The following is a 72,089-nucleotide window of genomic DNA, read 5'->3' as shown; positions in this document are numbered from 1 at the left end:
AACTGCAGGACCAGTTTTTCAGTTTTTCAGTGTAACTGTCCCAGTAAAGAATGTCTAGGAGTCCTTGGTGTCTTGAACGTGTTTATGAATCAGACTGATTCAATACTCTGAGCCAAGGTTCCATCTCCTTGGGAATTTGATCCCTTCTGGAGGACATCTCACTTAGGCTGCCTCTGCCTTCTGACTCCTCTCTGGTGCTTCTAATTCCAGTAAAGTTTCTTCATGACTCTGGGCAAATTCAAGCTGGCAGCTGGTTCTGCCAAGGCAGATGATTGGGGGATTGAGGTTTGTCCAGAGGGTCAAGCTGATTCCACCACCCTCACCTCTAGCTACATCTTTTTCATCTTTAATTGTGGACTTGTTGCTGGATCTCTGGATCCTGCATGGCCAAAGGAGATGGTCCCTGCTCCCATTTGGAGCACCTTCTCCCCCACTCCTTTATTGTGGGAGACCGTGTGTTGATAGAGAAATGCACTACAAGCTTCATTTTAGGGGGAAAGTTATGGTGGTTGCCTCACAAATGTATAGCCATTCCCACTCTCTACCCTGATCTTTTATATGATGGTCATCCTGGGTTTTTCACTCTCTCCTTCAGAAGAAGTTTTCCTGAATTACCTGAGCCCATTAGGAGAGAGGTTAGCACATGGTCCAGCCCTGTTGGCATTCTTATATCATTCTCCGAGAGCCTTAAGGCTGATTATTGGCATTGCTACATTCCACCAATTTTGCTACATTCCACCAAGTTACTTTTCAACACAGTGCAAACAAAATGGTAGCAGGCTTCTTTCACTGAGTAGCAGCCTGTTGCCATTTTGGTGGCTGGGAGGTGCTTCCTCTAATCACAGCAGCCTTCGCTCTGAGGGACAGAGTTGCTCTCACCATGGAAGGACTGGCAGGGGCCTTTGAGACCCTTTCAGGTGGCTTGGATTTCCCTCTTAAATCACTGACTGTGGCCTCCCACTCCTCTAGGAAGCTGCAAGGCTGCCACTGCACTTCCTGAAGCCTGCCCCAAATCAGTTTACCGAGGATCGCCCGGGGGGCACAGTCAAGGCTGGCCAGGTCAGTGCTACATCCTGTTGCAGGGCCCTTTCTGAAACAGGGCTTCTGACCACAATGCATGGGGAGACTCACCTGCCTGCTGCTACATCTTAGGACAAGAACTGCAAGTCTGGCCACGCTTCTGACCACTTGGCTGACCTGTCCTTTCTGGTACTAGCCTGCCTGGCACACCTGCCTCCTTCTCGCCCCTTCCGAGGCCTGCCACGCTGCCCCTCTTCAAGGCCTGGCCCAGCTGGTGTCCCGAGTACTTTCCTCTTCCTCAGGTTGCTGAGAGTCTCCTCACTGCCTCACCTCACGGGTGGGTACGCTTGGATCGGGGAGGCTAGAGGGGAACCGCCTTACACAGGCCACTCATCTTTCTCCAGGAGAAGCTCACTCTAATCAATGTAGGGAGATGAGGATCACTTTCTAGGCACCCCTCCCCTTTCCTTGTATCTTCCTTAGGGATACAAGAAAAACTGATATTCTCAGCAAATTCTAGAAGAACACATTCATGTTTTCTACTCTCCTATACATTCTGACAAGCACTCTCCAAGCTATAGGAAGAATTTTAACAAACAAATCAATTCCCTGGGACATAAATCCACTGATCCAGCATTCAAACTCCCCTACCTCCACACCCGGAGGAACAACACAACAAGTAGCTGGAATACCCCATATCCCACCCCCACTCCCCGCTCCCCGCTCCCCACAGGCCCTGTGGTGGGTAGTTCCAGTGTGGAATCACTGATTTCTCTAGATTTATATAGCCCACATCTGTGTTACTCTAAAGCAGGGGTTCTTAATGTTTTATGTTCGTGGACCCCTTTGCCAGTCAGGTAAACACCACGGACCCCCTTACTAAGTCCACACTATATTGTGGATTAGTTAATAAATATATCACACCCGCACCAACACGTCCCCACTAGAAAGTTGTTTTGAATTTCAGTTCAAGCTCCCAGACCCCTTGTTATGAACCCCTGCTCTAAAGCCTTCACCCAACCCATCCCCTGAGTTCCCCCTCCTGCCAGGGTTTTTTGGGACTTCCCAGGGAGCATCTTGCATGCATCAAGACCCTGCATCACCCCCATCTCTCCACTCTGAGCCTTCGCCATCACTGCTGGGGCTATAGCTCCCCACTGTCACTCCCTCCCCATCAGGGGCCCACCCAGGGCGCCTGGTGAATTCAAGCCAGTGTTCTGCCCATGGGCCTGAACCCACGAGGATCGTGCTGAACACAGCCCCGCCCCAGGGGCACGACGGGGGCAGGAGGGGCTGGCTGCTATTTCCCTGGGTGTTATGCTCTAGCAGGGGTCCACAGCACCGGGGCTCAGCACTCTGAAATGTTAGGGAATGTGGGCTGCTTTTGGTTTACCTACAACCTGATCCTCTCCTGATTAATAATAATCACGTAACATGTATTGACAGCTCAGTGAGCATTCTTCTAACACTTTACAGGTATTAACGCATTTCGTCTTCACAAAGACCCCAGGAGATAGCTTCTATTACTACCATCCTCAATTTACACATGAGGAAACGGCGGCATAGAGCAGTTAAATATAGCCCAGGGTTCCTGAGGGAGTAAGGAGCGAAGCTAGGATTTGAACCCAGGCGGTGTGGCTGCAGCAGGTGTGACCTGAAACACCATGCTACACCACCTCACGAGAGCACGATGGGAACTGGCTGGATCCTGGAAAGTGTCAGTGAAAGCTCTAGTGGTCCCGCTGAAGAAGATGACCAGGGGCTGCACCCAGTCATCACGCCTGCCTCCCTTTTCCTTTGAGTTCTCCGTAGGCACAGCAGAATCCCCCATGAGATCTAGTTTCCACTTCCCTTCTTACCTCTACTCTACTCCATTTCATAAGACATACTTCTATTCTGGAACCTCAAATGTGGACATGGCTTGAGGGCTTTTCAGAGGAGGCTCTTTGTTTACCTGGTAAATTAGCTAATGTAAGTAGTGGGGGAAGGAAAATGTCGTCTGCCTCCCCCAGCCACAATCTCCACTCTAGCCAACCAGGACGCTCTCGTTAAAAATATATCATTTCATTACTCTTCCCCAAGAGAAGGCAAACCTTTCAAGCTGAAATTCTGATAAAGTTTTGTTAGAGTGATTTTCGTTTACCACTCCTATGATTCGCTTTTATTGAGGAAAGAAGTTTAAAAAAAATCCAGAATCACCCACTTTTGAACTACTCTCATCACAGAAGATAAAAGATCAAATAACTGTAAAGGACTTGGCACCACAATAGTCCAGTGCAGCTGGTTGCACAGAACTGCTCTAAAAATGAAATGGCTCTTCTATTGTTCACTTATTACTCACTTCAGATAGAGAATACAAGAGCAAATGGCATTCTTCTCAGCTAGTGATTTTATTTACATGCAGCTTCCCTGCCCGACCTCTTCCTGCCTCCACAGCCACCCCAACTGCTGTCTCTATTTGCTTTTACCCTTATACCATTTTGCAATTAGATGCAGGCCATGTTACACAAGCCATTACTTATTTTCACATTGAAGCACTGTAGGTCACCCACCACATGCTAGAATGAGAAAAACAGTCAACAAATAGGGCCTGTCCATTCAGCTCAACTGACGTTTCCATTGTCTTTGACAGGGGTCTTTGCATAACAGGACACGCAAGGGAGGGCACGATAAGTGTACCCATTGGCTGCCACCTGGCTGAGCTTCGGGAATTGCACACCATTTGACCAATGAGGAGAGATTTTCAGGGAGCATTTCCTTCCTTTGTCAATGTTAATGCGATGCCAAGTGATAAAGATGCCCTTTGGCATGCAACGCTCCTAGTCTTTAATAATGAACATTTTCTGCATCTCAAATTGCCACTATACATGAACAGGTTTTAGTCAACCCCTGAAGCGAACATGTACCTTCTCATTACAGGGCAGCGGTAGTGAGAAAGCAATTCACTAAGCCATAGGGTTGGCAATCACCCATATTTTCTGCTATGAGTAAATAACTTCAATTGATTTAATCATAAAAGAATAACAGGAAAACTACATTGATTTCCAAATCCCTAATGTGAACATCAGACTCTATTGACTAGGCTGCGTGCAAGTGGGTTGTAGCCATTTGTATGAACTCAAGAAACATCAATACTTGATCATTACTCCAACAAAAAAAATGACAATTTGGGCCTATTTAAAAATGGATTGAAGTAACATTATGCAGGGTGATTGGGCAATCTAGGGTGATATAAGTGATAATGCGCTACAGTGCTCATTAGGTTAAAAAGAACAAAATCCATAAATTCTGGTGACCAGTTCTCCTGTTAACTGCAATAGGTCATTCACGTAAAGCAGGGGTTCTTAACAAGGGATCTGTGGGCTTGAACTGAAATTCAAAAAAACATTATTCTTGTGGGGACATGTTGGTGCTGGTGTGATATATTTATTAAATAATACACAGTGTACTGTGGACTTAGTGAGGGGTCTGTGGTTTTCACCTCGCTGACAAAGGGGTCCGTGGAACGAAAAAGGTTAAGAACCTCTGATTTAAAGCAATGATAATCACACAGTGTTTGTTCTCCAGAAGTTGATTGGTCAATTGGGGTTTGGAAGCAGAGTCGAAAATCTTTACATGTGAAATAAGAAATACAAAGATAAATGTGCTATGTATCTGAATGCAAGAGAAAGGATGTTGGATTGAGGAACTGAGTGAACGTATTTATATAAGTAGGATCATCCAAACCAGGACCTTTGTGAAAGTAAAAAAGGCACTATTAGTAAGAGGCAGGGACAATGGGCATAAGCCAGGACTATTCCGGTCCAGGCAAATTGGGACACATGTTCACTGTGGAGGAAGGAAGACCAAGAAAAAGCTCTGTCACTAAATTGCTTTAAAACTCCAGGGGACTCACCTACTAGTTTTGGGTAGCCTCTTCACCTGCAAATGGAATAATATGTAAACTCAAAAATTACTTCTCAACTATAAAAAACGGACTCTAAACCAAATTATTTGAAAGCAATTTTAATGTAATCATTTCATGTTTTACTATATGTTCCTATGAACAATGGTTCACTGTTGATTAACCCAGTACAAACCGTTCCTTCTTTACTAAGCTTTACTAAGCTGTTATTATTTGAATGAAATTTCAGAAAATATAATATGTAGTCTCTCTTATTCAAAAGACCCAAAGCCTCTGGTAATAGTTAAATATGCAAAACGTCATTGAGCCCCATTGATCACTCACCATATGTTGAACATATCAAGGCAATAAATGACCTGGTATTTAATAAGTATTCTCCGTGTGCCTGGCACAAAGCTAGGTCTACTATAACATGGAAGTTATCTAAAGCAAAGATACATGTTGTTGGTAAAATGAAATTAACACAAAATAATTACTGAATCATATGCAACATTAGATAATTGATTCCAAATTTTAATTTAGAGACTATATTGTAGATTTAGAAAAGGTGGAAATCAGTTAGAACTGGGTTGTTCAGAAGTGATCATTGAGTTTGTAACTGGAATGTGAATTACATTTGAAAACTGGATAAAGTTTTGCCAGATGGGAAGGAATCGAGAGGATTTTCCAAGCAAGAGCATCAACATAAGAAGGAAAATGCGGAAATGAGTACTGTATCAATGCAATAGAGTTACATACAAGCAACCTGTGGGAATACACTTTGGCTAGGTGAGGTTGGAAATATGAATCCCTAAAAATCAAATAGTTCAGATGGTATGTGGTAGCAAACAGGATATGTAACAGATTGCTGTTTCTACAGGTGTGAGGATAACTGGTAGTATGGAAGATACTTCTAGGTTTCCACGGACAAGGACTTAATTAACATGAAATCATTTTATGAGGAAGCTATTCCCCATTCAATTCTTTTAATTATACTAGGAAGACTTGACCATCTCCCTATCACTTGCTAATTTCCTATATAGAAAAAGAGAAAACAGGCCTCATGTATAGAACTTTTGACTGGCAAAACTACCAACCAATAAATCTATAATATGGTTTTGTTTCCATTGTATTAATTTTAAGCTTATCTTCCAATTACACTAAGTGTAATGGTCTTCCTTTTACTTTAAAAATAAATTCATTGTTTTAGAGCACAACAGTTAACAATATGACATAATTAGTGATGAGAGTGGCATAGAGATATGGCAAAACCCTGAAGGTGGTATGTGAGTGGAAGTTTGGGAAATACTCTGAGAGTGAAAAGTATACTGGCCCTTAAGGTGAAAGCCTGGCTTTGAACCCCACTTCTGAGGCTTATTAACCGGTACCTTCTCGGCTGAGCCTCAGTTTCCTCACCTGTAAAATGAGGGATTGGGCGCAATGAACTCCAAGGTCCTGTTCAGCTCATGGTTGGATGATTAAAGCCCTATTGAAGGCTTCTGAGTAGACAGTGACAAGATGAAAGTGGTGTTTAAAAATGATTAGTCTGGCAGTGGCATGAAGGTGAGACTGGAGAGGAGAAAGCTTCAGGTCAGGGAGGCCAGTGAGGTGGCAGCTTCCATAGTTCAGGAATGAGAGGATAAAGGCCTTGGCTGGGACGATGGCAGTGAGAAGGCAAAGGATGAAGAGAGATGGAAGACATTGCAAAGGCGTGTCTGACAGGATGTGACAACTCAATAGTGAAGAGAATTATAATAATGACTTTGGGGTTTTAAATTTAGTAACTTAAAAGTGGAACCTTTGGACAAAAATACATATGTCTGAAAGAAGAGCTTGTTTGGTTTCAAAAATCTTGAGTTTGGGCAGATTGTAAGATGCTAATATTAAAATGCTCTTGGGAAAATTCAAAGTACAGGACTGGCACTTAGATAAAAAGAATACGATGAATTATAGGAGTATTCTGCACTGAAATGATGGATCAGTTGCTAGAGAGAATGCATAACAAGAAAAGCAGAAAACCCAAAACTAAATTTTGGAGTATGATGTCTATTATCACAGAGGCAGGAACAGTAGGAAAGACAAACAAACAAACAAAAATGAAACAACCAATAGCAAATATTCATTCAGAGAATGAGAAAAATCAGAATGGTTAGGGCTTGTGCAAGCCAGAAGGGGGCCAGTTTTCAAAAGGTGAGCAGCACTAAAGTGTAAAAAAAAATGCAAGGAGAAACCCTGAAGCAAAGGTAAAGGTGGTTGATTTCATCAATGCCCTTTGTCTGAGCAAAACGCATTAGAGAGGAAGCAGGTGATTTCCAAAGATTAAGAAGCCAGTTGGGAGTGAAAAGTAGAGGCAAACATATAGAAGCTTGGCAGGAAGAGGTAAGAGAAAAATGAGATACCGTCAAGAGAAAAGCTGCAGATTCAAGGAAAGATGATTGCTTTAAAATATGGGTAGAGAGCAAATTTGATAACAGAGGTGGATAAGAGGCTACTGAAAAGAGAAAAGCAGAAGGTTCTGGAAAGTGAAGGTGTGCATGTTGATAAGTTGTGGACCCCACATTGTAAGGTCTAAATCAGGGGTTCTTAACCTTTCCTGTTCCACAGACCCCTTACTAAGTCCACACTCTACTGTGTATTATTTAATAAAAATCACACCTGCACCAACTCATCCCCACAAGAATGTTTTTTTTTGAATTCTCAATTCAAGCTCGCAGACTCCCTGGTCTAAATTATGAACAGGCCCCAATCAAGGGGCCCCATAATTAACTTCAAAGGAAGGACTCAATGTTTATTTCCTCTTTGCCAGAACATTTCCATTAGGGTTGGGGCCAAATGAATATTTAGTGCCAAAGGGTCAGCATTTTCAGGGGCAGATTTTTAATGCAGATCACTTGCCAAGCCCTTCCAGTCTCAATTGCCTCCTGGTGGGATGCACAGGCCGTTTTCCACATCAAGGCTGGGAGGATCCTGGCTTTCTTGTCCTAGTGACTTGAGTGTGAAGTCGGGGTTCTCACATTGTCAAGCCATGAATGGTCTTACCACCCAGGGCAGAATTAGCAAATGCTGGTTGGGTATTTCACACATACTCGATGATTATAGCCGTTGCCTTTTATTCTGTGTGTGGTCCTTTCCAGAAGGCTACAAAACATTATGAGCCAGGATCTCAACTTATGTCAGCCAGAATAAATCATGCTGCTCTGGGGCAGGAGTTTTCACCAGCTGGAGAAGAAAACTCTAGAAATACAGAGACCAGATTGTCATCCTCTATCTCTAGGAGAATTCCCTTACCCAAGCTCTATAATTCATTTACCTGAACGAGAAATCCCAGTAGAAATGTGCCTACCTGTTCAGAAGCATGCAGGAAGGTTTTATATTTGATACATTATGCCTCAAAACAAAAAGAGAATAAGGAATTGATTTTCTTTGTATCAATTAAAGTTGTAATTCTGGACGTATGATCTAAATTCAGTGTTAGGCACTATATCACTTGAAGAACACAGACTCTTAGCACCACAAAATCCTGACTTCTCATTTAATAGTGCTTATGCTTGGGCAGGTCATTTAACTCTCTGTGCCTAGTTCTTTCATCTAGAAGATGGGAAACCTCATTGATTTGTGGGATTATTAAGTGAGTTTATATATGTAAGGGCTTCGAACAGTGTCTAACACTTGTAAGCACTATATCTGCATGTTAGCTACTTCTGGTCTAATGGACAGATGGATTTAAAATCACCGTGAAGCTGGAATTGGGCCAGAGACAAAAGTAAGTTTCCTTCAGTGTACGATCCCAACATTTCTCCAGAACCCACAACCCACTTTACCTTCTTCCACTCATGCAGCATTTCCTCTCCCTCATTCACCCATTGCTCCAGTCCTCTCTGTCAAGTATGGAAATAATTTTAAGCCAGGAGGAAACTTCTACCTTATAGTTATTGATGTACAACCAAAGGTAAGAATGAACTAGGGTTGGACTTCAGGAATTCTCAGAAAATCTTTAAATCATAAGTTAGTCTTAAAATACATCCAATGCTTGATGCATTATTATAGATATCTTTAAAAAGTTGTTTAATAAGAAATAAGTTGATAAATGGTATGAAGTTTGTAAATATCAAAGTAAAAATTGTTTTGCAAATAGTATTTACAAAGAACTGTAGCCTCCAGCGAATATTCAAGTGTCTACAAATGCCCAGTCACCTTTATCAGGCAGGATATTCTGGTGAGGCTAACCACTTTACACAGAATCACACATTGAGATTGCTTTTATTTTGCCTTCAAACTTGTTATTTTTCAGATTTATTTCAAAGGATTTGTATAAAGCATATTTTTTATATAAACTTATTAATATTTAGGAGCAGGCACAACCTCAAAAGCACAAGAAGCAAGGCTGACTGATTAGACAGTCATGCTTCTTTTCATTGTGCCTTTTCCAGAAATGTCCACCTTAACTTTTAACTCCCCAAGTCAGCAATTCCTGTTCCAGCTCTCAACTTGAAGCCAGTGGATTCCTTCCACCCAGAAATGTCTCCGTGTTGATTGTAAAGCTATAATTCTTTCAGGAGAATTATAACACTTTTACCTGTTTTCTTGATTCCTCAACTGTGTTTTCCTCTGTTCGGCATTTGAAAATAACTTAAATCTCCCGAGGAATTCCAGGAGAAGTTCCCACATGGAAATGCAGAAAGGATGAATTTGGAAGGACATAGCAACAAACAGCTCATGCAATATGTCCACTTACCAGGAAGATGATTGGCAACAAACAGCTCATGCAATATGTCCACTTACCAGGAAGATGATTGAAGCTAAAGCTACAGACCTTTGACTTGCGCCAGTCCTTTTCGAGGACTTACGAGGGGCCCTGCAATGCGCTCACATGGTCAAATGCTTTCATACTATTTCAAAAGTAAAATTTCTTTAGTATCCCCAAATAGTATAAGCTTCAGACCCCACAATATCTGGATCCATTCCTGGGCACCATGGGGAGGTATGTGGGGAAGCAACAATAACATCATAACAAGGATAATCCAGGTAACTGGTGGCTGGTGAAATAGAATGGTGTCATCAATGACCCCTCTGCCCCAGAGATCATAAACTCAGTTAACTCTAGGAGCCAAGCAGTTAAGCTGGCTGACTAAATCTGATCGAGTGTGAGCACTAGGGAGAGATGGGACCTACAGGGAGCTGCCCAGAGCACGCCCCCTTCCGAGGGGGCAGCCACCCACTCACCTAGAGTCAGCTGACACCATATGGCAATGAGGACCAGTGAAGACAAATCTTCCACTTATTTGAGAGAATACAGAAATCCCAATTTTTATGGGAGTCTCCCAATTTTTAAATCTTGGCAACTAATTAAACATATTTCAGATATTTTACTGGCCAAATAAAACATGTCAGTGAGATGCAATGCTTTACAAACCAGCTACCGGCCTGCAACCTTTAAATATCTGAGTGATCTGAGCTCTCATAACTCCAAGAATAAGTCCCTTTGCCCTAAATAGATGGCCTCAGTCCATCACTCCCTGCTCCAGGGGCTCTGTTGCTCATGAGTCTCAACCTGAGCCCATTCCCTGAATCCCAGAGATTCAAAATCACCTTTCATTTTCTGTCCAGGACTGATCCAAGTGCTCCCTGGTCTACCTAAAAGGATAGGAGGGAAACAATCTAACTAAAAAATGGGTTCAAAATGGGTCTTTTTACAGCACCTGCATCTTAAAAAAGAACACTTGTGAACCCTAATCCACTTTTAAACTGTCTAAAGGAGTAAAATACATTTTACTGCACAGTTTGCTGGGAGATATTTTAGGGAAGTCAGAGACCTTGGACCCCCTAAATTCCAAGGGAGTCTAATACATGCAAAGAAGTAGGGCTGCTCTACCTCATTCATTCAGTAAATGTCTGCTGAGCTTCTACCCTGCTAGGCACAGATTTGGGCCCTGGAGTAAAGGGCAAAAAGGCCAGACTCAGGCCTTGTTCCCAGGTAATGAATGGCTGATAAACAAGGTAGACAGGGAAGCGCACTTGGCCCAGTGGTTAGGGCGTCTGTCTCCACATGGGAGGTCCGCGGTTCAAACCCCGGGCCTCCTTGACCCGTGTGGAGCTGGCCCATGCGCAGTGCTGAAGCGTGCAAGGAGTGCCCTGCCACGCAAGGGTGTCCCCCACGTAGGGGAGCCCTGTGCACAAGGAGTGCGCCCTGTAAGGAGAGCTGCCCAGCGCGAAAGAAAGTGCAGCCTGCCCAGGAATGGTGCCACACACATGGAGAGCTGACACAACAAGATGATGCAACAAAAAAGTAACAGATTCCCATGCCGCTGACAACAACAGATGGGGACAAAGAAGAACACGCAGCAAACAGACACAGAGAATGGACACCTGGGGTGGAGGAGAGGGACAGGGAGAGAAATAAATAAATAAATCTTAAAAATAAATACAAACGAGGTAGACATGTAAATAGGTGTGCCCCATTATCCAGCATTGACCCTTCCGAGGGGCTGCCGAACAACATCCTGCCCTTTCAAGTTCCCTTTAATTCCTTCCCCCTGTCCTGTAGGTCCTCTCTCACTCCAGGTCCTGACTTAACCAGTTCTTAACTGGGGCACAACAGACTGGGGTGTCTGTGCATTCTGGTTCCTACCAAGCCAGTGGATTTCACCGCAGGGCACCACGGGTCAACTCCCCGTGCCAGCTGGCTTCAGCTTTCCCACCTTTTTTGCTCATGCTGCTCCTTCTTCCAGGGATGCCACTTGCCTGGCCCGTTACCACAGCCCTAAAGTTGTTCCGCCTTCCTCTTTAGTTGGTTGATTCCCTTTCTACCTCTATTATCAACCTGCAAGGCAGGCAGGGGTCATGTCTTAATCATCTGTGTATCCTCCATGGTATGTCTGTGATTTTGGTGCTCAATAAATGTTGATTTAAATGTGTGAAGGATTCTCCCCTTCATCTCAGTTAGTAGAAGTCCTCTGTATCCTTTTGTTGTAGAGAAGTTGGGTGTACGCGGTATCGAAGGCCAGGACACGAGAACTCTGAGAAGGAAGTTGATTTATTTCAACCGCTGGACTCGGCGGACTCCTGTCCTAATAAAAACCAAGCCCCAAATAGTATTTTTCGGTCCCTTTTATACAGAGGAAATAAGAGTAGGGAGACAAACGGTGCTTGTATGCAAAAAGACTTTTTGTTAGTTTCTTCAAGTGCTTTATTTGAGTATTAGATAAGTTATTTCCTCCAGGTAAGTTTGATTTAACACATATTCCCCACATTCCAAGCCAGCTTGAATTTAGCATATCCTCCACATTTCATCTGGATGCAACCTTGAATGCAGTCTTACATCCTTTTTGAACATTCAAAGACTGTAGGGCCTATATTACTTATTTGGATTTTTAGAGACTAGGTACACTTGGAAACAATTTTGAATTTATGCACAGGCTATATTACTTTGAGAACCAAGTTAGACACTGCCTATGCCAGGCAGCCTTCCCTCATTGCCTCAGCCACAGAAGGTAATCTCTTCTTGCTCTAATATCTATAACCTTGACTTTGAACTACTTTTTACTCTCCTCACACAGTGCCTTGTACTGTGAGCATTGTGTTACATGCCTCTCTTCTATTGGACTGTAATATTTCTGAGAGCACAGGGATGTTCTTCTGAATCTTTCCACTTTCCATCGTAACAGTACATGACATTGCCTATGGTTGGACTTCAATAACTATGTTCTAATCAGTGTGGATGAACAAACAAATGAACTAAATAAATGAAGAGTGAGATCTGCACAGGTGGTTAAAGCAAAACTGACCACACCCAACTACTCTCTTCATTTATGCTTAGATTTCAGAGTCTGATACATGTTTTACATGGGCATATGTATATCTCACAGCTACCTATTAAAATAATGACTGTTGTTAACTTAATTATTCAGGTAACTAAGGACCACAAAGCCTTTTGGGTCAAACTCTTATGGCAGAAGATCTTTTTGATGAAGATCTTTTGATAAAGATCAAGAAGTTGGAAGGAGTTTATAATGACATACAGATTATTATATATTCCATAAAACATTGACCCTTCAGAGGCTGTGAACTTGTTTGGGGCTATAAAATTTATTCCTTATATTGTCTTTTACGGTTTTCCTCTCCTCTCTTATTTATAGCTATTACTATTTCCAGCAGTCTTCTCCCTCCCTCTCTCCTCAATTTAGTTTATTAATCAACAGGTATTCATTGAACACCTATTATTTGGGTTTGAATCTGCTATTAAACCTGAAAAGCAGACATTCCAGCTCATTACTTTAAAAACAGAAAAAAAAATGTTTTGCATGAAAATTCACTTACTAGTAAAACAACCATACTTCAGTGCATGGATTTTGCAAACTTGTTCAGATTCAGAGTAAACCGTTTGACATCTCACTCTTGGCTGTGCTCCAGGGAACAGCACTGGCTGGATAATTGAGCAGGGGATGAGTGTGGTACAACTAGAAATACAGGCTCTAGGACAGTGGCCAGGGTGATTAAAAGATTTGCTCCATTCTGCAATGAAACCAAGTTCCAATTTGGCATCCTGACTTTTTATTTCTCCCCACTTAATTTTGCCATTAAAGCCTACTGTTGTCTCATAATGAATTGCTGATGAGGTCAGCAGAATAATGGAGCAAAACAAGGTAGAAAGTATTAAGGATAGAACAAGAAAACCATAAAATCATATTTTGTAAGCACAAATTACATAATATTACCAGTAAATATTAAGATTTTTTTCATCTATTTATGGTAAGAAAAAAAAGAATGGTTATACAACCTTTCTCATGAACATTTTCATAGCTACAGAATAGGCAATATAATAACTCCAACCATGATGGATTAGGAATCTCTCTTATCTAAAATATGACAATAGCACACATATCACTGTTTATGGCAATAAACAACTACATCATTAATTTCTACCTCAGAATAATGAGTGATTATACTTCCTATCTATAAAAAGCACATAGACTCTTTAGCTATTGGAAATGAAAATAATGTGCCATTGATTTGAGCAGGCTTTTTGAATATAGGAATAATGATCTGAGGGATTTTTAATGTCTAAACTCCAATAAGAGCTCTTGAGAGCTTTTGTAAGAAAGAATATGACCCAATATATAAAATGTGCCTGAGAAAATGAGATGTGCCTTTGGCATATTTAGATTCCCTAGCAAAAAGGCTATCATAGATGCTAAGAATTTAGTCCTTGGCATGCCTCTGAAGAGGCAGAGAAACTTTCAAAGAAGGCAGATGGACACTCCTTACAGGAATTTTTATACAAGGGTAAATAGTATGCAGCCATCTTCGTGGTTAGAATTTTATTATCTACATATGCTTCAGGTCCGTTGAAAGTCATAAACTTACGTACCAAATGACACTGGAGATAAGCATGCTATTGGCTGCCTTTTCACCTTGTATCCATTTGTGAGTGAAATAGCTGATATGATGGGCTCTTTTTTTCTCACACCTATAAGCCAAAAGCATTGTCTTGTTGGTGTATAATGATTTTAGTATTTTAGCTTTTTGGAGTGCCTGCTACAGGTTTGTTCCACTGCATAATGGAGCACTAGCCCTATCTGTAACCAGACGTAATGCATAGGGAAGGGAAAGAAGAAGGAAGTTGGTTTGAGAAGGACAAAGGAAAGATGAGAGAAAATTTTCCATTAGGGATGCTGGTCCTGAGACCCTCTTTGTAAAGAGCTTGGCCTGGACAAGCTATTTGATTTCTTCTGAGATGCTCTCAGTGCCCCCAAGGCTTACCAAAATGACAAATATTTTTAAGTGGGGCTCTTGCCCCTCAAATTTCTGAGAGCTAAGCTCTGCAAGAAACTGATATGATGTACACCTACCTTCAGACTCCACTTGCAGTGTTTTCCTAAGCCCACTTTTGTCTGGCTTCTAATCCATTGGGTATTAATGTTAATCTGATATTTCTGAAGTACTTAAAAGGTATTTGTCTATGAAAGGTGCTGTGGAAAAGCAGACTGATGGCTTGCCTGTGGATTTGACATGAATTCAAATTTTGAAAAACAAGCCTACTTATCCGAAAGTGCCAAATAACCATCACGTTTCCCTAAAATAAGAGCAATATATAAAGAATCTTAGAAGACCGTGACACTAATTTCTGTGTTTGAAGTTCCTTTTTAGTACTTCCATAAACCTGTAACAGCTTTAACAGAAATATGGCTGGATGAGGCATATTTTATTCTTTCATGCAAGCCTAACGAATACAATCTTTAACAGAGACTCAAGCAGTTCTTGTGCTAAAACTTGGTAAAATATTTTAACAGGCACACCGTTCACACTCTACACTTAATAGTTTGGGAGGATAATCTAGCATCTGGTCAGATTATATAGGATCAGGAGTAGAAGAAAAAGTGCAATGCCTAGAATAAAAGTTTCTGCCCAAAAGTCAGCCCAACCATTTGAATTTTATTAAAAGAGAATGGGAACAAGCCAATATAGCCACATATTTTACCAAATATGGTAATTTTACCAAAGCAGCTCCATATTTGTTTACACTGCAATGAACTTTCAGTTGCTCTGGGTCTTTGTAAAGCTTTGTAAAGCCTAGGAATCTGCAGTGGGGACCATGTTAAATGAGGGACTCTGAAATTAAGTACTGGTTCTTCTTAGAAATGAAACTGCTGGATTGGGTCCACAGAGGTCCCACTAAGCTAAATTCTGTGTAAGCAGGCTGAAGTATATGTTAAAGTACATTGGAGAAACATATATATTTAGTCTACTGAATTTAAAAAATAAATAGCTTTTAATATGAAAGTAATATATCACTGGGGGGTGGGGCGCAGGATATGTTATAGAGAGTTAAGCTCAAAATATACAGAATTTCTATTTGGGACAATGGAAGAGTTTTGCTAGAACATTGTAAATGTAACTAACAGCACTGAATTTAAAGGGGAAATTAAGGGCTGAATACATGGTACTAGAATAAACATTTTATAAAAAAATCCATGGAAGTGCACAACACAAATAATGAACCTTAAGTTAAACCATGGACTATGGTTAACAGTACGATTATAAAAATATGTTTTCATCAGTTGTAACAAGCATACCACACATGTACAAGGTATTAATAGGGTGGGATATGGGAATCCTATATTTTATGCATGATTGTTCTATAAACTCACAACGTCTCATATATATACACATCCTACAAAATAGTAGAACATTCAAATAAACAAAAGGAAGAACTTTGACGATAATCACATTCAACCTTTGATGTCTGTCTTTCCAAATGGTTTATACTTGTGTAAATAAGTTACATGTAAATATAAAAAATATAATTAAAAATATGTATTTTTAAATAAAATGAGACTCTAAGGAATATCGTACGTTGTTACCTATGCTGTAAACCTAATATATTACAAATATTTCTCTATGTCAATCAATACAGTTCAAGAGCATCATCTTTAATGGCCAAAAAAATATCCTATTGCGTGGATATGTGCGTAGAATATTTAAATCTATGTTTTTCACTCTGGCTGCACATTATATAATCATTCACCTCATGAGATTCTGCTTCAGCTTGGCTGGGGAGGGGCTTGGACATGAATAGTTTTAAAAAGCTTTGCAAGTGATCCTAATGCACCATCACGGACAACAAACACTAATTTAAATTATCTCATGTTAAAAAAAGTCATATCCTGTTTTTCACAATTATATATAACTCTGAAAAGATTAAGTTCAAGAGAGGTTTTATAGTACATATCTAAAATTATTTCCCTATTGCTAAGTGTAGTGACCATATAATTTATACCTGGTATAAACTGGGACAATGTCTGGTAAACTGGTCATATATAGTGACACTATTCAAATTTTTAGGATTTTGGGGTAGTTATTACCTAAAATCCCATCTAAAAACACCAAACCAATTACATCATTTCTTTCAATCAATAATTATTTATTAAACTCTACTGTGTATGCCCCCTGATAGACAAAGAGCTACAACAATACATAAAACACTGCCCTTGCTCTCATGCCAAACATTCTCAGAAGTGACTGCTGTGATGTTTGTTATGGGAACACAATGCAAGGACACTTACCCCAAGCTGAAGTTGAGGTGGAGAGAGTGAAGGAAAGCCACCCCTGGGAAAACGATGAGTGGAACTTAAATCCTGAAATGCCATAGATTTAGAAAAACCTTTACCTCATAATCCCCAAACAAGACTAAAGTTCAGATGAAATAAAGAGTCAAACATAAAAAGAAAAATTACTAAAAGTAATAGAAAATACAGGTCAATGTTTTTATGATCTGAGGTAGGGAGTTAAGTCCTAAAGCTAAGAGGAGGAGAAGATTGATAAAATTAACAACATAAAATTAGAAACTTATCAATAACAAAAGACACCAAAACAAGGTTAAGGAGCAAGAGAAAGATAAGGAAAAAATATCTATCATGGAGGAGAGCTAAGGATTAATATCCAGATATTGGTGGCTACCACTCAAAGACCACCAGGAATATAGCTGTGCGCAAATAAAGTCGGATCTATCACTTGTTGTAGCTAGACGAGATGCACCCCATGGGGAACCCCATGGGGAACCCCGTGGGCCATCTTAGGGAGGACTGCTCTGTGATTTGGCTTTGCATTAGGTGTTTGGGGGAGAGTATGGTTGGAAAGAGGGGCAATTCCATGTTTGGATATCTTTATTATCTAGGGGGTTGGAGGAACAGAACGGCAGCTACAGCGGTCCTTGGTAAACAGTAGCAGGCCCTTATGTTAACTGGGATGGAAGATGTTTGATCATTTTATGATTTGCACAATGTTCTTGATTTTAATCTGTGCTCACACATGAATACAGAGAAGTCATGTTTTTGCCTTGATCTGTCACAGTCACAAATAACCTTGTGTGATGCTGGTTTTCTCTGAAATTAGGTATTTGTTCTAGGCTAATTCCCAACTGACACTGTCAGGGGCTGCATTATTCTTTCTCATAGAATACATAAAGAGCTTCTAGGGAAGCGGACTTGGCCCAATGGATACGGCGTCCGTCTACCACATGGGAGGTCCGTGGTTCAAACCTCGGGCCTCCTCGACCTGTGATGAGCTGGCCCACACACAGTGCTGATGCACACAAGGAGTGCCGTGGCACGCAGGGGTGTCCCCCGCGTAGGGGAGCCCCATGCGCAAGAAGTGCGCCCCGAAAGGAGAGCCACCCAGTGTGAAAGAAAGTTCAGCCTACCCAAGAATGGTGCCGCACACACAGAGAGCTGACACAGCAAGATGACACAACAAAAAGAAACACAGATTCCCATGCTGCTGACAACAACAGAAGCAGACAAAGAAGAACATGCAGCAAATGGACACAGAGAACAGACAACTGGGGCAGGGGGGAGGGGTAGACAGGGAGAGAAATAAAAATAAAATGAAATTTTAAAAGGAGCTCTATAACTCAATAATGAAACAATAAACAACTTGATGAATAAGGGCATGAATGACAATTAACAAAGAAGAAATAAAAATAAATAAATAAATACAAGAAAAGATGCTCAACTGCACCAACAAAAAGAGAGAGGCAAATCAGAACAGTAAAATACTGTTGGTAGTCATTTAAATTGGTACAGCCTTTTTGGAGGGCAATTTGGCAATTTATACCAAAATGTAAATGCTCATACCCTTCAACCAGGAATTTTATTTCTAGAAATTTCTCCCAGGGCATTATATGCTCATGCACAAGAAGAGAATGTACAGGGATATCCATGTGGCATGTTTGAAATTAAACACTGGACCATTCAAACTACAGAATACTATGCAATAGTTTAAGTTTTGATCTTATTTACCCTTCCTCTGTTATTTAATTTTTTATTAGAGAAGTTAGAGAACAATCATGTATAAAACACAGAATTCTCTTATGCCATTCTATTAACACCTTGCACTGGTGCGGAACATTTGTTCCACATTTGTATATTTTCATACTTGTACTACTATGTCCATTGTTTAACTTAGGGTTCACTGTGTTGTACAGTTCTGTGGATTTTTTTAAAAATGTTTATTCTGGTATAGTTATATCAATAGATTTTGAAAGTGCCTGTATCTTGAAACCCTTGACAACACCCAAAAATCTTCACTCATTTAAAAAGTATTTATTAAACAACTACAATATGGCAGCTTATAATACACACTGGGGAAAACAGTGATGAGCAGGCAATATAGTCTCCACTTCGTAAATCTATCAGGAATGACAGACATTCTCCTAATGCAAGATACTACAAATACCATTTGATTTAATTTTCATAAAACTTTCAGGCAGAAATGGTATTTTCTTATTTTAATTTGCACTAATTTGCTCACTAATGAAGGTGAACATATCATTCATTGACTATTTGCATTAATATATCTTCCTTAAATAATTGTCAAGTGACCTCCTTTGCCCATTTTGTTATCATATACATTTTCAAGTATTTTTCCACTTTATTATTCGACTTTAAGATTTGTTTATGGTGGGTGTCTATGGAAAATTAAAAGTGTTGTATAGATATAGCTGTAAATCTTTAATGATTTCTGATTTGGGCATAAATCACCTTGGAATTTATTCTGGTGTAGAATGAGATAAGGACTTTATATTAAAGATCCTTGTAATTAAACACTTATCCCAGTAGCATTTATTGAAAAAAAATCCATTCTCTCCCCCATTCATTTTAAATGCTATCTTTTGAATAAGCTCCTCTATTTTTGCAGATTCTGTTTCAGAGATTTCTATTTCTTTATTCTATCTGTCTACTCTTATACTACTTCCTCAGCAGTTTAATAGTATAACTATTATGTTTTAATATCTGACTCTGCATGTCTTCCTACCATATTATTTTAAAATATTTTATCATTACTCTGGCCTGTTCAATTCTTCCAAGTAAATTTTAGAATCACATTGTCAAATTACCCCAAAATGTAATTGGGAATTTGTTGTTTTGTAAAATATATATGGATTAATTTAAGGAGGATTAACAATTTTTCAAGATTGATGTCCATACAAGAATTTGGTATATCTCTCTACTCATTCAGATACTCTCTTGTCCTTTATTTTACTGCTTAGGCAGTTTTGTTTTTTTTTTACATAAACTGCATATTTTTTGTAAGATCTATTTCTGAGTCTTTCTTTGTTGTGTGTATGTATATGAATGGGATTTTTTAGAATTCATTTATGTATTCTAAATTGTTATTTGAATTTTTCCCAATTCTATCTGATGGCATATGACCATGCTACATCAGACGACTGTATCAATAATTAGTGTAAGCATATCCCCTCAATATGAGTTATTTTCCCCTATTTTCATTAAAAATATTATATAGCAATGGTTTGGCTCTTGTCAGGCTCTGTCTGTGGTAATTTGCACTAAGTTAATTCCTTCATCTGCCAAATGTCACTGAGCTGCTTCTCTGACCATGCCCTCAGCTAGGCCTGAGGATACAAGGTAACAGGAGGGATGAGCTTGCAATAAGGAGCAGGGATGGAGGGGAGAAGAGAGTTTACTGGGTTCTCAGTCAGGCAAAGCCACCCAGAGAAAATGATATTTTATCTGAGGCCTGAAGGGTGAGCAGGATTTAACCAGGCAAAGAAAAGGAGGAAGAACATTTGGAGCAGAGGAACAACATGGAAGGTCTGTGAGTAAGGCCAGACCACCGAGTGGGCGGGAGAGTCGTGTCAGATGAGGCTTACACCTCGGCAGGGGCCAGTGCTGCAGGACCTTCTGGACACACTGAGGCATTTGCATTTGATCTTAGGCTCAGGGGAAAGCAATGAAGGGTTTAAACAGGGAAGGGACTTAAGCATATCTGCTTTATAGAACGATAACTTCGATGCAGCATGGAGAATGAATTCAAGGAAAGCAAGGGAGTTCGCAAACAGAATAATAACCATGTTTTTGGAGTAGTCCACCTGAAATAATCATGTCTACTGAAAAATGACATTATCCGACTAGGGAGGTGGCTGTGGGATGGAATCAGGGGAAGAAATGAGGAGGCATCTTGGATGCCAAAACAATCGGGTTTGGTCATTGATTTGATGTGGAATATGAGAGTAAGGGAGGAGTCAGGAAAGACCTGCAAGATTCTAATCTTGAGCTCTGAGCACTCAGGGGTGCAATCTATGAGCTAGAAAACACTAGAGTTCAGATTTGGAGGGATGGGGGGAGAAGGTTGGCTCCAAGTTCCCATTTTCATCTTTCAGAGGTTGAAGTGGCCATGAGATATCTAAGCAGAAACATTAAGTAGTTAGTTGATATATGGGTCTGGAGCTCAGGAGGGAAGTTTGAGGAGAAAAAAATATATTTAGGAATCATACATAGATGATGATGAAAATCATACAGGTAAGTAAAACTATTTAAAAGTAAGTGAAAATAAGTATAAAGAGGTCTAGTTTCCGTGGAATTTCAAGATGTAACAGTCAGACTGAAGTAGGGCTAATGGGAGAAGAAAATGACACAGTGGCGATTAAACATTTAATGGTATTTGATAATAAGAATAGGAAAGACATGAAGACACTTGAAATTTAATTTGGTGATCCTTGCTTACTGAAAAATCTTAACTATTTATTACATTTCTAATGTATTCTACTGAAAAGAGGCATAAACTTTTCTATTTCTCAATATTTCTTACTGCTCTAATTCTCCTTGGTAGAATGTCATTTCCCAGCCCAAAATGAGGATTGACACTCTTGCTGTCTTACATATTAAAACTGCCTTCGTAGGGCTGAGGTAATTACACAGAGGCCTTTGAGCCAAGTCAGGGTCCTTCTTCATTTGCAACTGGGCTCCATCTTCCTAGGGAAGGGTGGGGGTGGGTGTGCATTCTGAGTGTCACCCCCAGGAAGAATTTAGGAACACATGTAGATCAGCTACCTGGTGCCAGGCAGGTACTTCGTTGAAGTTTAGGGATTAATGCTGTTAACTGGGAATTCTATTACAGTGCAATGTGTTAGATTGGTGCCAAATGACTTTGCATTTAGGCAGTTTGCAAAAGCACTGGTGATAAGAACATGTGGTTAGAGTAAACTAGTAGAAAAAAGATATGTAACACAAACTAAGATATGTACCTGCACTCCCTACAATAGATAGTTGGAGCCAAAAAGAGACGGCTAATACCATGAACAAGCCATTGTGGTGAATGCAGCTTCTTGGATTCACGTTGCTACTCATTTATTTAACAACTAGTGACTGAATGATTATTGTGTACCAGGCAGTTTTTCTGGCCACTCAGGAAAGAGCAATGGAGAAGCAGACATAGAATTTATCCTCTAGTGGTGGGAATACTGTAAACAACGAACAAAGGACACATCAGCTAATGAGAGGTGCTGAGAAAAATAAAAACAGGGGAAGGGATACTGAATGACTAGGCGATTTCAGTTTGGGTTGAGCAAGTATCATATGCATGTTATTAGACAATTTATTTGATGAAAACACTTACCAAGAGAAGATAGTGTTTTAATGGCCAAGTCCCATCATAGAATGGGTTTGAATTCCAGACTGACCACTTGCTAGACATATGCTGTTGGAAAACTTGTTTAAAATCTGTGAATATGGTCAAGGTGTTCAACTGAGTTTTAGCTTCTTCATCTGGAAAGTAGAATTGGAGCATCCAGCTTACAGGATGTCTGTGATGATCAGTTAAATCTTGTCCAGTGCCTTTTCTCCCTTTCCTTCTCTGTGTGACACCCTTAGCTAACCCTGAGCCTCTGGGTTTAGATCTAGATGAAACTCTGCCTGTGAACTGTCTCTTAACACAGCACACCTTCATAATTTCTAAAATTGCAAACTTAGATACAAGACAATTCCTTTTAGTAAGGGGGGAAAAAAAAACACAACACAAAAAAACTGTGGGATTGCAGATATATTTTGAGATGCCAGAACAAAGTTAGAAATTTCAGCTTGAGTAAAGAGCTAATGGCAGCCCCACAGAGTGTGCTGTAGAATTGGGAAAGCACAGGTGTTTTCAATAGTTTGCTTTCTGACAATGATGCCACCAACCTACCCTCATGAGAATAGCTCCTTTTCATTGTATTTCTGGCATCAATAATAGTTGCTCTAATCATTTCACACTCTCTTGTCAATGCCCCACTGTTTATTAGTTAAAATATAGATTCACGCTGCTATAACAGAGACCAAAAATGCAGGACTTAAATGATATGGAAGCTGATTTCCCCTTTAATATTCCAGTACAGGTATGGCAATTCCAGTTCCAAACCCAAGCTTCCTACATGTTGTTACTCTATCAGCCTTAGATGGCTGTCATCATCTGCATCACTATACTGACATTCCAGCTGTAGGAAGGGGACTAAGGAAGGGAACAGCACATACTTTTCTTTAGAAACATAATATGGACTTTACACATACTACTTCCACTCATATCCCTCTGGCCAGAATTTAGTCACAAGATCATAACCAACTGCAATTGCTATTCCAGAACACAGAACTAGAGAAGAAAGAATACAGAGACTGGACCAAGATGATGGGGTAAGACAATCCAGGGTGCCATTCCCCACAGAATCTTTGAACAACAAGCAAAAACTGGCAGAGCCATCATCCTCAAAACTGCAGCAAATAACTACAGGTTTGCAGTGACTAGGCAAGTGTTAAATCAAGAAAACACAGGTTTCAAATTGGTAGGAGACTCTCATGGTGCCCTTGCTGGCCTCTCCCCACACCCTCCTTGGTGCAGTGTGAACCCAGCCTCTACTCCCATTGTGGGTCCCTGGCCCTGTTCCAGAGAGAGCAGAACAATCCCTATACACATATGGGGTACCAGTATCTTGGTGCCAATCTATTGGGTGGTGGCTTGTAAGACTGGACCAGAAAATTCTTCCCTGGCTTGCCCTCTGAGAACTTGCCCTACAGACAGAAGCAGCTTGCAAACAGCTAAAGCAGTGTAAGAAACAATGAAGCCAAAGTGAGTTGGAGCTAAGAATTACCTATTATAAGTCATACAGGAGAGCACCGTGGAGGGGGAGAATGTCTATTTCCTATGGAGAGGGCATTCTAATTCCTGAGGGAATTATAAGGCCCTGAGCAAGCACAAGCCCAGAACAAAACTCAGGTTCAGAAAAAAAACTATGATTTTGGACATACAATGTATAAAGACATAATTTGTAACAAATATAACAAAAAGTAGAGGAATGAAGAAAGTTTAGGAATAGAATATGTATATCCTATTGAAGTCAAGTTGGTATCAAATCAAACAAGATTGTTACAGATTTAGGATGTTAAATCTAAGCCCATGGTAACCACCAAGAATATATATGAAAAATATTTACAAAAGGAAAGCAAAGGGACTCAAAATGGTACACTAATTTATATTGCTCAACATCATTAGCCATTAAGGAAATTCAAAACCATAGGGAGATGCCATTTCATACCCACTAGAATGGCTACTACTTAAAAATGGAATACAACAAATTTTGGAGAGAATGTAGAAAAACAGGAATACTCGTTCATTTTTGATGGGAAAGTGAAATGGTGCAGTCATTGAGGAAAACAGTCTGTTAGTTCTCAAAAAGTTAGGTATAGTTAACATGACTTTCTTAAGTTAGGTGATTGACCTTATCACCAGTCAGTCTCACTTCTAGATATATATTCAAAAGAACCAAAAGCAGGGATTCAAAGAGATATTTGCACATAGATGTTCATAGCAGCATTATTTATAATTGCCAAAAGATGGGAGCAACTCAAATATCAATAGATAGATAAATAAAATGTGGTATATACTTATAACAGAATATTATTCAACCATAAAACAGAATGAAGTTTTGATACATGCAACATGTATGAACCTTGTTTGAAGTAAACCAGACACAAAAGGACAAATGTACAATCTCATTGATATGAAATAATTAGAATAAACAAATTCATAGAGTCAGAAACTAGAATATAGGTTACTAGGGATTGGGATAGAATAGGGAATGAGGAGTTAATGCTTAATTGGTACATTGTTTCTGTTTGGAGTGTTAGAAAAATTTTGGTTATGGATGGTGGTGATGGTAGCACAACATGTGAATTTAATTTATACTTTTGACGTATATTTCTGAATGTGGTTAAAGGGGGAAATTTTAGGTTGTATATGTATTACCAAAATAAGGATGAAAACACATAGGACTGTACAAGAGAAACAGTGAACCCTAATGTAAACTATGGATAATAGTTAATAGTATAATTGCAATAATATTATTTCAACAATTGTAACAAATGTACCACACTAATGCAAAGTATTAATTATAGGGGAAACTGTGTGTGAGATGGAGGACATGAGAATTCTGTATTTTCTGCATGATTTTTTTCTGTAAACCTATAACTTCTCTAATTTAAAAAAAGGCAAAAAAAAATACAGGGACAACTCAGATTCTCAGTCATAACACTGCAATATTCTTATGATGGTGTAGCCCATTTAGAGGTATCATCCATGGCCTTTGGACAGACCAAATTGTGGCTATAAAGTGAGTCACACAAGTTTTTTAAAAATATAATTCTATTTTTACATACAAAGGTGTTTACTTTCAGACCAGTCACCTTTGGAAGTCTTTACTCTTTGAAAATTATTATTGTTCCATATATTTTTGAATCTTCTCTTTAGTCACTGCCTTTTAGAAACAGTTCTTATACCACATAAGAATAACCGTCTATTCATAGTTGCAGTTTGGTGTTCTCCAAAAAGCAATGGCACTATCCAAGTGATACCACTTCCCTTATTCATCAGGCTTAGTTCCAAATTAGTTTTGACTATTTTCTAAAATCAAAGTCATTTTAAAAATATACATGGGGATCATTCCTGAGATTTAAAAAAAATATACGCTAGGTAGGCCCTACAGCAATTCCAAAAGATATTCATGCAGATCAGCAAACCCTAGTTTAATTGTTCAAACAATGAATGACTTTTCCTTACCATCATTCTTATAATTTTTAGGATCCTGTTGCCTGGCCATGTGTGATGATGGGTACAGTGAACTCCACCTCACCTGCAACATGCTCTGTCAAATCCCCCTACTAGAGAGGAGCTTTCCTGGGCCTCATTCTGATGGCCTCATTCATCCTTGCATGCCCCCTAGTGCCTTCTACACAGAGGCACTCAGCAATGTTGACGGAAGGTATAGTCTGGGCAAACAAGTGGAAAGCATCCCGTAGAAAATAACTCACTTCAGATCGGTGGCCCTCAGATTCTCATCCCTATTTAGAGTTCCCTTATAAAACCTGGGGAGTGATTTAAGTGCTCTCTTTCTGAACTAAAATCTTATGATGTTATGCAATATTTGGGGCCAAGATGGTGATTTTAAAGGAGAAAGAACTAGCCAAGTCCTAGGTATAAAGTCAACCCAGTTCAAAGAAGGTGGAGTAAACGCTGCCACTTCCAAACACAGCACCTTTGCGAGGAGTCCACCTCTAGATCAGACTAAATCTTCTGGTTCATTTTATAAGTACTGTCTCTAAACACAAGACTTGGGCTTCATTAGTGAGGAGCAAGGTTAAAGAGAGTCAAGTTTTATCTTACCAGGGCTGGAAGCAGTCAAGTAAGGGGTCTCCTCTCTCAAGAAACTCCAAGTGCTCGACTACCACACCAGAGACTGAGAATGAGGAAAAGTTAGCACTGCAAAGTCCTTGGAACTGTTAAAAATAGAAATGATAGAAAGGAAAACTTTAGTTTTAAATTATTGGTTTACAATCTAATTTGGGGACACAGAATATTGTCACAAACACATACATAAAATAGAAAGACTATCAACAAGTAACAGCATTGCATGCAATTTTAAAATTTCTCAACACACCGTTTAATAAAAGGTATGTTCTGGAATACTTTGACTCAAGGAGATTTTTCATGCATTCATGATGAAAAAGTATACACACACACATATACTGAAAAAAAGGCTTGCTAATCACTAAAATAGTTTCTTTCATAGGAAAAAAGCAGCAGGTTTTTAAAGCAACCATATTGACTCTCCTTAGAATGCACTATTTACCAAAGTTTTCTCGATGGAAAAGCTGTCTCACCACGGAAGCACAACCTGTTTACTACAATGGTTCCCCTGCAGAGGAAGTAGGGGTCTGGAGGAGTGGCTGGGGAGAAGGTAAACTTTAGAGGAAGCAAAAAAGGGATACGGTAAACTCCCCCCACCCCACCTGTTTTTGTCTGTCTGTTTCATTTCTCTTTCGGTGCGAGTATCACTGAAGTGTTTAGGCCTCAACCGCAGGCGTTCCTGACTTGAAATCACCCTGACCCAGGCCTGGTTCATTTTAGCACAAGGAGTTCATTTGTGGTTTACTTTGAGATTCTTCCACCTACCAACCACCTTCTCACGTAAGAAAGAAAGAAAAAGCCCCACAGCCGGAAACTCCTTGTTTTTACCTGTCTTTAATTTATGCAGCATTTTCAGATGCTGCCATCCGAGCAGGTGTGGCCGGGCCGTCGCCGAGCCTCGGTGCTGTTTTACCTGCTTGAATCTGTCAAAAACCCATTTGTATGCGCCCGGCTAATGTGCTAGAAATAAAAGCCCCAACCTGTCAAGTCAACTCCCTGCACCTGCACGAAGCAGTTAAATGGTTCCATCTGCCATTCTCCCGCAAGATCAAAGGGCCTCCCCGGGAGGGTTCCCAGGGACCAAAGGGAAGGGTGAGGACGAGGAAGAGGAGCGCGGAAAAGGGGGGGTTAAAACCCGGAGGAGAAAAGGAGCCCCGAAGCCCTGGCTACCTGAAGGAGCTTTTGTTTGGCCGGGGCGCGCCAGGAGCAAATTCTTTCACATTAGGAACCGCGGGGGAAGACATTCATTCACTCCTTTTTTTGGTGACGTAGCTGGGGCATTCAAGTGTTTTTAACCTTGAATAATTTTTGTCTCTAAGCTCCAAACAAGTTTTATCCTGTCCACAGGTCAGTTTTGTTACAGAGGCCAATTAGCAGTGCTACCTTCGCCTGCGGCAAAAAGCCGAGGAGCGGCGCGGCCGGCCCCGGGGAGAGGCGATGAATAACTCCGCGGAGCTGTAATTTGAAAGGGGGGCCTTTGAAGCATTTACCTTCCACGGGACGCCATTGTCACTGCAGGGTGTTTGATCTTAAAATAATTTACTTAATGATCTCACTATGGGAGCAATTGGCAGAGCAAGATTAGGCTGTAAGGCCTAATGGACATGGGAAAAGTTAAAATTGCTCCCACAAAGGGCCTGGACTGCGCTGAGATCCGCCGCGTTGCGCGCTCCTTCCTTCCCAGGCGCAAAGCCCGGCGCCCGGCCCTCGGCTGCGCGCGGCTCCGCGGAGGAAACCGGCAGAGGCGGGCCTCCCCTGGGAGACCGGCTGAGCGTGCTCGTCTCTCCTCCATTTCAGGCTTTGTGGACATTGTCTTATTTTGTTTTACAGTGGACGGCTTTTTTTTTTTTTTTTTTTAACTCCCTTTCTGCAATGGAGAACCCTCTGTTGGGAGTGCACCGAAGAGCAAAGCAGCAGCCTCTGCGCGGGCTTCCGAGTGGAGTCCAATCCCAGGCGGGTGACAATGTAAAGGATGCCACATTTTGTTCTCTGTCGGTTGGCAAACACGACGTCGAGTAGACCCAGGGTGATTAGTTGATGTTGTTATCCTACCCTGAAATACAGCTATGCCCTCTAGAAAAGAAATTCAGAAATGGAAAGCCCCGGTTTGGGCAGACTTCTAACTCGGGTCGACTCGTGTTTTCACATCAGTTAGGCTTGTATGGCAATTGGAAGAACTATCTGAGGGTTAGCTTCTACCTGTTTTGGATCGAGAGAGAGAACTTTGGGTTTAAATTTCCTCCTTTTGCAATTTCAGTTGTTCAAAATCTGTTTACTGCAACAGCCCCTAGTAAGAAGCATCTTATTTTTCCCAGTTGTGGAAGTGGAACAGGCACCTTCAATAGATATACACAACAGGAACAAAGGTAACCTAAGAATTGCTATTGCTGCTTATGTATTTGATGGCCAAACTGAGGAAGTGTGACATGATAGAATATGAATAATTGACAAATGACGTCATTTCCTCTGCAATGCTAGACCTCTCCAATGCTAATTCTAGCTAAGGGAATCGTTGTAGCCTGCCCATACAACCCCGAATCTTGATAGTATTCTTCCTGTGAAAAAACATACAACTGGGAAATATCAAGATAGGTCATCAGGAAGGTTTGACTTCAAGTTATCTGTGTAAAATAGAATAGTTCAACCTTGCACTCAAGGTTTGTGAATCTGATTCTCCGAGATCCACAAATTTTGTCTGTGCCTAGTAGGGGAGTACAATGAAATATTTTTAGTTCATGCAAATCAAGTAATTATGAGCATGACTACCAGCTTTATGTGAGCAAATGGCAGTTTGCATGTGAAAATTTGAGGCAGTGTAAATGTTCCCTACAAATCTGAGGCATTTTTGGATTGAGTCAATTTCTGGTTAATCTATTGAGATATCCCTGAGAGTCTCCACTTACCAAAATAGAATAGACCCCTCTTGAACTTTTATTTTTACTTCTTGTTCTTGGAAGTTAGTCACTTTTTAATATGCTTCGGTAGTTTCTTCAATAATGCATGGAATTAAGTATGTGAGCTGAACTAAAGATTTGTTCATTATGCTTTGTGCATATATTCTACTTGTTAAATTACTTGTTAAGTGAGCAGTGAACTTGAGCTTGAGCCACATGGTAGGGCAAAGAATGCCAACAGATCAGGATATGAAACTACCCCGAAACCTTTTTGGATTAGCTAAAGCCAGATATTGTTTGTAAAATGAGGTACCAGGCATGCATAGTTAATGTGGAGATTAAAGTAAGGTAATGTATTTAAAACACCTACGAAGGAGCAGATGTGGCTCAAGTGGTTGAGAGCCTGCTTTGCACATGGGAAGTCTGAAGTTTGCTTTCTGGGGCCTCCTAAAAACAAACAACAAAAAAACCAACTCGGAGAGTCGATGTGGCTCAGTGGTTGAGTGGAGGCTTCCCACATACGAGGTCCCAGGTTCAATCTCTGGCCTGGTACCTCAAAAAAACAGAAAACCAACCAACCACCTAGGACAGACTCAGAAAATAGAAGATGCTCAATAAAGGCTAGTTCTCTCTCATCCAGAGCTTTCTATGAATCTCCATAGAAAGCATTCAGTGTGGGTCACCCTCCCCATCCACAACTAGCATTCCTCCCCACCACCCCTTACACTTTTCCACTTAGGACCCAGTAATGGGTCTTACAAGGGAAGCTGTTATCAGTGGGAAGGTTTGAATGCTAAGATTGTTTGGGATCATCTAAACATTCTGGAAGGAGTATCTGATAAATCACCACCAGGCTGTTCCAAGGTTGGGAGCTCTCCTCTGGGGGTACACTCTTACTGGGGTGCTGACAGAAGCATTAAAAAAAGTTATTTGCATGTGACCAGTGAGTTTCCTCTTCTTTCCTCTTTTTACTTTTCCCAGAGCTACCTTTTAAAAAAATTGAATCTTAATATAATTCCAGTTGGGTTTGTTGGTTTGTTGTCACGGGAGGTTATTGCAACTGACAAGTCAAGAGAAGAATTATGTTGTCCTTACCAAGAAACAAACTAATGCAGATTGGAAAAGACAACAAAAAATAAAGAAAAATGAAAATAAAAATAAAAGGATAACTGGGAAAGAAAGGAAGTCATAACTGTTTTAACATGAAAGGTACCATTTGAAAAACAGCACAAATCATGTCTTGGGTAAGTTCCTCTGTAACTTTCTCTCTTCCTCACTTGCTCTGTGAGGTTCTCGCTTCTCTCCTTGTCTCTCTATATCTTTTTCCCTCTTTCTCCACCTTTATCTGTTTCTTTCCATTTTTCTGTCTTCCCTCTCTCCTGGGCGTGTTAACTTCCTTTTCTCTCCCTCGTTTACTTCTCTTCCTTCTTTCTGCCCTCCTTTGAGTACTTGTGCCTCCATCTCATACTCTCTGCCTCTCTAACTGCGTGTGTTTCTCCATGTCATTTGGCTCTCTGTCTCTCCCTTTCTCTCTCTCTCTCTCTCAAAATCCAGGATGTAAATGTGAAAAATCAGAGTTGAGTATATGAATAAACCATATTAGAATTTTTTTTCTCGATCATCAATCTGTGATGAATTACTTTTCCAAGTAAAAGCCGTGAATCAGCTTTCTCTCTCTCAGAATCTCCCAATTTGCAAGGGACCTTTGGTGTCAAGAAGCACTTAACCATCACCCACAGCAACGGCTGAGCCATCGCCTGAACTCACACAGAGCATGGAGGCAACTGTTTTGTGAGTGTCAGCATTCATGCTGAAGGACCAGTCAGAAGAGGGGTGAAAAGGATCAAGGTCAAGCCACTCGCCACCTCCCACCGCCCAGCTCTCCTCCCCTCTTGCACTGATTACTATACTGTGTGCCAGAGGTACTCCCACTGCCCCAGAGCCATCATCTCATCCAGGAGACACATAAATTCCACCCAGGTAGTTCTAAAATCACCTAGCTGATCATTCAATTTATATACAGTATCAAGTGTTCATTTCTTAGCTGCTATTTCAGTCCCACTGACCTGCTGGTCCTTGAACATGTGCTTTGCCAGGACCCTCCAGAGATATAAGAGTAACTTCTTAGCATCTGCAGAAAAAGCAATTGAAGTTCATTTCTCACAGATTACCAGGCCCCATCAGAAATGAAGACATCATAAAGCAGGCATCGGACGATTTTCAAATGTCCATTGCTGTCAATGGACAAAGCCTGCTGAGCCTGCTGTGGCGACAAGAAGAGCAGACAGGTCACATGTGAATTGCCCCTGTGTCCCAGCCACTGTATACATAGCATTGGCTGAACTGGTTGAACAGTGCCCCCACCCTCCCATCCCATCACTAGGGGATTGAGATAGCTGGCTGTATCTCTAAAAGATTTCTACATCAGATTTCTCATTTTATTTTTGCCCAATCCACTAGTGGCTGTCCCGGCTTCAGAGAGGAATTGTTGGTGCCTTTGCCACAGCTTGTGTATAGAGTTTCCTGGGAGCGTACAACAACTCTACTGGCCTGTGTTAGGGGCCTCTTTCTCTTATTCTAAGACAAGATGCAGCAGAAGAGACTTGCAGGGTAAAATGGGACACTTGTGTTTCTCATGGCCCTGTATTAAGACTACCTTAGACCATGGCCTCCTCTGAGCTGTCCTATCCATCTTTCCCCATCAAACAGCATATATTCATTCCCACATGCCACTGTTTCCTACTACTCCAGTCTCTGTTCTCTCCTTTATCCATCCTACTTAAGTCTCCCACCCCACCCCACTGCCCTATCGAAATCAAGTTCATGTGAAATGAGTTGCTGCTTGGGAACTTGAAAGATGGTTCAATTTTGGGACAAAATGCACAATATTGTTGAACTTCTGTGACCAGTATTTTCACACATTCCTTCCCCAAGATGGTAGGGACTTGTGGGGCAGCAATTTTGCTGAGAAGCCCAGTACAATGTTCCAATTCTATAGACTCAGAGATTGTTGTAGATTTGAAGGAGCTCCAAAGGCTCAAAGATTGCTGTGGATTTGAAGAAAAGAAAATGAGCTTTATGTAATGTGGTAGTTTTTTGTTTTTTTTAGTTTTTTAGTGTTTTTTTTTTCAATATGTAAGCAAAAAAAATGCTCTAGTTCTTAAAGATCACTGGAAATGTGTGTTTGTGTATGTATTCCTTAAACAAAATGACAACATGATGACTGCCTTGGACAACTTTAGAACTTTCAAATTTTGAAGTTCTTACACTAAATCTTCCAATTACATACTCTTCAGATAATTTTAAATCTTTCCTTCAGCTTTTGTTTCTCTGATACTTCCCAAGGAAAACATCAGTAACAAATTTGATTTAAATGGAAAAAAAAGAGCTCTTATTTGTCCCTGAGTAGATGTTTTTTTGATAGATACTTTTCTCAGATGTAATGTAGAAAGTGGACTACTTAAAAGACTTTCAGAAAACATACACTAATGAAACTCCTGTTATTAACTCATACGATTTCTGATGAATCCAATTTTCATGAACAAGCAGAAGGAAACTAATATTTGATTGCTCTCAGTTATGGATTGAATTGTGTGTCCCCCAAAAGACATGGTGAAGCCCTAATCCCTGGTAACTTATTTTGAAAAAGAGTCATTACTGATGGAATTAGGCAAGTTAAAATGAGTTCATACTAGAGTATGGTGGGTCCTTAACCCAATATGACTGAAGTCCTTATAAGAAGAAATTTGGAAACAGGGAGATGGAGAGACAGAGAGGAGAATACCATGGGGGCTGCCAGCAAGTCCCCAGAATCTAGACGAGGCCTGAAACAGATGCTTCCCTACAGACTTCCACTTACACGTGGTCCTACCAACATCTTGATTTCAGACTGCAGCCTCCAGAACCGTGAGACATACGCTTCTGTTGTTTTAAGCCACCCGGTTTGTGGTACTTTGTTATAGCAGCCCTAGGAAACTAAGACACCTTCATACCAACACACATGGTGCCTCATAGCAGCTTGTTATACAGCCAAGGGAACTGAGGCCCCAGGGGGTAAAGTAAGATCCGGTGGACGACCCAGAACTGGAAAGCCAGGTCCTTTGCATCTGCACTAGGTGGTTTTGGTGCTGTGGTCTTCCCCAGTACAAAATGTTCCTTAGTAGCAGTAGTAACAATACCTTACTAGAGTGGAAGCTGTAGCCCGCTGTCCAGAGCCCTCACCTTGCTCAGGACCCCGTCTCTTGTTCTCCTAGCTGCTGTGTCTATGAATTAGTAGGCAATCGAGGCTCTCAGCTGAGGCCCTCTCTAAGAATTTTTGTCCAGGGCTTAAGAGAACCACCAACTCCAAGGTTAGGCCCCCTCCCTGCACGCAGCTTGCATTCAGAGGCGGGTTGCTTCGGGGATTATAAAGGCTCGGCCCCCTTGCCTCCATGTGTAGGGCCATCTCGGCTCCAGAACCCCAGGTGGCGCTGGCTGAGGCCTTTGCACCTGCACTACAGCTCAACACCTCCCTCTGCCTAATCCTGCTTTCTTCACTCCCTCAAAGGTACTGATTCCAAGACTCTCCAAAATCATCCCGCTTATAAGCTTCCATCTCAAAGTCTCTTTTCCAACAGCTGACCTAAGGCACTTAATATCCGTAAAATGTCATTGTTTTAAAGTGCTGCTACACTTTAGGGTGTTCACAACAAACTGAGGAAGTGCTTGACCTGTGGCAGAATCTAAGTTCTCTGACTCCTGGTCCAAGGCTCTTATGTGTACAATTAGTGGCACTTCCAGAAGTGCCCATACCTAATTCTTTTTTTTTTTTTTAATTTCTCTCCCCTTTCCCCCCCTCCCAATTGTCTATTCTCCATGTCCATCCTGCTGAGCATTCTTCCTTGCTCGCTTCTGTTGTTGTCAGCGGCACAGGAATCCGTGCTTCTCTCTGTTGCGTCATCTTGTTGTGTCAGCTCTCTGCGTGTGCAGTGTCACCCCTGGGCAGGCTGAACTCTCCTTCGTGCTGGGTGGCTCTCCTTACAGGACGCACTCCCGGCTCGTGGGGCTCCCCTACGCGGGGGACACCCCACCGTGGCAGGGCACCCCGTGCACACATCAGCACTGCACGCGGGCCAGCTCCACACGGGTCAAGGAGGTCCGGGGTTTGAACCGCGGACCTCCCATGTGTTAGATGGACGCCCTAACCACTGGGCCAAGTTCGCTTCTCCCTAATTCTTTTTTAAACCACTCCCTTCCACACTATCACTCTTGATTTCTATTGTTTTAGTTGTTTACTTTCTCCCCTTCCCAAAACTTGCTTCTCCCTGTCCCTTCCTCCCACCCCCCTACTAGCACTTTCTTTAGAATAGTGGAGGAAGGAACAGGAAATACACAAGCCCCATAGGGCAATAACACTGTGGCACTTGAGAACTCCTAACTCTTACTTTCTGCTGAACAGCCCAGAAGGAAGCGAGTAACAGAGCAATGCACCTTGTGATCACTGACCCTCTGTTCCAACACTTCAGGCACATCTCGTTTCCAAGCAGACTTTTATCACAACCTAAGCTCCAATCTTCTTGTTTGCAGAAGGCAAGGATTTCTTAAGGTAAACTCCCTGTTAACCCTGTAAGTATAGGGGAGATTGGGATACCCAAATACTCCAAGCAACTGCTGGTAGAATAAACAAGCATTCAATATCCTCCAGCATCCAGGGACCCGCAGTCTTTTGGTACAGCCCAACACTGCCTAAGGAGAAAATGTGCCTCTTCACACTTCTCATTGAAAAACCTCAAGCTATCTGTCTATTCATTGCCTTGATGTTCTTGAGCTTCCGGGGCCCCAGGGGATTTCCACATCGCCCAACAAATCCTCTCTGACTGATTGGCAAGCGTAGCTCATACCAATTAGCTTCTTTGCATAGCCTCAGGACAGGTGTTTGGGGAACCAAAGGTTCAGAGGATATCTATTTTGTTTTTGATCCTTGATTTTCCTTTTTTCTATTCCCTTCAGCACCCCCCCTCCCTCTTTACTTTGGAACATGATCTTAAGTTTGCTCAGATCCACCGGCTCCTGATAATTTCAACTGATGTACATCTGTAAAAGGTATGTCTCCAGGATGCCCACTCAGGTTGGAAATATGTGGAAAAGCAGGTGGACTTAGTGCCAGTGACTCCATGACCCCTTACTGTTTGTTCTTCACCTTCTACTAATTATGGCCCGCTGGCGCTTACACCCCGGTACTTCTGCTTCTCCTGGGCCTGTTGGTAATATTATCGTCCTGTAAAATGTCCTACTTTGACCAGTATACAAGTGTGCAGTATTTTAAGCAAATCGCATGCATTCTGAACTTGACTCTGACCTTTAGAAGAAAAAAAGGAAAAGTTTAGACTTCTCATTTGTTTCATGAATTGGTCATTTATGTAGTTTTTCAGTTTTCAAAAAACCGTTATGATGTGGAATGCTTCAGAGGATTCGTTTCTGTACCATACCATTCCCCAGATATCCAGGTTGTCTCCTCTCAGGTCGTCTGCCATCCTGAGAGGCAAGAGTTGAAAGCGTGGCCTTAAGCCAGATTTCCTGGGTTTAGTTCCACTCTCTGTCAGTCACTGGCTGTGTGATCTTGGGCAAGTTATCAACCTCTCTGTTCCTCAGTTTCCTCATCTGTAAAATGGGGGTCCTATTAGTAGAATTATTGTGAAGATTAAGTGAACTAGTTTATTTTGAAGTCCTTACAATGGTGCTTAGCATATTAAATGTACTTCTGTGTGGGTATTATTTTCCTACTATTGCTACTATCTTCCTTCAGTCAGTTACAGCCAGAGATTCCAAAACTATTCTTTGTGCTGCCTGACTACATTGTAGTGGAGAGGGGAAAAAGAGAGACCCATTTTAACATTTAAGTATCATCCATTTCACAGTCTAACCTTTTTGTTTATTAGGGAAGGAAATCGGAAGGTAACACCTCCTGTTTAAAAAACTTGGAATGAAGTAGTTTTAAACAGTTCTTAATTTACTTAAGAGTTTCAACACAGCTAATATTAGTTGGAACTGAATGTCTGAGAATGAGGTTAGTGTTCTGCTTAAACACTGCTTTAAAAAGCTCACACCAAGGGTCAAAGACCAGGAAATGCTCTCACTATAATTCTCATTTTCAACTGAATTGGACATGGCAACAAGAATGCAGGCCTGAATCACATTATGTTCCAGGAAACTTTAACTTTGCATCATAATGACCTGCGGCCTAACAGACGCAAATTGCAAGTGGTTTCAAAAGGATAAACTCTAATTTATATTAAACTAGTATTATAACTTAAGCAGCTCGTTTTGAAAGCAAAACTAAAAACCCTCATCATTCATGTGATGGCTTTTAAATGCATCCCTTTACATTTTACCTGTAAAATGCTCTGTGTTTGCTGACAGGTTAAATGTATACTATACACAGAGAGCCAACATTTCTCTTTGTAACACTGCACCAATCGTACTAGTTTTAGCAGCATTCTTATTATTTTAAGCTGTCTCCATTGTCTTCTAAACACCATAATTAGAAGCTGAAAAGCTTACAGCAACTAAACCCAATGAGGTCTCATTACGAACAAAATATTCTACTGTGGCTCAACAAGTGACCGTGTGTAGTCCAACAGGATGAAACCTTCAGCCTTCCTGCCCAAGCATTGCTTCAGGTATGTGTGAAGTTTTCTCTTTCAGTATTATTTGGCAACCCCATTCAAGTTGTAGTTTCTCGGTCATAATTATTTTCTCACTGGTCCCTTTGTTTCAGTTTGTGTGGCTCTCATTTTCTTATGGAGAAGGGTGGAAAAGAAAACCTGTCTGCTGGAAAGAGTTCAGAGTATCTCTTATCCATGGAGTGGTGTTTATAAATGAGTTGAATGAGGGAGTCAGTGAGCAGAGGGCTGAAATAAGTAAATTGATTGACCAAAGAAAGAGATGGGAGTAATTTTAGGGCCAAAGAAAATATCTCCCTCCACACCAGATCTGTGATTTTTAAGTTTTTTGTTTTAGCATATTTTTCCATTATACTCACATTTTCTTGTACTCTGTCCAAACTCAACTCTTACGGGAGAGATATTATATTATCAGTCATTTACACTTGAGGGTAAATGAGTCTTTTTTTTCCTCATAGAAAGCAGGAGAAAGCAGAGAGTTCTGGGTACATTTGAATAGGGTTGGGTGGGAAATTTCAAAGAAAAAATAAGTTATAATATTAAAAAATAAATCTCTCCTATTCTCATTTTTTACCTGGGACTGTTGCTTATTTGAATCCCTTGACTCAGCATATTACTGTATCTTTTTCTGTTTGATCTATGCTTGGGAATATTAGGTGGTGAACAAATGAAATTCATTTTGGTGTTCCAAAGCTGTTTCAGAAAACACTTTCCCCAAGCCAACTAGACACAGGACTACTTGGTCATGAAGTATCTCTTTAAACCAAACATGTGAAATGTGAAAATAAACCTTGGATTTTTTTTTCTTCATTTGATATTCTGCTGATGAAACACTGAACTCTGAAAAATGGGCATGTTACGATTGCTTTTAATAAATCTACTCATCTGTCATATCTGTTCAAATTATCAAGCTATATTTCTCTTATAGCTCTAGTCTTGAGAACACAATGAAGCATATCAACCAGCATAAATCTCAAGGAAACTGCTTATCTCTTCAGTCCCTTCCTAAGAGTTGTTGGATGCTGGCACTTTGAAACCATGGCTGCCCTAGTTTCTAGGACATTCCTTTTATTATTCTCCTCACCCCTTCAATTTTAGACTGAGTTTGTCTTCTCATTCCCTTCTCTTCCCTATCACCCTCTCCTCCCAAATACACACACATACACATACATAAGCAAGCAAGGACTGAGCTTGCTTGTGGAACCTGGGAGATTGACACTCGTCAAGAAGAAAGAGACTCATACAGCGTTTCTACTCCCTACCGCAGTGTGGTTCAAAATGACCCAATAACTCTGAAGCCTTTGGGCAGAGTGCCTGGGTTCTGCCTTTCAAGCAGGCTCCTCAAATGGTTTGTAAATAGATTAAACCAGAGGGCCACTGCCATGGGGATCCTATTTTCTAAAGGAAGGACCACTTATCCTAAAGTAATGCAATGATTTAATCTTCAATTCTCTCCCAGAAGAGAATTCCATATGTGCCCAAGCCAGGCACAGACTCAGAGAGAGAAAGGGTAGAGAAAGGAGAAGACTCTGCCTCTGCCTATTGTCTTTTCCACACTCACTTCGATTGTACACAGTACTGTGGAGGTCAGTTCTGGGGTGTGTCCTGGGGTAAGGGGGTGGAAAGACGCCCCACGGGCCCAGGCCCACCTGCCCGGATGGGCACTGTCCTCCACTGGCTCATCGTGATGGGCAGAGGCAGTGTCTTCACCTTCCTGCCCTTCTGCCCTGCTTGACCTCCTCAGACTTTCAGGTTCCCTACAACAGTTTCCAAACATAAAGTTCTTCCTGAATTAATTAAAAAAGAAAAAATCAGAATAGCTACATCCTTTACTTTTATTTTAAAAGATAAAAGAAAAGGTAAACCTGCTAAACGCAAAGGTTTTCATCTTTCTTTGTCCAAACATTAATTCCACCCTGATGTCCATTTCTGATGATCCTTAGCTCCTGAGCAGCAGAGGTTGTGTCTACAGAAGCCTTTTTTCTTTCCGTCTGCCTTTATCTGGAAGGAGTCTGTGATCAGAAAACCCAGGGCTGAAATTTCATTTTGTGACCCAGCAAAAGGTGAAACAGAAACTAAAAACAGCACAATCCTGAAGACACGTTCCTACGGAGCTCGGTGTATATGGCCTGATTTAATTTGCCTTGTTTGGCAGGAACTCCTGAAAAATGAACCTCTTCCTTTTTGGAGAGAAGGGCAAGAAGGGGAAGATTTTTAAAGAAAAATTCAAACTGGATCATAGGAAGGAATTTAAGAATGCTGCTAACTGAGGATAGCAATGAACTCATAGGATGAATTAGTAGTTCCCAAATTTTCCACTGATAAGGATGCTGGATCTCATTTTAAAAAATATATGTCTTTTCGATTGAAAACAAAACCAAACAAAAATTTCCTCATTGGAGTTTTGGTTCCAGGAAGTGGCTCAGACATACTTTTTCCTATTCTTCCTCTAAGTGTAGTGTAAAGACCATACTTGGTATATAAATAAGTATTAGAAGGCTCTGAACAGTGGAGAGAAGGCAACAGATCAGCTAGAGACCTTGGGCTGGCATGGTGGTTCCCTGGTTTTTTGTTTTTTTTTTTTTGCCTCAAATATCATAGACACAGAGGTGAAGAAGCCAGCAACCTGGAAACACCAAGGGAGCAGACAAATCCTGCCCTCCCTAACCAAAGGATCAGGAAAAGGGTAGACTCACAAGACAGAAAACATGTACGCAAAACTGCTCTAATCCAGCCCAGCACCACAGAATACACTGTGGCCATATCTCCACCCCAGCCAACAAAGGCCAAGTAGGGAGTCTAGACTTCTGCCCTCATGAGGCTGTAACAAGTCACCCCACAAATCCCTTGGAATGGTGTCAGAGAAGGCCAAGTAGGGAGCCAAGACTCAGTCCCTGGCCAACAGTGAGCTCCCACCACCAGCACAGTGTCCGTAGAGGCTACTTGGGGAACACGGATTTCCACCCCCTTCCAGCAGTACTGAGGAGCCCTCCCCTACCTGCTGGGATAGAATCAGAAGTGGACTAGTGAAAAGAAAAGACTTACACCACCCAGGATAACATGCCACCCCCACCACAGTGTCAGAACACTAAACTTCAGGAATGAAAGGGAAATCAAGCCATTCTCACCACTCTTATATTCAATATAGTGCTGGGAATTCTAGCCAGTGCAATGAAACAAGAAATGGATAGGTATACAGATCAGAAAAGTAGAAGCAAAATGTCCCTATTTACAGATGACATAACTGTCTATATAGCAAACCCCAAAGAATCTACAAAACAAACAAACAAAAAAACTACAAGAATTAATGTGAGTTCAGCAAGGTCACAGGATATAAAATGAACATACAAAAATCAATAGAGGGAAGCAGACATGGCTCAACTGATGGAGCATCCGTCTACCATATGGAGAGTCCTGGGTTCGATCCCCAGGGCCTCCTTACCCCGTATGGTAAGCTCGCCCACATGCAGTGCTGTGGTGCACAAGGAGTGCAGTGCCACGGAGGGGCATCTGCATGTAGGGGTGCCCGCAAGGAAAGCTGCCTCGCGTGAAAAAAGCGCAGCCCACCTAGAAGTGGTGCTGCCACAGCAAGATGACTCAAAAAAAAAGAGATGCAGTTTCCCAGTGCCACTGGATAATGCAAGCAGATGCAGAAGAACACACAGCAAATGGACAGAGAGAGCAGACAACAGAGGGAAGGGGAAAAAAATAAATAAAAAATAACTCTAAAAAAAATCAATTAGATTTCTATATACTATCGATGAATATATGAAACCAAAGTAAAAAAAATTCCATTCATAATCACTCAAAAAAAGTGAAATGCATAGGTGTAAATCTAACAAAACATGTACAGGACTTGTATGCTGAAAACTATGCCACACTGACAAAAGATATCTAAAAAGATCTAAATAAATGGAGGGACATCCCATGTCCATGGATTAGAAGACTCAACATAGTAAAGATAGATTGAATTAGCTAAGATTTAATGCAATTCCTATCAAAATCACAGCAGATATTTTTGGAGATAGATAAGGTTTTTCTAAAATTGATGTGGAAAGGAAAATAGACCCACACAAGTATGGCCAAATGATTTCTTTTTTACAATGTGAAAAAGTGATTGAATTAAGGAAAGATAGCCTTTCTAACAAATGGTGCTAGAACAATCAGATATCCATAGGTCAAATAAAACAACAATAATAAAAAAAGAACCTTAAGAACCTTGACTTATGTCACAGTCATAAAAAACTTAACTCAAAATTCATCACTGATTTAAATATAAACCATAAAACTGTAAAACTTTTAGGAAAAAACATAGGAGAAAATCCTTGACATCTATGGCTAGGCAAAGAGTTCTTAGACTTAACACCAAAACCAGCATCCATAAAAGGAAAAACTGGTAAATTGAACCTCATCAAAACTCAAAATGTTTGCTCTGTGACTCTAGTAAGAGCATGAAAAGATAATGGTAGAAAACATTTGCAAATGATACATGCAGCAAAGGACTAGTAGCTAGAATATATAAAGAGCTTTCAAAGCTCAAGAGGAAAGAAAAACAAAAGCAATCCAGTGAGAAAATTGCCAAAAGTCATGAAGAGACATTTATTTCACTGAAGAGGATACATGGATGGCAAATAAACACATGAAAAGCTGTTCAATGGCATTAGCTGCTAGGGAAGTGGATATTAAAACTACAATGAAATATCACTACCCACCTATCAGGATTAGTTAAAATAAGAAATAGGGACAACACCAAATACTGGTGAGGATGTGGAGAAACTGGGTCACTCTTATATTGTTGGTGGGAATGTAAAATGATGCAGCCTCCCTGGAAAAGGGTTTCATAGTTTCTTATAAAACTAAATATACAACTACCATACAACCTAGCAATTGCACTCTTGGGCATTTATCCCAGAAACATGAAAATGCATGCTCATTTTCATGTTTCTGGGATACAAAAATGTTTATGGCAGCTTTATTCATAATAACCAAAAATTGGAAGCGTGATGTTTTACAAGAGGATAAAACTGAAAAAAGAGCACATGGATATCTTTGAGTTATTATTTTATGACTGCATGTGAATCTACAATTATCTTGAGATAAAAAGTTGGGTTGAAAAATCCTCTATGTTTAAAGTATTCATTTCTCCAGATGTTTTAAGTAATCAAGGCTTATTTAACCACCTGCCTTTGGAGTACCAAAGTAATAAAATTCCAGAAAAATAAGGTACTTAATTTAGCCAATATTGACTTATCAGAATAAACATGAACTTTTCTTAGCTTTTAATAAACCAAAAGTAGTTGGTTTATTAAAGCAACATAGGCTGCTTTATTGTCTTAAGGGATCCTTGGGGTGTCCAAAGACCCCAGGTTGAGGGTGCATACCGCTCCAAACAGAAGCAGTTAAGTCTGGTCCAGGCACCTGTGACAGGAGTGTTGGGGGAATGTGAGTTTTATCTTAGGAAATACAAATACTGAGGAGATCAAGACAAAGGTGGGAGAATTGGAGCAGTTAGAGTCTGCCAAGAACCAGAAGAGCTCAGGATGGGTGTGGAGGAGCCAAGAGGAGTAAGCAGCTCCTGCAGAGAAGCTGCTAATAAGGAGCAACAAGACACACATAAGGACATGGTTAAAGTTGCGCAGGGAAGAAGGAAGAGAAATGGGCCTGCGTTTTCTCCATCAGAGGCATGATCACAGGCATGTCCAAGACAAAAGTGGCAGTGTGGACAGAGATGCTTGTGCCCAAGGCCTAAGAAAACATGGTGGATGAAGGGTAAAGAATACAGTTTTGTCAGACCATGGGAAGGGACTGGATGGTGACCAACATGAAACAAGCCTTGGCAGGCCCCTGCCCTGGCTGACCAAGCAAGCAGGGTTACTGAGCTTAAGCCTGCATGACCTCCAGGTGTCTAAAGGGAATTTCCAATAGTTAATAGTTGCTGATTCTCTCTCCTTCCCTTTCTCTCTTACAAACTACATCCAGTTGTTCACTACTTCCAGTCCATTTTTCTTCAATATTTCTCCAATCTGTCCTTACCTACTTATTCACACTGCTCTTGTTTTAGGGTCATCATTCATTGCTTCTTCTTACTTGGCCTTTCTGCCACCAGTCTTAACACAAATCAGATGGGATATTCCTTTCAGTTCAAAATCCCTTGTCCTTGCAGGATTAAATCCAACTTCTCAGCATCACATATAAAGTCCATTAGTATTTGAGCACAACCTAACTTTTCAACATCACAGCACACCAACCCAACACCCACAAAATCCAGCCTTACTTAAAAATTTAATTTCTAGAACATGACATGTCCTCTTGTACCTCCTTTTCTTTGTACTTTCTGACCCTACCTCTATAAAACTTCTTTCTCTCTGTCCTTTTTCCTATAACCACTCAAGTAAGGGACAGTAAAGAGCTGTGCCAAGAAAAATTAGTTAGTTCTACCATTAAACAAAACTGCATGACCTAAAAATAAAGAAATTCTGGCAATATTTACATAAGTAATAAGTACCCCAGATATCTCTCCTTGCTGTCATAGTAAATACAGTGAAAGAAAGAACTGACAGAGAAAATGATGAGAATGAAGCAGGGAGCTAGAAGCCCAGGCTCAGGGTCTGAGAGGAAAATGTCCTGCCATACTCTTGTACTATCTCTGCAATGTTGAAGACATGACGTGTTGATCACTGAAATGGATTAAAGGCCATGATTTTTATGCCCAGAGTCTCATGAAACAATAGGCAATTCCAATGTCAAGAGGTCTGAAGAGATTTTAAAATACTTTTTTGAATGGTTGGGCATTGACTGGTTCCTTCCTCTCTGATCCTCTGTGGGCTTTGAGCCAAGAGATCGATCAGAATTTTTTCCAGACCTGACATCACATGGTTCTGACATCTATTGTAATTCAAAGGTGCAAAGTATATTTAAAGATTTTAATTTAGGCTTCAGCTGCCAAAGCCACCCCTGTCTCCAGGTGCTGCTAATTTGAGAAGGTGAGGGTGTTCAGAGGCATCTCAGGCTTTTGTTCCCTCAGCTCCACTAAAACTGCTCCTGACCAAGCTTGCAGAGCCCCCCTTTTGCCAAACCCAGTACCCTATTTCCAGTCCTTGTCTGACTTGACCCATAGTAGCTTTTGGCAGATGACTATTCCCTCCTTCTTCATCCCTTTTTGGTTCCTCATCCTCTTCCCAACCTTAACATTGGAGTGCCGAGGGCTCATTTTTAAAATTTCTTGTCTTTCTCTATACTCACCCCTAAGTGACATCATCCAGGCTCGTGGCTTTAAATACCATTTACATGTTGAATACCAAATATATGTCTCTATACTCAGTGATGTGCCCGAGCACACATGGGCTCACAAGAACAGACCAAATGTGCACTTCTCTTCCCACCGCTGTAACTAATGACAGGGGCTACACCTTGATAGCTAGAAATCAGCAACGGTGGAGTATTCACACCAAAGGAGTTGGCAAATGCTATACATTGAGACAAATACACCCCTCTCCCAGAGCCAGTTGTTAAGCTCCTACTGCACACCATTTTTCCTGACCTTTCCCATTGATCTCCAGACTTGTGTCTTTTACTTCCTACTTGATATCTCCCTTTGGAGATCAAACCTAACACGTCCAAAACCAAACTCCTCTTTCCCACACCAGTCCACCTTCCCCCGCTTTCTCCGTTCAGTAAATAGCAGCTCTGTCTTTCCAACTGCTCACATCAAAACTTCATGAGTCATCTTTAACTCCTCTCTTTTCTCTCATACCACATATTCAAGCTATTAGCAAATCCTAGTGGTTTTACCATCAAAATATACCCAAGAAACTCACAATATTTACTCAAGTTGCTTCTTCAGGATACATGGATACCTAGATAATAGCCTCTCCTGAAACCCAAGAGATGGAGGAAAAGAGAGTTGTGTTTCCAGATAGTTCTCACTAATCTAATCAGATTTGCACACTGTTCTCTTCTCTACTTTGTCCCTTCCCAGTAGACTGAATTCATGCTCATGGTAAACCAAAATATCACCTGCTTCACTTTATATTGGACTCCATTGACAAACTCTCCAGGTATTGGTTTCAAAGAGAAACCAACAATAAGGATAATCTTTATCAGTGCCTCTCACTACCACATACTTTCAACCACACATGAAGGTCTGTATGAATGCTGTATTTTTACCATTATTTCAAGTTCATGCAATACAAATGAAAAATTGAAAGGCAGACTTCCCGTGAAGCTAATGAACCTTCAGCTTCAGAGTCCCTCCCTTGCCCAAGCCCAAGTGAGTGCTGAGAATGGCTGGTAGTTCTAAGGTTCTAGGTGGGGAGGAAAAGCCAGGTACAAACATCAAATGTAAGTCCAGGCCCTACTTACTAAAATTCAATTCTCTGATTATATAATCTGTGAAAAGAAAGTTGCCACACATTCCATCTAGTATTTTTTATATATTTAGGAGAGTTTTTAAAGGGTCTCAAGTCATCTTCCTAATGGCTAAATTAATTTTATCTTGATTTTATTTGGATCTTCCAGAGAGTATGTCATATTGTTACATGTACGATTAATATATATGTAACTGGGACTTTGATAACTCCCTCCCCCTCAGAGTAAAGTCAAGGCATTAATAAGGCAGCTCTTATCCCAGAATATATTAATGGCACAAAATGGAATTTCAGAAACATCAATCGTTAACATCCATCTGCTCAACAAAATTATCTTAAACAAATTGCAACTTTTTTCCCCTTAGACTACCATTTTGGAAGGTTGTACTGCCTCCATCCATCTAGAAAAGGACAGAGCAGGATCCTTTAAACTGAAAATGCAGAAAAACCACACTTAATGGCTTAAGAGAATAATGTTGTCCACAAAAATAAAAATTCCAGTTTTCCATCTTTTACAATTCTAGTTGGCTAGGCTTTGAATGGCTGAAGTGCAGATGGGTCAACTCTCTTAAATGTCATCCACTATCTTGTCAATAGTCAAGGACAAAACAAACAGATGGCTAAAGAATGGGGTGGAAGGTGGAGGGCAGATGGGGAGGGAAGCATTACATGCTGAAAATAACTCAATTCTTGGTTTAGCAAGTTGTGTGTGCAGAACCCTGCTAGAAAAGTTCACAGGAGTTATACTTTCGGAAAGACTGTAAGATTGGATTACATCTTTACAGTAATTGTCAAATAAATGGACTAGCACAGAGGAGAAGCCTTTATTGACTTTCTGTTTACCCAGAAGGGGGAGAAAAGTACAAAACAAGCTTTTCTTTACCTACAATGGCAATCTTCTAATAGCAGCACCAACTCTCTCCAAAATACAGGACTCAGAGGCTGATAATCATCTTTCGGCTCAGGTTATTGCATGCAATTTTTCACATTCATTCAGCTTTCTTCATACAGCTCTTAGTAAAGTAACTCCCTTAACAATAAAAGCTTTTATAGAGCCATTACATTGGAAGGCTAACCACTCCTGGTTTTTTTGTGTGTGTGCTTTTCCTTCTTCTTCATCTTCTTCCTTTTATTGGCTCCTTGGAATATTTATAGTTACCTTTGTTCTCACTGAAAACTTAGACATCTGCCCGTATGTGGCCATTTTTGTTGCTTTTGTTATTATGGGTATGAGATGGGCAAATGTTTGTATATATGACTGGACGGCTTATTTTTTGCACATGTGATTCTTTTTTTCATCATCTTGTCCCTGCATCTCTTCATTGTTTAGCCCCAGAATGTTCACTCCTGGACTCGTTCCACTGTGAGCTGCATGACATAAAACTTTATGAGCTGCCATGCCACTTCTTCCTGACAAACAGGTTCTCCAGTGGAGGGAGTTCTTGAGAGAGACTGGGCTTCAGAAACAGAAGCTTGATTCCCTGGACGTTGAATGAAGAGATTAAGTTTCCTGGTAAAGAGTTTCACAGAAACACGTTTACATAAGCAGAATGAGGACATTTTTGCCTGCATCAGGATAGCATGCAGGACAGAACAGAGGGCTTGCCCTACCTCTCAGTCCCACAGACACTGACACAGGACAGGTGAGAAGTTGTCCACCTTTACTGCTGCATTAAAGGACTGCATTTAGGAATTTCAACATTAGCACCAAAGTCTCCAAACTCACAGCAAAAGAGCTCGGCCTTGCCATTGTAATTCCTCCTGTTATGAAGTTCATTTTCTTTTCTGAAAGACAAGAGAATTGTTAAGACTTGCTGGTTCAGGAGCCAATGTGCCTGGACACGTAAGTGATTCAACCCACTGCGCCTCAGTTTGTACACCTGCAAAATGTGGATGATAGCAGTACTTAAAGGGTTGCTGTGAGGACTGAGATGACACAAAGGGCTTAAAACCATACCTGGCCCATAGTAAGCTAAAAGATATTGACTGGCATGATCCTCCAGTTAGAAGGTACTCCCCACAAGGGGAGAGATTTGGTCTGATTTGTTCACTCCAACACCTAGACTTTAGTAAGTGCCAGTAAATACTCGCTGCAGGAATTCCTCACCAGGTTAAACAAGGACTTGTTCCCTAAAGGAATCAGGGAGAGGAGTTCTACTAAGTTATCAAGCATGAGGAAGCCATGGTCTCCATGGAACTTTGTTCATGCCAAGAGTCCCTGTCCACAGAGGATTTCCTTCAAAGGCAGGTGTTTCGCCTCCTTTTATTACTCCCTACATTGCTAGGTCAGTAACTCTCAAACTCTTCAGAAAAACAATACAGCTTCTTCCCAAACACAAAAATCCACCTCTCCTTTCCGCCTTCCTCACTGCAAAACAGAAAAATGAGTCTCCCTCTTCCAACGCATCTGCTAGTCACGTACTGGGATCATTTCTCAGGGCTCTTCTCTGCTGTGAGCCTTGCTTTGAAGCCCAACAGCAGAGGAAAAATAAAGGATTGAGAGTTCCCATTGTTTTCAAAGCACTATAGCCATTCTTAATACATACAAAACTATTTTGTTACCAAAGAAATGTTGGCATCATGGATCTCCTGCCTTGGAATGCTGGAGTTTGCAAAGACGTTTGTATACCAAGTTGTTTCTTATTGTATGACTACAGCAGTGTGTTAACATAGGATTCATTCCGAATCCGTTTCAGCTGAGGCCCTAAAGGGATAAAACAATTGGTGGCAGGTGTGCATGTAATTTTATTGATCTATAGCCTCATTTTCCCTGTGGAGCCATGTTTAGTTTCATGGTTACTTTAGATAACTGGATGAGTTAAAGGAAAACCCAATCCCTTGCATTCTTCTGGGCAGCCAGTTCACAATGTGCAGTCCCTGGGAGAACCACAAGCAGCTTTGCTCATGGAGGGGGCAGGGGTGCTTCACTGTTGACTGAGCCTGCCTGAGGGTTTTCTCTGTTACCAGATTCCCTCAGAAACTGCTGAGTTCTGTGTTGAGCAGGATTGGATATAGTGGTCAGCTCTACTCAGCGTCACAAACAGGCCACTCCCAACCTAGGCCAGCCCTGGAGAATCTGGGCATTAGTGCAGAGATCAAGGACTTACTGGAATTTATAGCCACTTCTGGAAGCCCTGGGGACTCTGGAAAGTCATGGACTCCTTCTGTCCAGCCCAGGGCATAGACAGGAAAAATAGCTGTTGCTTTTATAGGTACTGCAGAGGAAGCACCTGGGCCATTCAAATGTATCTCTGGTGGCCAGTGGGTTATGTCATGCTTTTCTAGCACAATCAAAGGACACATCACTAACCTCTGACTGGTTCTGTCCCCACCTTCTTAGTGGCTGTGCTCCCCGGTAGCCAAGTATGGAATATGTGTGTTGCTGAGTCCCAACTTAGCGTCCGAAGGATGGAAGAAAACACAAACTCCTTGTACTCCTGTGAGTGCAATATAGCTGTAGTAGTAAGAGTGGATTTTAAAAAACATAAGGACATTTTCTAAACAACAGAGAAGCATTTGTTTTTAAAAGTCTAAAGTAGATATTCAGTGTCTGCGGTCTTTGAGACAGGAAATCTCAAGAACAAAGACATTAGGATTGGGCTAAAAGTGGAGAATGTCCAACCAGAAGACCTACTTAGCTGTAGCCACCAAGGACGCCACCATGAAATCATGACCAACGTGGAGTTTCCCCCAAGTGGTCTTAGGGAAAACCTCACTTGAACAGCTCCATTCCTGTAGAGGCCAAGTGAACATTGGAGGGCGCTGTCAGATCTCCCCCCGCTTAATTCTTTATCTATTTCAGGAGCTAGAGGAGCAACGACAATGAGAATGAAGTTCAATGCATCTCTCCACTGCTACAGAACAAGAACAAACATCCTGCAAGTTTTATGGTGCTTTCTTTCTCCATGTGAAAGATCAATTTACATCCACTACACTGAGTTAGCTCAGTTTTAATTGTGCCAAAATGAATAAAGTTTTATTAGTGAAATATTGAAACATAGATTCCAAATATTATGATCTTAAAGTTATAGAATAATCTAATGCAGGAAGGGGCAGGTCGGGGTGAGGCATCTCAGATTTGTTTTTCCCAAATAATGAAAAAAATAATGTTTGGGGTCACATTAAAATGATTTAAATAATTATGCTGTGCCTTACATCACACACACAAACACACGAAGAAATAATGATTTTCTTGAACCCTCTGAATTTATAGTATACTCTTAGCTGTTCTGATTTCTAACAAGTTATTTGAACACCAAGAACTTTGACTTATGAGAACTTAGAGGAGTGATTCTCATCTGGGGGTAGTTTTGTCTACTAGGGACATTTAGCAGTGCCTGGAGAGTTTTTGATTGTCAAGACTTAGGGCAGGGGGAGGGGCTTGCTACTGGCATCTAGCAGGGAGAGGCAGGGATGCTCTTTATCATCTGACACTGCACAGGGCAGCCCCACAACAAAGAATTATCTGGTCTAGAATGTCATTAGTGCTGAGATTTAGAAACCCTGATCTAGAACATTAAAAGTGAGCCTAGTAAATTGTTCTACAAAAATTTATGTAGTGAGTTATTAAAAGGAGAATTTCTAAACCAGGACCTTTTTTGGAAAATGTGTATTAATATCAAAGTAGTTTCAATTTAATAGGGGAGAAATCTATATATTTTTTTAAAAAACTAAATTTAATTAATTTTAATTAATGAAGGTTTCTAAGGAAAAGGTTGAAAGATTTCTTGAAACCTTAAATAGTATTATCCCTAACTTAATATGAAAAAAATAACAGCATAAACCAACCTCTCCAGGAACAACCCACCAGCCCATATCTGGATGTCCTGTGACATTATCTAAATATAAACAGTGTGTAGGAAGCACTGCTCACTCCTGTGAGCAGCAGATCACATGACATCTCATCACAGTGCATACCATACAGATGTCAAATTGTCAATTCCACGGCATTCTTTTCATTCATTTTTTGGGAAGTTGCTCAAGAGATGTTCTGTGTGTGTGCATCTGCATGTGTGCATGAAAAGCACCCCATTTTTGTGGGGTAAATTTCAGGGGAACGAAACGCATTTTAACTACAAGTCTTTCTTGTAGAACTTTATCCCATTTACACAAAGACCATCTTTCCATTATTCCTGGCAGCTACTTTTTACGTGCGTGATTACCAAATGATGACCCAACTTCTCCCATTTAGGTTTATCTGCCTTTCTTTTGACTGTAAACACAAATGATCAGGAGCTTGACATTACATAAATCTTTACTACCTTTAGTCTTTTAAATCAAGTAAATTATTTGTTTAGAAAATTATATTATTTGTTTAGAAAAGTATATCACTGGTATAGAATTAATCCTCTCACTAGGCTGCAAGTTCAGAGATAACCAATATAAATAATCCCTAGGAGATAAAGTATATAAACTAAACATAGAGGCAACATTTGTATCATGAACTTTCAGTCCAGTGGCTTAGTATCCTAGAGAAACATGAATGTTGGTTATACAAGTCTACTTGAGTTAAGCATATCAGACCCTATTCTCTTACAGCATTGTATTCATCCATCCATCCATTCATCAATCCAAGAAATATATATTGAGTGGTTTCTACATGTATTGTTCTGTGCACTCTATGAGATATGGCTCCCATAATTGTTGAAAATGTTTCACTGATGATAATTAAATTATAATATATCATTTGCAATTAGATTAGAATAAATGAATAAATTATACTTGTGTTTCATTCATTCACTCAACATATATTTGTGAAACACCTATATGTGCTAGAAATTACTCTAAATTCTAAGGACACTAAGACTCTTTTAAAAAGTGAATAATCCTTATCTAAATGAGATAGGCACAAAAAACTTTCCTGGCTGGATTAAAACAACTAAGATGGAAAATATGGATTAGCAATCAGCTTCCATTTCTAACTTCTTGGGGTGAGCCTTCTGGTACAACAAGCAGCTAGGACACTAAATTCCTTATTATCCATAATCCCTTGCAGCCAGAGTTCTGAATGCCAATCAGATGCACTTACACCTGATTTGGAAGGCTGAAGTAAAGTAGAATCTGCCTTCTTGCTGCTTCATCAGTTTTTCATGGGCAAATGTCATCATGGAGATGTTGGTTTTTCTGAAGCAATTTATTAATGATCATCTACTAGCTCATGGGGGCTGAGAGGTGGATGTGATAGCGGTGGCTATTTTCTTACCCCAGCATCAAAGTTCCGGTCCACAAATCCAGCAGATTCCCCACTGTGGTGGATTGAATTGTGTACTCCAATATGGGCATGTTCTTCGTCTTGGTCCATATTCCAGTGAGAGTAGGCCCATCGTGAATATGATCTCTTCAAGATGTCACTTGAGTTTAGTGTGGCTCCATTGAAACAGGTTGGGTTTTAATCTGGACTACTGGAGTTATCAGGCAGAGTGAAAGTCAGAGGGAGAGGGAAGCCAGGAAAGCCTGCCTTGTGCACTGCTACGGGATAGAAAAACCAAGCCCCAGGGGTCACCAGTCCCTAGCCCCAGAATCTCACAGTCTTTGGGAAGAAAGCATCACCTTGCCGATACTTCAGTTTTGGACTTCTCCTACGCTCAAAATCATAAGCCAATAAATTTCTATTGCTTAAACAAACCCGTTGTATGATTTTTGTTTTAACTATCAGGGAACTAAAACACCCACTGTCCTGACTGTGACAGAGAGGCAGTTTCCATGATCGACCAATTTAGAGGTGTGCTTCTAAAAGCTGTTCCTGGAGAACCCAGCAGAGAGCGCATGTCTCCAGTCCTTCTTGTGGTTTTGTAAGTAACTAATGGTCTATATCCCATTCTTTTTCAAATATCCAATTTTTGTTTCCAGCGACAAACCGTTGACTAATATACAAAGACACAAATATGCAGAAGTACAGTTGCCATGATAGAGGCCAGTAGGAGTGAGGCCCAGGCCCGTGCTTGGGCACTTGTACTGGACAGTAACATGCGGGAGAGCCTACATTTCATTCATCTTTGTGTCTTCAGTGCCTAGCAAAGTGGATCGGACATGTTAGCCTCAGTAAAGACCAGAAGCTAAGAGATGAAGAGTAGTGCTCTAAGGGTATTAATCTGGCTTTGATGGCAGCATAAGCAGAAGAAAGAGAAGAGGCAGAAAGCCCTAATCTAAGCAGCAAGTTAAAGGGTCTGGGGAGGCATGCAGGGGCTTTAAGACTCAACAGGCCATGGTTACTGTATCCATCAGGATTCAACCGGAGGAGCAGAACCAGTGGGATGTATATACTAAGAGATCTATTGCAGGGTACTGGCTTATATGATTGTGCTGGCCAGCTTGGCAAGTCTGAAAAGAAGGGGGCAGACTGCCAGGAAGGGCAGGCTGAACTCTTGAGCATGGCTGAAGCTGCTGTCCACAGGTAGAATTTCTTCTTCAGAAAGCCTCAGCTCTGCTCTTAAGGCCTTTCGACTGATTGAATCAGGCCCACCCAGATTATCGAATAATCTCTCTTATTTCACGTCAACTGATTATGGACTTTAATCACTTCTACAAAATACCTTCACAGCAACACTGAGATGAGTGCTCGTTAGAATGACTGGTAACTGTCATCCAACCAGGATGACACATCAGAAAATCTCTCACAGTGAGCAACTGAAAAGATAAATAAATAGGACAAGGAAGGGGTCAGATGTCACACAAGCAAAGGATATATCAGTAACGTCTGGCTGATTCTGTCCTCACCTCAGACACTGTGCTACTAGGAAGTCAGTTACGGGATGTGTATGCTAGTGAGTCCCAATTTAGCTTCAGGGATTTTGAAAGAAATACATATTTTTTTATGCTTCAGCATCTACCTTTAAAATATTTAAAGCTCACTCAAGCAGCAGCCTTGTGCAACTGTGTGAGGTTGGTAGAGGTGGTTTATGGCTGAGTTTACAAATTAGCAGAATAACCCCTCTCCTAAAAATAAGGTAACCTTTGAGTTTATTATCCAAATTGGGACAATAGTGAGAATAAAAGAGCGTTTTGTCAATAATTATGTCGGACCACTGGCAAAAGTCAGGACATTCCCAGGCAAACCAGAACATATGGTCCCATAACTCAGCCCAAGATACACTGGGCCCATCTTTAAACTCATTTTCAATGTTTCTTCAGTATATGTGGATGTACAATGTGCCTCCTGCTCACTTTTCTTTTCTTGGCTCTTCTGGTCCTTCTTATTATTTTTTTTTAAGATTTTATTTTATTTATTTCTCTCCCCTTCCCGCCCCCTGCCCTGCCCTGCCCCAGTTGTGGTCCTTCTTATTTTAAGAGAAGTTTTAGATTACATGAAAGTTACATCGAAAATAGAGGGAGAGTCCCATATACCCTATTGTCTCCCCCTCCCACACTTTCCCCCATTAATAACAGCTTTCATTAGTGTGGTACATTTGTTACAATTGATAAACACATCTTGAAGCATTGCTACTAACCATTGTCAAGAGTTTACATTATAGTTTACACTTTGCACTGCGCATTTTTATAGGTTCTGATAAAACGTATAATGGCCTGTATCTGTCATTGCAATGTCATTCAGAAAAATTCCAGTGTCCCAGAAATGCCCCATGTTAAACCTATTCTTTCCTCTTCTTCTTCACAGTAACTCTAGTGGCCACTGCCTTTATATCAATGATAAACGTTCTTCCATTGCTAGAATAATAATGTCAACTTTAGTCCATAGTTGCATTCCCCCTCAATGTTTGTTCATTCCTCAATCTCGAGGATTTTAGGATGGTGATGTCCACTTTCTTTCTGATTAAGAAGGGTCTTAGATCTCATGGGGCAGATGAATGGAACTGTCTTGCTTGCAGTTGTAGATAACTCTGTTTTTTGGGGATGGGCATTGTCCCTCATCATCCTTTTGTTAGTTGTCCTGAGTGAGTCCAATGAACTGGAGAGCGGGTATTGGCTGTAAGTCTGCTGAGATTCAGGGCTCAACTGGCATATGAACAGCCAGAAGATTTAAGCCTCTGGGATATATATTTAATGGGTACAGTGCTAATTATAGGTTCAAATAAAAGGTGCAGAAGAACCATGTGTAGGGAAATTATAAATGAGTCTAACTCTGATACATTGGGGAACATATATTCCAAGGTAAGGCCCACTGACGGGGTGCCAAATTCCTGAGATTGTCTGGCCTGTCTATAGTGTCTAGATGCCTCTAGGCCCTCAGGAGCATCCCTGCTTGAGGAACAGTTTACTATAGTGTCAATGAGGTACTGCTGAGACATGCATAAGCATAACCTCTGGTATGACCTCCCGACTCACTTTGAAATCTCTCAGCCATAAAAACTCATTTGTATTTAATATTTCCCCCTTGGAGTCAAGTTCTTTTTCCAGATGCATTGCTTGGTAATAACCCCTTGGTGCCAAGGAGGCTCATCCCCAGGAGTCATCTCCCATGCTGGAGGGAAGGTAATGTGTTTACATGCTGAGTTTGGCTTAGAGAGAGGCCACATTTGAGCAACAAGGAGACTTTCAAGAGGTAACTCTTAGGCAATATATAATATTAAGCTAAGTTTCAATTTCACAAGAGCAAGGTTCATAAGTACACACATCAATATTAAGAGTCTGGCATATCAGGTTGTCCTTCTTCACTAGGCACTGCCCATGTACCCTAGGGATTCTTGCTGCTCTACTAGAGAGTATAGCAGGACTTCCCAGGATAGGAATTCAATTTTCTTTCAGTTATTGTGTGGGTCTCCACCCACTGAGACAACACCCTAATGAACACTTAAACATATTCGTATTTAATAAAGGCATGCACAGGTATACCCTTCTCCACACATCCCCCATCACCAACACCCTGCATCAGTGATCCTCCCCTGCCACAGTTGTTACCCTTCTGTGATCCAAAACCTCCCCAAAACAAAGCCAAAAAATAAATGAATAAAAATAATAAAAAAAGAAAATAGTAACAAAAACAAATAAAATATAAAAATAAAAATATAAAAAAATAAAATTAAGGTCTTAATGGGAAAAATATGCCATTACACACATAGTTCTGTTTGTTAAATTTACATGGATGCTTTTATTGATACTGGAAGTTATTTTTTAAAAGCAAGCAAGTTTTTCCTTGAATGGGCTAATTCTTTACAAGTGAATAGATTGTTTTCTAAGAAATGTTAAGAGGATAAAATTATGAACAATTAACAGCTCTCATGCTATCCATGTCAGGTAATGTAGTGATTTTGCAGAAGTGTTAAAGAGCCAGCCGAGTTCAACAGTTAGGAGTTTGCCTTTGGAGTAAGAATGCCATGGTTCAAATCCCAACTCCTTTGCCATTATGTGAACTTGGCAAGTTGCTTATTCTCTCCATGCCTCAGTTTCCCTCTCTATTAAGACAGAGATAATAATAGAGCCCATCTCACAAGGGTGTTTTGAGGATTAAATGAGACAATGCAGGTTGGAAATGATTGGCACAGTGCCTGACAAAAAATAAATTCCCAATCACCCTCAGTTATTATCATTGCAATATAGCTATGAAATCTTTGAACCAAAATGTCAAATAAGATTTTTCCACGAAGCACAATAAAATGTTAGTCATGTATTTACTTGTATGACTCTTACAATTTCGCCATGTTTTATTTCTTTTTGATAGCATGTCCATTCAAATTATATTAACCTGATGGCAATTGCATTCTGTAGCTGGAAATATCTTCCATATGACAGACTAACCTCTCCCCAAGCAATGTTAAGCATCATCCACATCCTCAAAACCTTTTTCCTAAATGTGTCTCTTATCCATGAAGTGTAATTATTGAATACAGCTACATCATTTGCAAGCATGATTGTAAAGCCATAAAATAACTGTGTTGGAATAATTATGTTCTTGAGATTTCTGCAGAGAGAAAAACCAGTGAAAAGGCATAGCACAGCTCAACCTTATTAGAAATAACGGGGAATAAAATAGCCTTCCCACTATGCTATGTAGTTTATGAGACTATCTCTAGACAATTCATTAGTTCTAAAGTGACATGAAAATCAATTAATTTTAATGGTGGATAACAGATTATGGTATTTAATAGTTCATCTAATTTCATGAGGCAAAGTCAATTAGACAATGCAATGTAAATCTAATAAAAGTTGTGAGAGCTCACTTGACTCTTTGTAAAATACAAAAATGAATGGGCCCATCAGAATTAGATATAAACTGAAGCATTCTATACAGACTGAATTTAGTTTATATACAGAATTAAGTTATAAGCCTTAAGGAACATAAAACCTATGTACTCCCTTCCCCTTTGGTTTGCTCTTAAAACTTATTCTTTAAGCGCATACTATCTGAACCCTGTCGTTATTAAAGGAAACAGCACTGTAAGATACACTCATTTGCCTCTTGCTTCTTTTTGTTTTCTTTCTACAAATAAGTAGACTAATGTGGAAATGTTGGTGCTAAAACATTCTTGATGATGCGTTGTTCATAAACAATCGAATGAATGGCACACCAGGTTTTCAGGCTCCATTCAGCTGTGTGGTTTTAAAAATAGCCCAATTTCCCTGATAAATCATTTTTTAATCATTCTTAAATAACCCCATTCTAACTCAGCAAAGCAGCCACTTCCTCATAAGATTTAGTACACCTTAGACTTTGGTCTACCCACTTCTACCCCCTACCATTCAAAGAACTCAATTTACAGTCCAGTTTCTCTCCCCCCACTGGAAGAAAATGGACAAAGGCAGCTTCACTAGAAAGTTTCTTTTTAAAAGGCTGTTAAATGGTTTCTTCGAAATAGTTCTGGCTCTACAGTAAAGGAATCATGAGGTCACAGATGCCTGGTTTCTATTGATTCTCCTAGTTAATAAAGAGTTAAACAGTGAAGTGTGGTCTTTTATTATTATTATTTTTTAAAAGCATTTTGAAGGTGCAGGAGAGGGAAGGCCTGGTCCTAAGTGGTCATGTGGCTACCTCCATTCATCTTGGTAGTGACTATCTGTCAAAAGTGGCAAGAGTCCCCGTTAACAGCCCTGACCGGAGCGGTAATGAAGGGAGAGTGCACGGCAAAGTGTCCATTATCAGCAGGTCGGGAGCAGTAAATTGGAGCAGTTTGCTTCAATCTTGCGGCAAGTTGAAATGTAAGATAGGTGGGGATCAGCAAGAGGCAATTTTATCCTATGATCATTTTTGTCAGATCACATCAGAGTGGCAACTTAGTTTGATGCACGATTTCAATTAACCAAGTCTGGCAGTAATGCTTCCACTGCCCAGGAAAGCTCTCCCAGAGCCTGGGTTCCTCGTTATTTAAATCTACTTGAGCATGCACAGGTGAGAGAAACGGTGGCATTAGGGAAAAGGAAGTGACACGTGCAGATAGTAACGGAAGCAAACAAGCCCTGCATCTTCACAGAGGGGCTAACCACACACCACAGTGTCCTAGGTGGCTCTAAATGCTACCTTGCTTATTTGCAAATTGTCTACCTCAGAAGTCTGTTTTTAATGACCTTCAACTTGGGATTTTAAATATGAGCTTGCACGTTGTTTATTCTTTGACAAAGGAATTAGCTTTTTGGGTAGCAGTTTCATAAAGAATCAGTACTCATGCTATGCCATATGAAGCTACTCACAAGCACAAGAAAAACCAATGTGAAACTGAAGGGTGCAGCTTTAACTCTTCAACCCCTGAGAATTACTTAGTTGATGGCAAAAATGAATACATGGTTCAGTGATTCTCCAAAATGTGTGCATGTGTACACATGCAGGGCCATCTCTGCCCTCAAGGAACTTACAACTCAGGAGGAGAAATGTCTTACCCAAATAGCTATAAAGTAGGTAGTACCTTAAGAGAGGAACTGAAGCCTCTAGAAATTTAAAGAAAGAGAGATCACTTTTGTGTGGGAAAATCAGGGATATATTAAAGAGCTAAATATTGAATTGGCTCTTGAAGGATGCGTAGATTTCCAAATTAAATTGGAGAGTGGCTGAATTAGGTCTCTATTGCCTCCTAACAAATTACCACAAACTTCGGCAGTTTACTTTAGCCCTGATGTATTAACTTACAGTTTCTGTGGTCAGGAGTCCAGGTCGTGGGTTAGGTGGTTCTCAGGGTCTCACCAGGCTGAAATCAAGAAGCCAATCGGGGCTGCAATCTCATCTGAGGCTGGGGGACTTCTTCCAAGCTCACTAAGGTTGTGGACAGAATTCAGTGCCTTGGAATTGCAGGACTGAGATGCCTACTTCCTTGCATCTTGTCGACTGGGGACCATGTCAGCACCATGCAGCCCCTTCCGTCATGTGGCAGTTAGCTCTTCATGATCAGCAAGCATAATCTCTGTGGCTTCAGAGGCCCCTTTAAGGCCTTCCCTTATTAGATCAGGCCCACCCAGATACTCTCCCTTTTGATTAATTCAAAGTCAACTGATTAGTAGCCTAAGAACAGGAGAGATGTCCCGTCATCTTCATGGTTTTACTTGTACTCAAGGGGAGACGATTATTTCAGGCATGCATAACAGGGAGTGGGAAGCTTCAGGCTATCTACAAATCCTGCCTAACATAGTGGTACTGCACGTAGAAAGAACACATTTTGAGAAAAAGGGGTACAGTAAGCATGAGGAATTTGGGGAACTGTTAACATGTCAGAATTTTCTCAACCCTATGAGAAAACGGAGGCAGCTCGGACATATTGGTTTAGAAACGGAGCTTAGATCAAGTTCATGAAGCATTTTCAATTTCAGAGTGCAAAACCACCAGAAGTTCTTTAAATGACGACATAATCACTATCATGATTTTTAGGAAAATGATTCTGGTGTGCGGATGGCTTGAAAAAGATTTCGTTACTCTGTCTCCCCATTCTTTGAGGAGAGAGTCTTTGCTGTTCACTGCTATAGCTTAACACAGTAGACACTCATTAAATATTTATTGAAAGAATGAATAAATGAATGAATGGGAGCAGACCAGACATGGAAATAATGTCTTAGCCTAGGTGAGGAGGATAAAGGGAGGGTCCCAGTTTGAGTCTTTCGTGGATCTCCGAAAATTAGATTCTTAAGTAATCTATTCACTGTGCATGTAAGCCGGTTGAATGTGGGACTTTTTGGTTAGATTCAGTTAAGAGAACTTACGATTAGATTGCTTCAGTTAAGGGATTTTCATTAAATTATGGAACCGATGGTGGGTTCTAATCCTTTTACTGGGTCATATATAAACTGAGGACTGAAAGCAGACACACACACAGAGAAAGAGAGTTGCCATTTACTCTACCTTGTGAGAGAGAACTCCAGGATTTCCTGCAGACACAGAAAGATAGAGAAACCCCCAAAGGCTGAGAGGCAGGAGACTAGAATCAGTGGAGCAGCCAAAGCTTAAGCCACTAGGAGAAGGGAGAATTAAGCCATATGCCTGATTACCCACAACTGAGCTCAGGGAGAAAGTGACATAGAGGAGAAGGAAGAGACTGGTCGCCATTTTGCCTTGCCATGTGGCAGGAGTCCTGGCTCACCAGCAGCTGACCTTTAGTGAGACGGCATCTCTGATGATGCCTTTATTTGGACATTTCACAGCCTTGGAACGGTAAAGCTCTTACCCTAATAAATTCCTATTATAAAAGCCACCCATTTCTGGTATATTGTATTGGAAGCCTTTCAGCAAACTTAAACAAGGAGGAACTAGTGAGACTGCAATGAAAATGAGAAAGAGAGGATAAATTGTATATATATCGCAAAACTATAAGCAATGGACTTCAAAACAGATGTAGAATAGGAAGAAAAGAAACAAAAAGCAATGTCAAACTTTGCAACCAGATTCCTGGATTCTGAAGGAAAAGTACACAAGAAAAGAATAACTCATTTAGCCCCATGCAGACAAAACGACAATCTCTTGGGCTAACTTTGTCACTTTTAAGGCAGATTTTTGATGCTGTGTGGACAGACCCAATTTATATTCACTAATGGTATATATTTCTCCTCAGACCTGCCATTATTTGATTTAAAAACTAAACAAAAACCATTACATGCTCCTGGATGATTATTATTTAAAAGGAGAAAATAACATTAGTAAGATGTGGAGAACCCTTGTACATTCTTGTTGGGAAACTAAAATGGTACAGTGCTGAGTAAACACTTTAGTGGTTCCTCAAAAAGTTAAACATGGAATCGTCATGTTCCTAGCAATTCCACTTATAGGTATGTATCATAAGAATTGAAAACAGTGACTCAAATAGATACCATACACCAGTGTTCACAGCAGTATTATCACAATAGCCAAAAGGTGGAAACAACTCAAGTGTCCATCAACAGATGGATAAACAAAAGCTGGTATATACATACAATGGACTATTAGCCATAAAGAGGAATGACGTTATGATACATGTGAAAACATGGAAGAACCTTGAAGACAACATTGTGAATGAAGTAAAACAGACACAAAAGGACAAATATGTGATCTCACTGATTTGAAATAATTAGAGGCAGGGGCTCTATTGAAAACAATGGATGTCATTGAAAGTCTGTGTATAGCATTTGGTCCCTGGGTCCCTTCTCCACCTTACCTAAGTCCTCCCCACTGCTACCTCTCAAATCTCACACCTGTCAAGAGAAATGAGTTACATTTTTTCTAGAAGAAAACTTCTTTCTGTTTTCTCTTTTATCCTGCTCTGTTTTTCCCTTTCTTGCTCTCTTTCTCTCTACATACATGCATGTGTGTGAATGTGCATACATATATGTGTGCATATGTATTTGTACATATGTGTGTGTGTATAATCCTCAGAGAGGTAAGCATTTGTATCCAGTAAATGAGAAGAGAATACCATGGGGGGAAAAAACAACAGAGAGCAATATAAGTTTTTGATCATTTACATATGATAACATTTTTTTTTCAGTCAGATGGTTGAAAGAGAACATGAAAAGTCCTTGAAGGAAACGGACTTTGGCCCAGTGGTTAGGGTGTCCGTCTACCACACGGGAGGCCCGCGGTTCAAGCCCTGGGCCTCCCTGACCCGTGTGGAGCTGGCCCATGCGCAGTGCTGATGCGCGCAAGGAGTGCCATGCCACACAGGGGTGTCCCCCGCGTAGGGGAGCCCCATGCGCAAGGAGTGCACCCATAAGGAGAGCCGCCCAGCGGGAAGGAGGGAGCAGCCTGCCGAGGAATGGCGCCGCCCACACTTCCCGTGCCGCTGACGACAACAGAAGCAGACAAAGAAACAAGACGCAGCAAAAAGACACAGAAAACAGACAACCGGGGGAGGGGAGGGGAATTAAATAAATAAAAATAAATAAATAAATAAATCTTTAAAAAAAAAAAAAGAAAAAAAGAAAAGTCCTTGAAATTTGGGGACTGGATGTAGTTAGTTCAGTAGTTGAGCACCTGCTTCCCATGTACAAGGTCCCTGGTTCAATCCCCAACACCTCCAAAACAAAATCCCTGAAATTAGACCAAAGGAAAAGAAATGGATGCTCTGTACTATTGGAACAATACAGAAAGTCCAACATCTAATTAATTATTCCAGAAAAAGAGAACAGAGAAAATGGAGGAGAGGGAATTGTCAATGAAATAATTCAAGAAAAATTCCCAGAACCAATCGACCATGTCTCCAGATTAAAAAGGACCTCTGAATGCCCGAGGCAATAACATTTTCTTAGCTTTTTAAAATTAATTTTATTGCTACATATTAATAAAGTATACAATCCATCCAAAGTGTACAATGAATATCGTTTGGTATAATCACATAGTTGTTCATTCATGACTTCATTCATTATTAGAACATTTTCATTACTCCAATAATAAAACAAACAAATATAAAAGCTCTACTCCTTAATACTCTTGCTCAATTTCTCTATGCTGTTGTATATAGCTGCTATTCTGTTTCTGTCTTTCTCATTTATTTGTATTTATATTTTGTGTAGATGGAGTCAAACAATACTCTATTTTGTCTAGTATTTTTCACCCAGTATATTTCTCTTTTTTTCTTACCCTTAATGGAATGTTATTAATATATTACTATAAATTACTGTCCGTATTTTGCTTTGGCTGTATCTTTCCCTGATATTAACATCTTGTAACATTAATGTACACTTGTTCAGTTTCAAAGAAAAACAGTCTTATAATTGCAATATTACCCATATTCATTTTTCACATGAAGTTTCGTTATGCTATACATGTTACATTTTTAAATTGTCCTTCTAGTAATATACACCTTAGACTTTCCCTTTCAACCACTGTCATACCCATATTTTAGCACTGCTAGTTATAAACACTATGTTGTGAATTTACCTTTTATATTCATTTCCAGACATTTTCAAACAACATTTTTACCAATCCTGCACAGATAAACTATGAGCCTTTCATTCTCTAAACTCATTCTATTTTTATATTCTGGTGACCTATATTCTAGTTATTAACTTCATGAGTTCACACAATATATTTAGTTCATAATAGCACACTCATACAGTATTTGTCCTTTTGTGCCTGGCTTGCTTCACTCAACATAATGTCCTCCAGGTTCATCCACGTTGTCATATTCTTCATGATTTCATTTCTTCTTACAGCTGCATAATATTCCATCACATGTGTACACACCACAATTTATTTATTCATCAGTTGATGGACACCTGGGTTGTTTCCATCTCTTGGCAATGAAATCGTGACAATGAACATTAATGTGCAGATGTCTGTTCTAGTCACTGCTCTCAGTTCTTCTGGGAGTTCTTCCAGTAGTGGAATTGCTGGGTCTTATGGCAAGGCTATATTCATCTTTCTCAGGAACTGCCAAACAGTTCTCAGTGGCTGTACCTTCTACATTCCCACCAACAGTGAATAAGCATTCATATCTCTGCACATCCTTTCCAACACTTGTAGATTTCCATCTTTTTAAAAGTGGCCATCTAATAGGTGTGAAAGATAATAATATTTTAAAGACCATATTGTTGCAAAGTTTCAGAACACCAGGAAAAAAAGAAGATTCTAAAAGCTTCCAGAGAGAAAAGCATGCCACATATGAAGAAGAAGAATTCTGAATGGTAGCATACAACAGGATGCTGGAAAACAATGGAGAAATATCTTCAAACTTTGGAGTGAGAATACTTTTTTAAAAAAAAACTGATATAATTATTTTATTTCACTTTTGAATTTTTACATGTTTCCTGATTACTCCATGTAAGGTGAAACTAGAACTGTTTAAAAGACATAGACAAATCTAGTACATCAACAACCAGGGTTTTTTCTTCTTTTGCTATACTATTTTCACAACCACAGATGCTTGCCAGGCATTTTAACCATTACAGAAGCAAACATTGGGCAGAAATAGTTGTAAGGAAAACAAAGCAAGAAAGAGCTACCAGATATATAGACAGGCACTGTTCCACATTCACTACTGCATTTATCAAGCACCAAGTATTAACTGTGCATTTTTGTTCAGCTAGAAAAGAGGAATTTTTTATATATTTTTCTTTTTTTGGTTTGTTTTAAACCAGTGCATGATTTTTCTTCTCGCATTTCAGTAGATGGACAAACAGACGGACTGACAACTACATGGAATGTTAAAAGGTAGAGGGGTGAGACTGTGAGACTGACAGGCCTGGCTACTCTGGATTCTCTCCACTGCCATGTTCATGCCACATCCCTGCACAATAAGGTCTTGTTTAAATATGTCTGAGAACTTAGCTGGATGAGTACCCTTGGGAGATCTGGTGACAGATACTAACAAGTATTATCAGAGCTGGCTGTATTACAGGGAGAAATCATGGATATTTCAAGATACTTTTTAAAAAAATTCAGTTCCTGGCATGACAGAAGAGCAACAACGATGCTGAGAACTGGCAGAGCACAGAGCTGTGGTGTTGGCAGCTCGTTGCCACTCTTTCTAGAAAGTCTTGCTGAGTGAGAGTATCTTTTAACCTAGCATTCTCTACTCATGCAAGGTATCAATCAAGTGCGAGAATAAAGTCACATTCATAAACAGAATAAATAAGCATACTTCTCAGTCCCTCTTTCTTAAGAAGCGATTGGAGTTTGTGCTTTAGCAAAATAAGTAGTAAACTAAGCAAGTATAAGACAGGGTATAAGGAAACATGGGATAGGATAAAGAAGAACAATGAAAAGAAGTTCCATTGTGACATTGGTAAAGCTGGCCTAGAGAGCAGCTAGTCTAGTCTGAGCAGTGGAACTGAAAGCTCTAGGAGCAAGGTCTTGGGCAGGAGGTGGGAGAGAAATGGAACATATTTTGAATAATACAAACTATGGGTAAACACATAGCAATACTATTCGAATATCTGGGCAGAACACAATAGATACCTAGGAAACAAGCCAAATTTTTAAAATGAGGCTATGATTAGCTCCATGAAAAAGGAAAAGTTGTATAGGAAAGAATTAGATTAGTTAATGTAGTATATCTACTTAGCTCAGCAGTACAAGATATCCCCATAGTCACAGGAATACAAATATTAACTGATTTGACTAAAATAATAAATACAGCTTAAATTTTTAAAAAGTTAAGGAAGAGTAGCATAAGTAGCATATTGAAATATCAAATAAATACAAGAGGGAAAAGCCATAAAGCCTGGCCAACTTCTGGAATTTGTAACTTGATATTGGGAGAAAATGGGTTAGAGAACTACATTTTTATATTTCCCTTCATGCCATTTTAGCATTATTTGATTTTTAAAGTTATGTATCCTGAATTATTTGATAAAAATAAAATAATTTTAAAATTAATAGTTACTATCATTCAATATCTAGCTAGAAAGTCATTGAATATCAGTTATCTGTTTCTGGAAATGTCCAGGCAAGGATAGAATGACCATGCATTGAGAATGTTGTATCTCCATCTTTGTATTCCATGTATTCTATACAAACTTTTAACCAGTGAGTGCCCTCACAACATCCTAGTTCTCTACTTGGAGAATTCCATAAATGGGGAATACATTACTTTTTTAGACTGCCTATTTTATTTTTGGACAGCTTTAATTACTAGTAAGCCCTTCATCTTATATCAAAATCTGACTTCTCATTATTTATCTCTATCATTCTTTGTCTTGAGCAATGCCCAAGAGATCTAATCTTCCTCCATGTGGCAGCACTTCAGACTCAGGGCAGTCCCACTGTATGTGACCTCTCATATTCAAAACTCAAGGAAATTGAGAATAATTCTGATAAAAGGATAAAAGATGGGGAAGAGTCCTATGTTTACTGACTCAAGTAGTGCTTCCATCTAGCATTTGGGTAAATACAATTCACCAGCCCACCAGCTTTGAACTTAAACAATTCTTGATTAATTTTTAATTGTGAAGGGTTGCCTTTAGAGAATAAGGGGAACTATTCCAAATTCACTTTTTTCCCCTCCCAAATTCACATTTAAAAGCATAGTATTATATTTGAAGAGAACTGTCATTTCTCTGAGGTTCATCTTCCTGAAACCCCTCAGCACTGGGAATTGTAAAAGGCATCTACTATGTAGACTAATTAGTTCATGGTGTCTCCATCTCTAGAGGTCTAAATAAGACCTCTAGAATAAGTTTCTGGAGAGATTCAGGGATTTGAATAGCTAAAGGCTGAGAAGTAGATCAGATGACCCACTGAGGTGTTTTAGCACCTGAAAACATTCTGATTCTTGGTCCCTGAGCCCGGGTGTCTTAGATATAACACTGTGGTTATATTTAAGCATTTCCAGTGGTAGGTGTAAGACATATCTAACAAAATGGGAATTTAATATATACATGGATAAGTATGGATACTATTGTCTATTTCAATATATTTGTGTGTGTGCCCCCAAAGCATTATTTGTTTTGTTTAACCCTTCAAATTTGCATGGATATCAACCACTATCTTTGGTTGATTATATAATTTTCATCTATATATTGTTATAAAATATATCACCATGGAACTCATAGTATATGTGATTTGTGTGTGTGTGTGCTTTATGTAACATGTTCTACTTTCTCATTCAGTACTTAGGCATAGAAAGAAATAACAGAAACAAAAAAGAAAACATACTTCACATAAAATTTCCTAGAAGCTTTCTTTTAGTGGGAAGCAGATGTGGCTCTAGCAACTGGGCTCTGCCTACCACATGGGAGGTCCCTGATTTGGCTCCCAGTGCCTCCTAAAGAAGATAGCAAGCAGGTGCAACCGGCAGGCACGCTGACACAACAAGGTGATGCAATAAGAGCACCAGATAAAATATAATGAGAGATGGGAAGCGGATTTGGCCCAATGGATAGGGCATCTGCCTACCACATGGGCGATCCAAGGTTCAAACCCAGACCCATGTGATGAACTGGCCCACATGCAGTGCTGATGCGCACAAGGAGTGCCGTGCCATACAGGGGTGTTCCCTGTGTAGGGGAGCCCCACACACAAGGAGTGCACCCTGTAAGGAGAGCCGCCCAGCGCCAAAACAGTGCAGCCTGCCCAGGAATTGCGCCACACACACGGAGAGCTGACACAACAAGATGACGCAACAAAAAAAGACATGAATTCTGGGTGCCACTTACAAGAATACAGGAGGACACAGAAGAACACCCAGCGAATGGACACAAAAAGTAGACAACTGGCAGAGAGGGGGCAGGGAAGAGGAGAGAAATAAATAAAAAAAATAAATCTTTAAAAAAGCACATAGGGAAGCGGACTTGGCCAATGGATAGGGCATCCACCTACCACATGGGAGGTCCAGGGTTCAAACCCCGGGCCTCCTTGACCAGTGTGGAGCTGGCCCATGCGCAGTGCTGAGGCACGCAAGGAGTGTTGTGCCACGCAAGGGTGTAGGGGAGCCCCACGTGCAAGAAGTGCGCCCCGTAAGGAGAGCTGCCCAGAGTGAAAGAAAGTGCAGCCTGCCCAGGAATGGTGCGGCACACACGGAGAGCTGACACAACAAGATGACGCAACAAAAAGAAACACAGATTCCCAGTGCTGCTGATAAGGATAGAAGCAGGCACAGAAGAACACACAGCGAATGGACACAGAGAGCAGACAACTGAGGGGGGGGGGCGGGGGGGAAAGGGAGAGAAATAAATAAATATAAGAGAATTATATATATATAATGAGAGACACAACAAAGCAGAGAGAGATGGTAGCTGAACCAATTAAGCACCTCTGACATAGGTCCTGGGTTCAGTTCCCAGTGCCTCCTAAGGAAACAAATAAGACTAACAGGCACAGCAAGTACAAACAATGAGTGGGTGGGAAGAGATAAATGAAAATAAATCTTTTTAAAAATGTATATTCTGATAAAACTTTAAAAACCAACAAACTTAAAGCCTAACCCTATCATTTCTCCATGATCTTTTTCAAACAATTAGTAAAGTCATTGATGTTCAAAAGGGCACTTCTTCCCCTTTTAAAACTTTCTTCTATTTTCAAACATGTTGAAAATGCTCAGTAACAGACAGGTCCATGTATAGGCATGGACAATCTGATTTATCTGAAAAATTATGTTGCAGTAATTTGGTGAGAGGGAAGCAAAACACTTCTTAGGTTGTGAAGGGCAGGGACTTTAAAGAAAAGATTAATTGATTTTTACTTCACAAAATTTCTAAACTATTTATGGTAAAGAGTTAAAAGACAAAAGAGTCAGATTATAAGTATTACCTTAATATATGAAAAGGAAAGGAAGAAGGGAGGAAAGGAAAAGGTAGGAAGGAAGGAAGGAATAACACACCAGTAAAGAAGAAAGGACATAAACAAGTTACAAGAGAAATACAAGTGACCTATCTTAATAATCAAATACAAGTAATTAAAATAACAAAACTTTTTTCATATAAAAATTAGAAAATACATTCCTATACATTGGTGTGGAAGTGTACATTTATACATATTTTCCCAAGAAAAATTTGGAAATATATAGAGAGAAAAATTTAAAATATGCATGCCATTTACCTGACAATAACCATTTAAAATTTATCCTGGGAATATAATGAAAGATGTATGCGAAGAATATTCTTAGAAGGGTTATTTTTATTATATAAGTTTAGATACAACCTACATATGCACAAGTGCAGGATGGTTAAAGTAAGTGTGGCATATTTGAAACCTTTATACTCTGCATTCAACTAAAATGATGTTGTGGAAACATATATTAAGCAGGTAAAAATGAATGAAATTCACATATTAGCACAGAAAGATATCATACAACCTGAAAAGCAAGATGTAGAAAGATACATATAGCCTGAAATAATTTATGTACATTTAAAAAATACACAATGCAATAATTTGTATTGTTTTAGATACATACATAGTAAAAGAATAAAACTATAGATGGAAAATCTAAAATGTTTTCATTAAAACTAAGAATGTACATGTCCTCTTAAGTCATGGCAGATAGATTCTGCAGCACAGAGTAATTTTGGTCATCTTTGTTTCATCTATTTGCACTACACCTAAGAAAAGATACCATTTTTGATTGGCAGCTGAGCAAAGTAGACTATTTTCACAACAAGACAGAGGAATCTTGCTAGAATAGAAATTTTGAGATTTGACAGACTTTTGCCACTGACATTTTCAGTGATCATAGGGACAGTCTCTCTTTGGGATGTGGCTCCATTTCCTCATCTGAAATTACACAAAAAGATTTTCTCCTTACCTTCTTTAGGATGATGGTTGGAAGAAAATTCAAATAGGGTGTGTATGTGTGTATTTGCCATGAAGTTCAAAATTCTTCTAAAAATCAATGCTAAATATTTAAGGAATTATATCTTAAATACAAATGGAGTTATATGTGTAGTTTGGGATTGTGAAAATAAAAGCAAAATGAGAGAGGAGATTATAAAATTTATAACACTCTTCAAGATGGACTTGGCTATTCTTATTCTTTTAATGATTTGCTCATTGGTTCATTCATTTATGCATCTATTTGTCCATGCATCCATTCTTTCATCCATCTATTCTTCATCCATCCAATTAGCAAATAGTTATTGAAAGATTACCATGAAGCAGGCTTCACCACAGTAATCCTCAGGGCGGGGGAGCTAAGGCCAGGGAGATAGCAGAGCTTTGCAGAATGTGTTAGGGATTTTTGTCTTATACCAAGAACAATGGCCAGTCCTTGAGTATTTTAAGGAAGAGTATTTCATAATCAGATTTCTGTGTAGAGAATGGACTGAAGATAGGTAAGAGGGGATGCAGAAAAGAAACAGATTACAGTGGTCTAGTTGAGAAATGATGGTTGTTTGGACCAAGATAATGGCCACGGAGATGGAGAGAAGTAGACGCAATTGAATTAAATTTAGAACTTAGAAATTTATTGAATGAGTAGGGCAAGTGAGAAGGAAATATCAAAATTGATCCTTGAATTTCTGGCATGAACAAATTGGTGGCCTTATGTTTTTTACCGAGATGATGATGATGATGATGGCTAGAGGAGGGGCAAGTTTGGAAGGGAAATAGTGAGCCCTGGTTTCGATGTGATGTGCTTGACTTGCTCATGAGACATTCAAGAAAGAATGTCAAGTACAAAGTTTGTCATATGGGTCTTCAGCTTAGAAAAAGCTGGACTGGAGGTAAAATTGGGGCATGAATGCTGTACATGAGAGCAGATAAGATCATCTAGTGTATTAGAGTGAAGAGTAAGAAGATATATGGCAAGAGTCAAGGACAGTCCTAAGAATTTCTAATATTTGAAGTTCAAGGAGAGAAGGAAGAGCTCCAAAAAGGAAATCAACCAGGAATTGCCAGAGTTAGGATGAAAACTAGGAGAATATGGGGCCATAGAAGCAGAGAGAGAGGGGGAAGGGGTCCACTATTAAGAAAGTTGACAAGATGTCACTAGAGAGGAGGACTAAAAAATTATCTTTAAGGTTTAGGAAGCATTTGGGTGCCATGGTGGGGTCTGAAGTTGGATCAGAGATAGCTGAGAAGGAATTGATACATAAAGAAGTAGATTCTTTGTGTGTAGAAAACATTGGGATGAAAAGAAGAGAAGGTGAGTCCTGGAGTGAACTCTGGTGTCCAGGATAAGTTTTTATAAAGTGAGCGAGATGAGAACATGTTTGAGTGTTGATAGGAAGTGTCTTTTAGTAAGAGAAATGTTGAAAATAGAGAGGAGAGAGAACCTAATGAGAATATAAAAAAAATAACTGGTGTGAGGTCTCTGAGAGAGGAAGGAATGAGAACCAGAGCATATCTGGACTCACTGGTCTTTGAAAGAAGAAGGAAGAGAGCGGATGGTGGTGGGAAGGTAAAGGGGTTTCTTCTGTTTTTGAAAAAGGAAACTTAACACCCCAAGTCTTTCATACTAACAAAATATAAAGGTTGAGACTGTAGCTCCTACCACATGCAAGTATGCACATGTGCACACAATCACACCTATTGAAGGCCATAAAAAGAAGATGAAGCAGAAAATTACTAGTTTGTTTCATGAGGAAACAAAATGGTAACAACAGTTAAAATAGGAATAGCTATGATTTCACTAGAACTGAATTTTATCTCTTAAAATTCATGTTAGAGAATAAGTAAAAATAAAGTTTTCCCTAAAATTAATGGGAAACAAGGCTTTAAAAGTTAATCAAAGAAATGAGGTTGATTATTCCATTTCTGTCCTAGGACGTAAGTAGAAGGGAAATTGAAAAGTAAAACTTTTAAATTCTTCCTCCTTTTCATTCTTGAAATGATGTGTAAATCAGAATGAACTGAATTAAACAGGTGATGCATACACTTGAATACAGTGATTAATGGCAGCTACACCGTAATTTATGGGAAAATGCTATTGAGCTCAGATATTATCATGACCATTGCTACCACATACTAGAGTTCAATATGGGTGTAAGAGATCACCTTTTTAAAATTAAAAAACCAAATTGCTATTATCTATCTTTCTCCACATTACCAGCCTCAATAGACAGACTCTTAAACGACATTTGCTGGTAAGAGGCCCTCTGGATCATGTGGGTTGTGCACATGTGATGATATGTCTTAATCATGATGTTTTACGTTATCATGATGGCAGGGGAAAAGGATTAAAGGGCTTAAAATAAAGACACTCAAGCGCTGTTTACACAGACACATCATTCTTCTCTTTGGTTTGCCTAATTCAAAATCTGAAGACTGTGTGTGTATGTGTTATGTGTGTTCTGAATTATATTTTTTTAAATCCCAAAGGAACTATAGAACTAAAAATGACTAAACTTGTTTTTTGCATTGCTGCCTGTTTCTACACTGATTTTTTTAAAACCTGTACCAGTTTTTCATATTGGCTTTATGTCCTGTAAAGGACTCAGATTCATAATATATAAAGAACTTTATGTGATATATAGAGCAGAGCCATAAACCATATTTTATGCATAACAGTGATTAAATGCACGGTTGATATATTTCACTAAGATGGAAACCATCTCGAAAGCCTTACATTTTGATAACTTTCCTTTTGGGGGGCATTTCTAAATTATTTAAGTTGAAGAATAAAATGACTTGTTTGTGAATTTACATGCTCTTTTTAATCATCTTTAGGTAATGTTGATATGGCAGAGACACTAAATTATAAGCAGCAGTGGGAACCTACTGCATAAAAGGCACAGAATCGTTTTGTATATGAGTCCATGAGGAATATTCTGTTCAAGGAGTGGAGACATAAGAAAATTACCTAACTCATGAACCACACATTAAGAGCGTAGTCAGCTGTTGTAAATGCGTATCCAACAACAAACCATTATGTATCTTTGGTTTAATTATATGTGCTTATTACACACCTGTACTGGAGAGTAGAGGCTGCTATTTGCATTACTTGTGGCTTTCTCTATCAAAACAGCATTAGCATTACGAAGCTTATCAAGGTTATACATGATTTCTCTGGCTCAAATGTGTAAGTCTCTTTATTCTGTGCACAAC

The 72,089-nt window shown here is 40.0% G+C and overlaps 1 long non-coding RNA gene across 1 annotated transcript; it reads left to right on the top strand.

Annotated features, from left to right (window-relative positions):
* Positions 1–36,760: 36,760 nt before the first annotated feature.
* On the top strand, positions 36,761–49,319 carry LOC139438923 (uncharacterized). The gene is made up of 2 exons (XR_011648752.1): positions 36,761–36,962; positions 49,134–49,319. It is a non-coding gene; the product is annotated as an uncharacterized lncRNA (long non-coding RNA).
* The last annotated feature ends 22,770 nt before the right edge of the window (positions 49,320–72,089 follow it).

The sequence above is a fragment of the Dasypus novemcinctus genome, chromosome 5, assembly GCF_030445035.2.
Source record: "Dasypus novemcinctus isolate mDasNov1 chromosome 5, mDasNov1.1.hap2, whole genome shotgun sequence".
Lineage (NCBI taxonomy): Eukaryota > Metazoa > Chordata > Mammalia > Cingulata > Dasypodidae > Dasypus > Dasypus novemcinctus.
The sequence above is the reverse complement of the archived record's forward strand: the minus strand, read 5'-3'. Positions and strand labels throughout refer to the sequence as shown.